The sequence below is a fragment of the Pteronotus mesoamericanus genome, unplaced genomic scaffold (genome assembly GCF_021234165.1).
Source record: "Pteronotus mesoamericanus isolate MK-2021 breed Mesoamerican mustached bat unplaced genomic scaffold, CSHL_Meso_final contig_84, whole genome shotgun sequence".
NCBI classification, from domain to species: domain Eukaryota; kingdom Metazoa; phylum Chordata; class Mammalia; order Chiroptera; family Mormoopidae; genus Pteronotus; species Pteronotus mesoamericanus.
Window position 1 is genome coordinate 1,681,209 of NW_026555267.1, and position 68,036 is coordinate 1,749,244.

General features: G+C 55.9%; 3 protein-coding genes across 5 annotated transcripts; 1 reads left to right on the forward strand and 2 right to left on the reverse strand.

Annotated features, from left to right (window-relative positions):
- Nucleotides 1-3,044: 3,044 nt before the first annotated feature.
- PDK2 (pyruvate dehydrogenase kinase 2) lies at nt 3,045-19,556 on the forward strand. 2 transcript variants are annotated; one of them, XM_054585388.1, is made up of 11 exons: nt 3,045-3,299; nt 5,116-5,257; nt 14,325-14,396; nt 14,751-14,935; nt 15,205-15,294; nt 15,496-15,573; nt 16,476-16,552; nt 16,642-16,740; nt 16,922-17,029; nt 17,703-17,816; nt 18,386-19,554. In XM_054585388.1, exons 1-11 carry the CDS (start codon nt 3,182-3,184, stop codon nt 18,524-18,526), a joined length of 1,224 nt encoding a protein of 407 aa, XP_054441363.1. In that variant the 5' UTR covers nt 3,045-3,181; the 3' UTR covers nt 18,527-19,554. The 2 variants fall into 2 exon arrangements, with proteins under 2 accessions (XP_054441363.1, XP_054441364.1); XM_054585389.1 differs by lacking the exon at nt 3,045-3,299 and adding an exon at nt 4,621-4,795 and having other exon boundaries at nt 18,386-19,556.
- A 1,724-nt stretch (nt 19,557-21,280) lies between these two features.
- SAMD14 (sterile alpha motif domain containing 14) lies at nt 21,281-35,811 on the reverse strand. The gene is made up of 10 exons (XM_054585387.1): nt 35,477-35,811; nt 32,128-32,182; nt 25,642-25,808; nt 24,877-25,165; nt 24,064-24,151; nt 23,884-23,958; nt 23,620-23,779; nt 22,481-22,600; nt 22,240-22,395; nt 21,281-21,436 (listed from the first exon to the last, which is right to left on the reverse strand). Exons 2-10 carry the CDS (start codon nt 32,168-32,170, stop codon nt 21,281-21,283), a joined length of 1,254 nt encoding a protein of 417 aa, XP_054441362.1. The 5' UTR covers nt 32,171-32,182; nt 35,477-35,811.
- A 3,209-nt stretch (nt 35,812-39,020) lies between these two features.
- On the reverse strand, nt 39,021-55,666 carry PPP1R9B (protein phosphatase 1 regulatory subunit 9B). 2 transcript variants are annotated; one of them, XM_054585386.1, is made up of 10 exons: nt 53,798-55,666; nt 49,544-49,676; nt 48,125-48,245; nt 46,171-46,275; nt 44,976-45,111; nt 44,271-44,405; nt 44,089-44,142; nt 41,172-41,401; nt 40,773-40,869; nt 39,021-40,585 (listed from the first exon to the last, which is right to left on the reverse strand). In XM_054585386.1, exons 1-10 carry the CDS (start codon nt 55,169-55,171, stop codon nt 40,532-40,534), a joined length of 2,439 nt encoding a protein of 812 aa, XP_054441361.1. In that variant the 5' UTR covers nt 55,172-55,666; the 3' UTR covers nt 39,021-40,531. The 2 variants fall into 2 exon arrangements, with proteins under 2 accessions (XP_054441361.1, XP_054441360.1); XM_054585385.1 differs by having other exon boundaries at nt 44,253-44,405.
- Between the last annotated feature and the right edge of the window lie 12,370 nt (nt 55,667-68,036).

The window sequence follows — 68,036 nt, forward strand, 5'->3', positions numbered from 1 at the left end:
ACCTCACATGGAGTCGTGGGCCCAGCGCCCTACTCTCCTTTCTGTGCTGCTATTTGCTCCTTCCTGTGTTGGTTGACAGTGGCATGTCCAGTTTCTCTGGGAAAGAAAACCTCAGCCCCAACCCAGAGCGCTAAAAGCCAGGCATAGGAGGCCTCAGTCTGTTTCCCAGAATCTGTGTCATTCACCAGGTCAGGAATAACACTACATTGTAGGTTATCAAAGTCCAGCTCTAGCTGAGCCAGCTCAGTCCAGTTCTTTGCAGCCACCTTCTCTTAAGAAAAAGTGGGATCGATATATATATATATATATATATATATATATATATATATATCCCTCTGGCCAGCTTCAGAGGCACAGCCCCAGTCTCTTGTGAGCAGCTGTTTGAATGAAAACATACAGTCTGTCATACACACACATACTCGCTTGTGAGAAAAAGTATTCATTTTCATGATTGGTGCAGCTATGTTTTTATGCAAAAAACATAATGGCAGAGATGCAACAATGCTTTCTTTCTACAAAAGGACGCTCTTTAACGCCAAGCTTGTTGAGCTCCCTAGAGCTGCAGCCCCTCCCAGTTGTTCCAGAAGAGGGTCCTGTCTCTTGTATCACTACAAGGAGCCATAAGATGATTCTCCCCACCTGCGCACATGGTGCAGTTTCACTTTCTGTGCCCTCCTGATGGTATAAGACCATGTGACTAATGAGCAGAAGGTAAGTGGATCAATTCTGGGCTGAGACAGGGAATTGCTGGGTGAAACTCTCCCAGCTCTACTCTTCCTGCCTCTATTGCTGTGGAAGCCTGTGTTGAGATAAAGCTTTTGTCAGTCTGAGTCCCAACCCACGTTGTACATGTAGTAAGTAATTTGGGGTTGGGGGAGGTTTGGTTCCCTCAGCATCACCTGACCTAGCTGGCTGACCGGCCACACCACAGCACTCCCGTTACCACCCTGCAGCAATCTCTGCGGAAGGAATTGTAATCCAAGCGCAGGGTCCACATCATGGAAGTCCAGGTCTAAGCAGAGGATCATGGGGAATCTCTTTCCCTCTCCTACACCTAGCCTCAGAGTTTACTCCTTTTTCCTTGTTACTTTAATTTTGAGAATAATCATAAGTGCCATTTACTGATTGTTTACTATGAGCCAGGCACAGGGCTAGGCTTTTTACATATAGCACCTCATATATTCTTCTGGGCAACTTCAAGACTGCAGTCACCAACATCGTCAATGATCTAATTGCCAGCTGGATGGATGTCTGGTGGTCCTTCCTGATACCTCTGTGGCATGTGTCCCTGGTGACCTCGACTTCTTTTTTTTTTCACCTTCTCTGTCCTTCTATGTGCTAGGTGCTGTGCCTGATGCTAGAGACAGTTCAGTGAATAAGACAGACACAACCCTGCCTATGGAGTTTAAAGTCTAGTGGAGTAGGCAGATGAGTTGGCAGCTGATTACAATTCAGAGCAATAAGAGCTCAATGGTACTAAGTTCAAGAGGTCTAAGAAAACCTTGGAGGGAGCACATAACCCAGGCGGTAGAGTCAGGGACCTGAAGAATGGGACGCTGAAGGTGAGAAAAAAGAATGATCCAGGTAGAAGAGACAGCATTTTGCAATAGCTTGGAGATTGGAGGCTGACTTCAGGCAGTAGAGAAGAATGGCTCGGAGCTGAGCAGGGGGATGTGGAGAAATGAGGCTGGAGAGTTAAGCCAAAGCAGATCATGTGAGAACTCAAAAGGCTGCAGTAAAAAGTGGACAAAGAGAAAATGCGTGCGTGTGTGTGTGTGTGTGTGTGTGTGTGTGAGAGAGAGAGAGAGAGAGAGAGAGAGAGAGAGAGAGAGAGGAGAGAGAGTCATTGAAAGGCTGTCAGCAGGGGAAGGTAACAAGTTCAGATTTGCTGTTGACTGAGCCTCAGTTCCCTCATCTTTAAAATTGAGATCCTAATAGCACAGTAAAGCTGTCTGGAGAATTAAGTGAGAAAATGCACCAGTGCCTGGCACATAGGTTATTATTCATTCAGTACCTTCCATATGAAGCCTTGAACATAGCTCAGTGTTGTCTATAATCACATTCTGTTACAACTATTCGTCTAATTATTTACTTATGCAGCTATTTCCAAAACTGAGAAACGACAGGATCGAGGGAAAAGACAGCGTCTTAATCCTGTATGTGTTTCCTGTTCCCAGCACAAAGCCTGACACACATTAGACTCTTGGCAAGTGCCCATCCAGGACTCAGTAGTGAACAGCAAAAACAGCAAAAATAAGCAAAAGGGCGAGTCGGAGGACGAGACGTACCACGTCCTACCGCAAGAGGGCGCACTACGTTCCTACCAGAGAGCAGGTGCAGCTGGGGAAAGGGGAACTCCTCAGCCCTCCAGCACAAAGCACATTTTAGAACCTTTCTCCCAGGAAGCCCAGTGCAGAGAAGATTGCTTTCTCAGGTCAAATGATCTAGGGAATAATAAAAGGTGTTTTGGAAACTGCACTCGTAGCAGTGATGGTAGAGGCTCGCTCTACCTTCTTTTGTGGGTGGATCTTATGAAGTGAGTGGGTTAGGCGTCTGTATGCTAGAGTTGCATCCTGATCCCTAAACTTGCAAGAATTCATAGTCACTGACATACGGACCGGGAACCCACTGAAGGAGACCAGATAGGGACCAGAACAGGTGACACAAGATCATCTAGGAGCACAGGGATTCTTTGAAAGCTACTAGGACAATTTAAGGAAAGCCAAGTGACAGAGATTCGGGGAGGGAACGAGGAAAGGAAGAAGTGTAAAAGAAGGAGCAATAATAACAGGCTTCTGGAAGGGAGGGGTTAACCCGTTGGGACCGTGCGCGAGTTTGCTGGGGGAGGCGGAGTGAGCCGAGGGTGGGGCGGGGCTCTCCTCGCGGTCTCGGGAAAACAACAGGCCTCCCCAAGCCTACCCGGGTTAAGGGGGCGGGCCTGGGGGAAGCCACGTGCCGGAGCGGGAAGCTATAGGCTGTCCCAGAGTTGTTTGTGAGCGGCCATTGGCGGTGTCAGGGAGCCGCCTCCAGCCGATTGGCCAGGTCTTGGAGGACCGCCAGGGCCGGGGAGAGGAGGAGGCGTGAAACCGCTAGGCCGGGCGAGGCTGGGCCGAGCCGAGCGGAGCGCGAGAGCCACCTGCGCGGGCACCCTAGCTCGAACCGGAGCCGCGGTTCCGCCGCCATGCGCTGGATCCGCGCGCTGTTGAAGAATGCGCCCCTGGCAGGGGCGCCCAAGTACATCGAGCACTTTAGCAAGTTCTCCCCTTCCCCGCTGTCCATGAAGCAGTTTCTGGACTTCGGTACGGAGTGGGCAGGGGGCGGCTGGCCGCCGGGCCCCGCGGGGGTCAGGGTGGGGTGAATGTAGGGCTCTCGGCCAAGAAGGATGAACGCGAAAGTGACGACGAAGGGTTGCTTGGAGGGGAACAGGCAGGAAAGGGTTAACGGGGAGGAAAGGCTCCCCGGGCCTGAAACCGTTTTGGGTACCCCCCGCCCCCCGCTGTAGAAACTCTCCACTGGATTATTAATAAGAAGTTAGGGTCATTGAATAGGAGGGGTCCGAGGTGTCTTCCTGGGCTTTGTGAGGGACCTTGGAGAGCAAGGGGCAGCGAAGTGGTGATATTAAGGGCGGGGAGCTAGGAGCATGTACCCAGGCATAAAGGGTCCTGTTGGCTCTAAAGGTGGAAGACAGAGGAAGTAGGGGGAATACTGGTTGGAGTAACAAGGCAGCATTGGAGGTGCAGCCATCTGGCCTGGGTCCTGGAGGGGTCAGTTGGAGAAGATGCCCGCAGGAGAGAGGCCCTGACCAGAATACTTCCACACATTGACAGAGCCAGCCCCCAGCTGTCACAGTGGGCAAGGACACTTGAAGATCAAATTCCCTCAGTCTGGACTGCTTGCCCTCAGCTGGGCAGGGGCCCAGGGCATCATGAGATGGAGTCAGGCGGCTCGTACCCACCCTTGACTGCCCCTGGGTTCCTAGGCCAGGATCACCCACCATCAGTGTCCTGGGGGTGGAGGCTCTGGTGCAAGAGCAAGGCTGTGCCAGTGTGGTGACTGAAACAGACATTGTGTGGGCCCTGTCTGTCCACATGGTATTTCCATAGTGCCACCTGGGGATTAGGAGGGGGTACCCAGGACTCTCAAGAGTTGAGGAGACAGTGTCTGGCTCAGGTTACAGCTGCGTCATTGATGGGGGGGGGGGCAGGGAGGTGGCAGCCAGGACACAGAGCACCTGTTTCCCTGGACTTGGCCGCCTGCCCTCAGCCCCGTTTGATGTAGGAAAGCCTCCTGTGCCCACTCCCAGTCCCCAGCAGCTGATTAATCCAGATTAGGTGGACCCCAAGTACAGAAATGTCACAGCTGGGAGGGGCTCACAGTAGAGTTTGGTCCACTTGTAGCACAGTGGGGGAAACTGAGACCTTTAGAAGGAGAGTGACATGTCCTGGGTGACAGAGTTGGAAGCAGAACCTGGACTAGAACCTAGGTCTGCTGACTCTAGCCTGTGGCCTCATTCTGTCCATCACCCTCTTCATCTTGAAGCCCGGCCAAGGACCAGGGTGTACGGGTTACCATCCTTTGGCCCTGTCGGCCTCACGGGGCATGAGTGTTAATGCAGGGCAGGCAGCTCTGCAATAGGATTCGAGACCAGCCCGGATGAAGATGGGCTGGGCCAGAGATGGCGCTGAGAGCCTGCAGCTGTGGTGGTTCAAGGATTAGCTCCCCTCGGCCAGGGCCCAGCCCTGGGAAGGGATGGATTTCCCAGGCTGCTCTGCCCACCTAGTTCAACTCCCCCGAAGTGAGTGTCTGCCAGGTGGGAAACAAAGAGAAGTGAGTTAGGGCCTGGGAGTGGTCCTGCCCCTGGGCTTGAAGGAAAGCAGGGTTCAGCTGGGGGTACGGAGAAGATGCGGCTCCCCAAAGGGTTAGACCGGGGGGTGGGGAGGTCAGGACACCGCAGGTCATTGCAGTAGCTGCCTGTTCTGTGCCCCCTGTCCCTTCTCCTCTAACCCTCAAGAGATGAAGGATTTCATCAACCTGACCCCTGAGATGTCCTCTGGCTTTGATGGTTTGCAGCTATGTGGGCTCACCCCCTCTCTCCCTCTCCCCGCCCCCGACCAGGGTCCAGTAATGCCTGTGAGAAAACCTCATTCACCTTCCTCCGGCAAGAGCTGCCTGTGCGCCTGGCCAACATTATGAAAGAGATCAACCTGCTTCCTGATCGGGTGCTGGGCACACCCTCGGTGCAGCTGGTGCAGAGCTGGTGAGACCCCTGGCTAAGTCCCCACACCTCTCACTCCATTGCCAGATGCCCCAGGCTCAGAGATGGAGTCTCCATGCTCCCAGCAGCCTCACGGAGGCAGGGACAGAAGGGAGGCACAGGACTAAGGGAGGCTGGGAAGTGACTCAAAGGCAAGCAAAACGCTAGGCCAGAGCAGGGACTAAGATCAAGCTCTTAGCCTTGTGTCTGTGGGACAGCCCCATACCTACCACCTTTCTTTCTCTGGAAACCCTGGATCCACCTAGAAAGTTGTTTTCACAGCCAAAACCCCAAACCAGGCTAATGGCAGCGTATTCCCTCCCCACCCTGGTCCTGAAAGCCCAGCTCCTGAGGGGTTTGTGGGAAACAGAGAAACAGGAAGAAGCAAATCTTTAAATGTTACAATCCTAGCTACAAGTCAGACTATTTTGGATGTTGGAAAACACTCAAATAGACATAGGACCCACGCCCAAAGGGTTTCTGAGGGCAAAGATCAAAAGTTTATTGCCCAAAGCAGCAGTACCAGAGGAAAATTCTCTGTAAAGCTCACTCAAGAACTCTGTCCAGGGTTAAGTAACTAGATGACATTAGCCCATGCCAGTCACATGAAAAATAAACACGTTTACTCTGTGACTGGGTGTATTAGTGGCTAATTGAGGCTGGTCTTCAGTGGAACCTGTGCAGAAATCTCTTCCTAGTTCTGGCTGTAGTGGGTGTGGTCTAGCTGTGGTTTCCTTTTGGATTCAGGAACACCATACCAACTCTGAGCCCAAGGTCAAACTAGGGGAGTCCACGATCTCTCTCGGGGAGAATAAAAGAAAGCAAATTCAGTACTAAGTGGACCGTGGTAGGGGCAGTGAGCTGCTGAAGAGTTAGTTATATTTAAATTAAGAATAAAAGTATTATTTAAAAGTAACATTGATTGGGGTTTTCCCTCCTCCTAGAGGGAGTTAAACATTCACCTTGACATTTGGTAGAAGATAATGCCAGCTGCTACCAGCCAAACACTGTTAATGCTTCATAAGGTTTTGTTGGTGCCCGTTCAGCCTTTTTTTTCTTTGCATGGATCTGTATATGCATGGTATGCTAATTAAATGAGACATGGGAAGGAAAGTGTTTTGTGCACAAAGCCAGGCACACAGTCAGTACACAGTGAACGTTAGCCAAATCACAAAGTTGTGGGGAAGCTGAAATCGGTATGAAATGCACAGAGGAGGCGATGTGTCACTGGGCCTTACGGGGTGCCCAAAGAAGGGAAGGGCGTGCCAGGCCGAAGGAACGGCTTGTGCAAAGGTGTGGAGGCAGGAGAGCGTCCAGCTAGGGCGTCAGAGAACTTACTTTGTGGATATAGTGATATAAGAGAAAGCTGTGAAGGTGGGGTAGGGGGACAGAGATGATTTTCATGTAGCCCAACCAGGTCACCCCTTGCTGAGTCCTGTCCCTCACCGGTGCAAGACCTCTGCGCTAACCAGCATTCCCTACCGTGGGGCGGTGTGGGAGTTGTGGGAAGGAGACAGAAGGTGCCATCTGTTCTCCCTACCCTTTCTCCGGCTTTGTCTGGCTGATTGACATGGCTGCCTTTCCAGCTGGTCCCTGACGCCAGGGCATGGCTTCTCAGGCTCCTCCGAGGACACTGTGTTCCTGGGAGAACCAGGGGCTTGCAGGGAGGGCGGGGCAGGGAGCTGTTGAACTGCCCGTGGTGTCCCCAGCCCCTACGAAGTCCTTTCTGGAAAATGTTACACATGCGTGGGCTTGGCCGGACTTACTCCTCTCTCAATAATGTCAGCCGGCAGCAGGAGGGAGTGAAGTTAGACAAGAGAGAACACTTCCCAGGGGGAGACTCAGGTTAGAGGGGAACAGGCAAAGGGATTGCTGGAGCGTCTGACCCACTGAAGACACAGCCAGTGGACATTGTTTCCAGAATGGGCATCGGCTACAGCCAGAGAGAATGAGACGTGAGGGAAGGAAGGACTGCCAGACAGGGACGGGGTGGCTGCCCTGAGAGCGTGCACACCTCCTTCTGCAGCGGAACCCCCCTCCCCCACTCACCAGCTTGGGTAATGGAGGTGGCGGAGGTGGGCAGAGTGTGCATGCGAGGAGGGGAGTGACCTACTCGGGAGTCTGGCAGGAGAGCCTCTAGGCTCAGAGTCTGATGAATGAGGAACCAAACCTCCCCTTTGGGAGGTGGGAAGGTCCCATACAACTGCCAGTAGCAGTGGTGGTTCAGAGTCAAAGCGGGGTAATAGCTAATGGGGTTTCTGCTCAGCTGGGGAGGGGCGCTAGGCGGGAACCGTTGCCCACGAGCGAGGGAGAAGTCCTGGTTCTAAATGAACCTGATAAGTTATCTCAACTGACCCTGTTTTGGAAGTGACTGGAAGGTGACGGAAAGCCCTGGGTGTGGCGTCAGCATGTTTGACTTTGAGGCTTGGCTTTGCTGCTGGCTGGACGCTCAGTCCTTGGCAAACCTCTCTGAGCCTTGTTTTCCTCATCTGTGAAATGGAGATCCAGGCTGCTTCCAAGGGCCAGATGCCCTTGCTGGATGTGAAAGTGTCGGGAAGTCCGTGAACACAAGTGAAGTCCCCAGCATCACTCCTGGGCTGAAGCACCTCCAGGCCAAAGATGATGTGGTTGTGGCAGTTCTCTTAGACAATGTAGTAATAATGATGATGACAATGACAAAAGCAGGCTTAACCTGGAGGGCCTGCTGTGCCGCAGAGACTGTCCTAAGTGTGTCCACATATTAACCACTTAACCTTCACAATAACCTCATGAAGCAGGCCTTGCTATTATCCCCGTTTCAGAGATGAGTAACCGAGGTTCGGAGAGATTATGCACCTTGTCTGACGTCACTCAGCCGGTGGGGCACTGGGATCGGAGCAGGTTCTGTGAGCTGGAGGGCAAGGCAGAGTACGTGTTCTGGGGCAGGGACCTGGAGTCAGGGATTCCGCATCACAGGTCAGTGCGAAAGTAGGGTTCACATTGCAGGATTTCCTTTGCTGGCCAGTGTTGCTGGAGCGTGAAAGGGGCAACCTTGACTCCTCCCAGGGAGCCTGAGAGAGGGTGTGGGTTTGGTGGGGATGTGCTTCTAGAAACAGAGCAGAACCCAGGGACAGAGAGTCACTCCTGTCACTAATAAGAGTCTTGGCCGGGGTTGTAGGGTGAGGATGGGAGTCCATACCCTATGGTCGGTACCTTCTTAGGAACCTTCTCTGCCTGTCAGCAAGATGCATGGACCCCAAACCCCACCGAGGAAGGACCCCACCCCGTCCTGCAGGCACAATCCTTGTCCTTAAAAAGAATAACCACCGTCACCAACACAGCCTCCCAGCATCCAGAGCCTGCTCTGCCAGGCACAGAGCTGGGGCTTTAGCCAAATCCTCCTTTGGCTGCCTCAGCCACCTTACATAATCAGAGTGGAGACTAGCAACGTGCATCATCTTCCCTGAGTGCCGACTGCAGTGAACCCCATTTTACAGATGGGGGCCTGAATGGCTCGGTGGCCTCTTGAGGGCATGGTCAGCCATGGGACCCAAGCCTGCCTGGCTCGGGGTCCCCACCCGCCACCCTTTTACAAAGCGGATTCCAGATTCAGGACACATCTGTCGCCTGTCCACTTCTCACACGGCCATCGCCCTGTCCACATCGCTGTCCCCAGTGGCCGTGGGCACTAGTGCATGGTGCATACACTCGCACACACCCGTGGGCACACAGACCCACGCACACTCCCCCCGCTCCCATACAAAAGCCTCTGCGCACTTCCTGCAGTGCATGCTCATTCCAACATTCCTGCACACGCACACGCGCCCACATTCTCTCCTCCTCCTCCCTGGAATTCTGCCCCCCCCCCCCCACCGCGCCTCCCTAGGCCATGGCTCTGGACTGGATAGAAAGCCTCAAAAGGCAGGGTTTAGGGGATGGGGCGGGAGGAAGCCCTAGATCTCCCCAAGGAGTCTCAGGAGGCCTTGTTTACTGGCAAGGCCAGCAGGCCCAGGCCTTCCGCACACACTGTGTTAGGACCCCGCTGCTTCCTCTGCCTGCCGAGGGCGAGTGAACCTGAAGTGACTCCTCTGTCATTGTGCCACTGCTTTCAGGCCTCCCGTGTCCAAGTCTTGTTTTTCCTCTGGCCCTCGGCAGGCTATGCAGCCCAGTCAGTATAGCTCCAGCCCCAGCATCTCTCCCCTTAGGACCAAGATCTGGCCCCTACCCTTGGGTGTGCCAGTTCCCTGGGGCCCCCTGGGAAAATCCTGCTCATCCTCTGCACCCCCTTCCAAGAGGACACCCAGAACTACTCCCCTGCAGGAATGGCCCTGTGAGGGAGGTACACGAGGATCCTAAACCCTACTCCGCAGCCCTGGAGGCTGAGGCCTGCAGCTGGCAGCTCTCTCCATACCTGCACTGGTAGGCACTGCCTGTTGCCAATCCATCCTGGTGCCCTTTGCTGTACTTCACTGGCCATGCGACCAGGCCCTGTTTCTGTCCTCTCGGGTTCATTTGGCAGACATGGAGGAGCGCTGCTAGCAGCTAGAGCAATTAGCCTGTGGTTGGGTGCTGGGACTTGGGCCCCGCCCTGCTCCCTGCTCCTGGCCAAGCGTCGCCAAGCTGGTCAGGGCCTCCTAGCTCCCACCCCTTCCTCTCTGCCTGCCCTCTGGGGCTTGGGAATGGGTTCCAGGGCCCCCACCCTCCTGCTGGTCTGCTCCCCTTTCTCTTTCCACCTGTCCCCAGCATTGCATACTTGCAGGTTCTCTCCCCAAATCCCACATCCCTCCAAGAAACACGTGAGCAGAAGCTTTATCCGAGGTATGATTAGGGAACAAGGGACTGGAGTCACACATGTCTGAGAGAGAGAATCCTCACTTTACAGGGTAACTTCCTCATCTGTAAAATGGGGCTAGCAGCGGCACCCACCTTACAGCGTAATGGTGGAGGTTGAAGTGGGGGAGCAGGTGAGCATGGAGCAGAGCCCTGGCACAAGTCCGGTGCCCAGGAAATGCTGCCTGACATGACCATCGACATCAGCATTGCTCTTAGGACCAGTGCAGATGGTGAACAGTTGGCCATGTGGTGTAGACTCGACATCAGACAGACCTGGGCTTGGATTGCAGCACAGCTGCTTGCTGTGTGGCCTGGGGCGTATCACCTGCCCTCTCTGAGCTGGCTTCCTTGTCTGCAGAAAGGGGGACATACTGCAGGTCCTCGAAAACCATTGCTTCAGTCTATGTCATTTCATTATAACATTGATGAGATGTTTATATCAATTAGCCAGTGGTAAAATTGGTTTTGTTATACACATTTTGCTTAAAGTCACAAAACATGTGACAACATTAAGTGAGGACTTAATATACTGTATGCTCATCAAGGCTACTGGGAGATGAGTGACCCAGTGTAGATTCTGAGAACAGGTGGACACTAACGGACAGTGTGTAAGTGTCGGCTGTTACTGTTCTCCAGGGACATGAGGCGAGGCTCTAGGAGTGCCACTCTCTGCTGGGGCTCCAGGATGGTAAGGGGCTGCCGAGGGGAAGCTGGTCTTGTCTGCCCCCTGGGCTCCCCCCATCAGTGACCGTGCTGCCCCCTGTCGAGCGCAGGGTGCACCAGGGCTGGGACAGCCCTGTTCCTGACATCAGTGGGTCCCCGGAGCCTGACTGATTAACAACATGGTATGATTCACTGGTCAAGGTAGAGGCGTAGGTAGACACACTTCACCTCCTCACACAGTCATAGAAAGGATTACAACTAGATCTCTAGACAAATAACACCCAGAACCATAAAAAAATTGAGCTGATGGAAGTCTGACAACAAAGGATTTAAAGAAGCCATGTTCATCCAGTTGGGTAGGAGGAGTGGAGTCTCAGAGTTGGGTGGAGAGGTGCGGAGATTCAGTGTGGCGTGGAGAGGTGGCATGGATGATCCCACGTTCATGTATGGTGGGTGAATATCGGGAGGGATATCTCGGGAGCAAGCAGTCCTAGCCCCAGGCCAGACCACCCAGCCCAGGGTTCCAGTGCTGGGAAGATAAATCCCCGCAACTTCTGGCTGTAAAAACCAGTGGGGGTTGGGGCAGTGGAAGAAAGTGATGGGTTTTCAGGAGACTCAGCTTAAAAGGCCCACACAGACTTAGAACATATGCACACCCACCCACTCTGGGATTCACCACCAGGGCAACAGCTGGAAAGGTGCCAGTCACCTATGGAAAGTGGGTGAAGTGACTAGAAATGGGGTGAGTGTCAGGCAAACCTCCAGAAGCCAGGCAGTAGCATTGCTCCCTCCCCAAGCCCTTCCCCCACACAGTCACAAAGTGGTGAAGTGGGTTGCCCTGCCCTGGCGATTACCTAAGGCTCCGCCCCACACAGTTTACAGGTGCCTTTTCTATAATAGGCCATGCGTCTAAGACAGGGAGTCAAAGCAGCTCTACCTAATACCCAGAAACAAACACAGGGAGGCTGCCCAACTGAGGAGACAAAGAAATCTGGCCCAAATGAGAAAACAGAACAAAATCCCAGAAAAAAGAACTAAACAAAATCGAGATAACCAACCTTCAGATATGGAGTTCAAAACACGGATGATCAGGATGCTCAAAAGAACTCACTGAGTACAACAGCAACATAAAGGAAGAAATGAAGTTTACACTAAGTGAACTAAAGAAAAATCTACAGGGAAGCATTAGTGGAGAGGAGGAAGCCAGGATTCAAATCAACAATTTGGAACATAAAGAAGAAATAAGCAGTCAACCAGAACAGCAAGAAGAAAAAAAGAAAAAAAAACAAACAAACAGGGATAGTATAAGGACCCTCTGGGACATCTCTAAACATACCAACATCCAAATCATAGGGGTGCCAGAAGAAGAGGAAAAGCAAGAAATTGGAAACTTATTTGAAATAATAATGAACAATGTGGCAAAGGAAAGAGACATACAAGTCCAGAAAGCACAGAGTCCCAAACAAGTTGTACCCAAAGAGGACCACACAAGACACATCATAATTAAAATGCCAAAGGGTAAAGATAGAGAATCTTAAGGGCAGCAAGAGAAAAGCAGAGAGTTACCTACAAAGGAGTTCCCATATGACTACAGCTGATTTCTCAAAAGATACTTTGTAGTCAAGAAGGGACTGGCAAGAAATATTCAAAGTGATGAAAAGCAAGGACCTACAACCTAGATTACTCTACCCAGCAAAGCTATCATTTATAATGGAAGGACAGATAAAGTGCTTCCCAGACAAGGTAAAGCTAAAGGAGTTCATCATCACTGAGCCATTATTAGCTGAAATGTTAAAGGGACTTACTTAAGAAAAAGAAGATCAAAACTATGATCATTAAAATAGCAACAAACTCACTACTATCAACAACTGAATCCAAAAAAACAAACTAAGGAAACTAGAACAGGAACAGAACCAAATATGGAGATCATTTGGAGGGTTATTAGCTGGGAGAGGGAAGGAGAAGAATGGGAGAAAAGATGCAGGAATTAAGCGACATAATTGGTAGGTACAAAATAGGGGGATGTTAAGAAGAGTATAGGAAATGGCGAAGCCAAGGAACTTAATGTGCACAACACATGGACATGAACTGAGGGAGGGGAATTGCTGGAGGGAAAGGGGGGTACTGGGTGGAGGGGGGCAAAGGGGGGAAAATTGGGACAACTGTAATAACATAATTGATAAGATATTTTTAAAAAATAAAAGAGTGTGATTCAGAGCCTATGCCCAGTACAACCAGGAGGAGGGTGTCACATGCCGCCTGGGGACTCAGGATGCACTCAGTCGTTGACAGTGTTTGAACCACCATTCATAACAAGAGCAAACATTTGGGGAGTGCTCACTATATACTAGGCACTGTGCTGATGATCACATTTAATCCTCACCAAAAAGCAGTGACCCTCCCTTTACCTGACGAGGAAACTCAGGCCCAGAGAGGTTCCATGACTTACCCAGGGCCACACAGCTCAAGGTGGAAAAGTCAGGACTGGGACCCGGTGGAGCCAGCTCCAGAACGAGTTCTCTCACCCTCTTCTCTCCAATCTTAAGCGAGGGAGGGCGGGGCCTTTTCTAGAGAGACTGGTAGGCCCCAGGGGCCCTCCCTGCTCTGGGCTGCAGGCAGCCGCTCCTTCCTATTGTCTGAAGTTTTCTGCCAGAGGGAGGCTCCGCTCTCTGGCCCTCCCCAGCAGAACAAGCTGCAAGCTGGGCATGTTCGCAGGGAAACTGAGTGTCCTGGCTCTGGGGGACAGAGGACGGTGGCTCTAGGATGGCGCCCCCTGCTGCCGTGGGTAGGCCTGACTCCCTGGCAGAAGCTAGCCTCCTGCTGTCCCCGAGTCAGGGCTTCCCAGCACTGCCTGTGGTCAGCCAGCCCTTTTCTAGATCCTGGGGGAGCTGGCCTCCTGGCCAGGCCTATGAGAGAGGGGCACAGGGGGCAAGCCTCTTTCCACTGGGCCCTTTGGAGTGGAGTGTGCTCTCCAGCTTGGCAGAGCTGGGCCTGCCTGCTCGCCCCCGGCTTCTTCCTACTCACCATGTAATCCAGCGCCCTGGGCAGATTGCACTGCTCTGGTGCCCAGCCCCAACCCGCCCAGTCCAGAGTCAGGGGTGTGGTCTGTCATCCTCCTCACTGAGTCCACTCGGGGGGAGCCCTGGGCTGACCACTCTTCTCGCTGTGCCCATGGCATGCAACGACCTGTGGGACAGACAGTAAGATCTGTTCCATGACAGGGCTCGGGGAGGTAGAGCGACTTGCCTCAGCCTTCTCTCACTGCCAGCCCTCGGTCAAGTGAGCCCTGCCCTGCCTGAGACCCTACGGATGGGACAGCCTGCAAGGCCCTTCCAAGACTCCCATTCCGGGAGTCCAAAGCAAGGGTGCTCTAAGGGGATGAACACATGGGAGCTTTTCTTGCCTAATGTGCTGTGTTGTCAGGGAGACTCACGTACAGATGACAGGGAGTGAGAGAGTTTGTGAAGCAGCTTGTGATCAGCTGGCACAGCTCCAGGCGGTGCCCACGGGAGGGGCACAGCCAGAGTGAGGGCAGCCGAGTCAGGTGGGGAGGGGGCCCGCTCAGAGCTGAGGCGATGTCTCCCCCTGCCCCCAGGTATGTGCAGAGTCTCCTGGACATCATGGAGTTCCTGGACAAGGACCCAGAGGACCATCATACCCTTAGCCAGTGAGTGAGGGCCCTGGTTGGGGGCAGGAGCGCACGTATAGGCGAGTGGCATCTGAGGTCACAGTCCCAGGGGCAGAAGTGCCAGCGGGATGAAAGGAATGCCCCTTTGCCCTCAGAGATACCCAGTCTGATGAGGCACACTTGGTGTGATGGGGGTCCAGGCCGTCGGGCAGGCAGTGGAAGAGTCAAGGCGGGCTTTGGGAGGAACGGGGTGGGCGCTGTGTGATCATCGTCAGGTTGCGAAGGGTTGAGTGGGTGAAGACACTGTGCAGAGGGGGTCAGAAGTGGAGGAGAGTTTGAGGGATGTCCCAGGGGCTGGGCCTGGGTAGGGGCCAACAATGCCCTCCCCCACAGGTTCACTGAGGCCCTGGTCACCATCCGGAACCGCCACAATGATGTGGTGCCCACCATGGCGCAGGGCGTGCTTGAGTACAAGGACGCCTACGGTGATGACCCCGTGTCCAACCAGAACATCCAGTACTTCCTGGACCGCTTCTACCTCAGCCGCATCTCCATCCGCATGCTCATCAACCAGCACAGTGAGCTGGGGGGCAGTCATGAAATTCACCGTTTTAACTGTTAACAGGATGCAAAATTATGTTACCTCTTTAACAAGTATTCAGTGTAGTCGTCATAAAACTCTCATTGAAGGGGTCAGTGCTAGAGGAGAGAGCGGGCAGCAATGGGGGGTTGCTGCTTCAGGGTCAGAGGCCTTACAAGGAGAGGTAAAGAGGGGAGAGCCCTGGGGTGGGGGTAGAGCGGGACGGGCTCTGCAGCCCTACCTGCAGCACCCTCCTTCCCCCCATAGCCCTGATCTTCGAGGGCAGCACCAACCCAGCCCACCCCAAACACATCGGCAGCATTGACCCCAACTGCAACATCTCTGAGGTGGTGAAAGGTAAGCCCTCCCGGTTGCGCCTGGCCCGCAGAGGTGCCCCAGTGAGCCCTCCAAGCACACCTGGCCAGAGGGTGGCCCATTCTTCAGTGGGGAGGGGTCTTGCACCCTTGGGTTTAATGTTGGTGATGCCTAGTGTTGGTGCCAAGAGGACTGCCTGCTGGGTGGGCCACCCCCTTCTCTGAATGGCCTCTCTCCTCTTAGATGCCTATGACATGGCCAAGCTCCTGTGTGACAAGTATTATATGGCCTCACCTGACCTGGAGATCCAGGAGATCAGTGGTGAGTGAGCAGCGCTGTGTGTGTGTGTGTGTGTGTGTGACAGGGAGGCCCGCCTGTCCCACATGTACCTCTGTATTGCACTGTTTGAATTGTTTGGGGCCCAAGACCAAGGGGCAGAGATAGGCCACTTTCTAGACTTGAATTTCTAAGAGGGCAGGGCTGAATTTTATTTCTCTTTGTGTCCTCACTGCCCAGCACAGGGCTTGAGATTCCTCCATTCATTGATCCATTGCACATTTACGGAGCTCCTGCTACCTGCAAAGCTCTGTGCCAGACACCAGGGAAAAAAACACTTAGTCCCTAACGTGAAGAAACTCCAGGCTGGAGTGATTCTTGGGAAGCAGAAGACTGGGGTCAGGATCCCCTGGGCAGCACCCCTGCCCTCTCCCGCCAGGTGCAAAAGCTCTCCAGGGGATTCTAGTGTCTAGGTGAATGCTGGTAGACTGGGTATAGTATAGATAGATACTACTTGAATGTATAAATGGTGAATAGATGCATAGGTAAACAGTGAATGAATGGAAGGATGGATATGTACTCTCTGAATGAATAGACAGATGGTAAGGGTAGATGTTTGAACAGATGCTTAGACTGAAGGACCACTGGATGGTTGAATGGACACTGGATGGGTAGATAGAGGAATTAATGGATGTTGAGTGGACATGATGGATGGGTGGATGGATGGATGGTCAGATGGACAGATGGGTGGACATTGTATAATGGATGGCTACTAAATGGATAGATGGTTGAATGGGCACTGAGTGAATGGTAAGTGGATGAATGGATGAGCAGACGGGTAGCTAATAGATGGTGGGTAAGTGCTGTGTGCTAGGTGCTCAGTGAATGAATGCTGATTGGCGACCTCTTGACAATTTCCTGATCATTGGTCTTGACTTCCCCGGCAGCACCCAACTCCAAACAGCCAATTCACATGGTTTATGTACCCTCCCACCTGTACCACATGCTTTTTGAACTCTTCAAGGTAAGGAGGCTGGGGGGTATGGTGCTTTGTCGGGGGCGCGGTTAGGGCTAGGCTTCTCTTACTCATCTCGTACCCCTTTCCCTCCGCAGAATGCCATGCGAGCGACGGTGGAAAGCCATGAATCCAGCCTTGTGCTCCCACCTATCAAGGTCATGGTGGCCTTGGGCGAGGAAGATCTTTCCATCAAAGTATGTGACCCTTGACTTTGGGGGTCAGAGAGCAGTGCGGGGGGGGCTTCCCTCCTGCCCAGAGATGGACTCGGGAAGACCCTGGGGGGTGAGGAAACCCAGGAGAAGATCAAGGGTGCCGAGGGGTAGAGCAATGTGAAAAGCAGGTCTGGAGAGCCGCTGACATGTCTCATCCCCCTAGATGAGTGACCGAGGCGGGGGTGTCCCCTTGAGGAAGATCGAACAACTCTTCAGCTACATGTACTCCACCGCACCCACCCCCCAGCCTGGAACCGGGGGAACCCCGCTGGTGAGGTGGCTTCCTTCCAGCTCCCTTCCTGCCTCCCAAAGCGCACCCATCTGTCTCTTCCTCTCTCCTTTTCAGATCATCACTCTTCCCTGTCTCCCTCTTCCTTATCTCGTGTGTGTGTGTGTGTGTGTGTGTGTGTGTGTGTGTGTGAGAGAGAGAGAGAGAGAGAGAGAGAGAGAGAGAGAGAGATGTCAGTCACCTCTCCCGGGCTGGGCCTGCCTGCTCCTCCTACCTCTGCCCAGCCTGCCTCTCCCTACCTGTCTGTGGGTGTCTGTCTGTGACCTTTCCTCAGTTCTCCCTCTCCCCGCACCTCCCCACAAAGTTACTAATCACCGTTCGTTAACATTCCCCTGTCCATTCGCAGTGGAGTAGGCAGAGCTGGGTCTGGGAACTTGAGACTCAGAGGAGCCCGTGACCTGCCCAGACAGCCTGGCTCCCAGGGCCTTGCTCCTCTCCCTGCCCTGCTAACTGCCCGCGCCCCCACCCTCCGTGCCTCCGCAGCTTGCCCCCCTCCCCCAGACTGACCTCCCTCGTCACACAGCTCCTGTCTTGCCTCAGAGCCTTCGCTTTATTGTGTTTTCTCCCACCCCAGCCCCAGCTCAGCACTCCTTTCAGTGAATCGGTCACTGTAGCACCAGCCTCCTCATCATAGTCCCTTCCTGTCCCCATGCAGGCTGGCTTCGGGTACGGGCTCCCCATTTCCCGCCTCTATGCCAAGTACTTCCAGGGGGACCTGCAGCTCTTCTCCATGGAGGGCTTTGGGACCGACGCTGTCATCTATCTCAAGGTGAGGGGCCCTGCCTGCAGAGCCTGGCTGCTGGGGTTTGCCGACAGGTTAGGCAGGACCGCCTGCTGTTAGATTTCTTTTCCATCCCACCGGTCCTTTCCCAATTCCAGACTGAGACTCAGAGCAAAGCTACGGTTTCCCAACCCCGAGACGCTCCCGAGTTGGCAGGCAATTTCAGGGAGTCCATGGTCCGTGACTAAGACCCCTGTTGTAGAGACCCAGAAGGAAGGGGGAACCACAGAGAATCTGTCACTCAGCTCAGGAGGAGATGGAGGCCCAGAGTTAGTGACCTCCAAGAACCCACAGCCCAGCCTCCTTGCACGCTTGCTCTCCTTAATCCTTTGAGTGATCAGCCTCCTTAAATGGGCAGGAGCAAGACTCAGAGGGACAGACCCCCTGAAGGCCTTCCTGGGCCAGGGTTGGTCGTCTCAGCCAATGTCCAGAACTTGGTTGGGCTGACATACAGACCACAGTCAGCGGCTGCCACAGCCCACCTTGGGGCCAGGGTGTGTGCTGAGGAGCCGGGGAAGCATAGGGTCGTGGGAGAGGCTGAGCCTGATGCTCCCCAGGCCCTGTCCACGGACTCGGTGGAGCGCCTGCCTGTCTACAACAAGTCTGCGTGGCGCCACTACCAGACCATCCAGGAGGCCGGCGACTGGTGTGTACCCAGCACGGAGCCCAAGAACACGTCCACGTACCGTGTCAGTTAGGTGTCACGCCACTCTTCTGCACCCGAGAGGATGGCCTGCTTGCTGTCTCTGGGACCAGCCACCATGGTTACCCTCCCCGCCCCACCCCCGGGTGGGGGAGACTCCCCCTGGTGACCAGCTTCTATCTTTATGGAAATCACTGCAGTGACCAATGGTGGCCCCTAAGTGCCAGTCTGTCTCTGTGGAGATCCTTAGGTGGTCTCCCCAGTGTCCAATCTCTGTGAGCAATCCCTGAGGACTGGGGGATGTCTCCGCCCTGCTGGGGTGTCCCAGAGTTACGTTGCCATGGCAGTCCCCTCTCTGAGACCAGTGCTGCCACTTTTCTGCCAGGGGTCCTGGGTCCCCCTCACTGCCCTCCACAGCCTGGCCTTCCAAACAGACGCCCCCACTTGCCTTACTCCCCTAGTGTGCCCAGGCACCCCAGGTCCTGTGTCAGTGTTAGTTAGGAAGGCACTCAGTGGGTGGGGAAAGGCGTGGCCCCCCTGGATCTCTGGGCTGGGACCTGGCCCAGCCCCCTCTCTCCCTCCACTCTGAGCTTCAGGTCAAGGTTAGGAGGGAGGGAGTTCTCACTAGGACCTCATCCCTAAAGTGGAGGACCCTGGGAGGACCCTGAGGTACGTGCCCAGCCAGGCTGCTTGAAGCCCCCCAGGCAGCCTCAGCCGTGTTTCCGCAGCTCCGCAAGCCCTTCCGCGAGCGTCCTCATGTGCACACACCTGCCTGCCCACCTCGCATCCCCTCCGTCCGCCTGAGCTCCAGACCCCAACTCCCACCGTGCCCAGACACATGCGTGCATGGGCTGGCTTTCCCCCTAGAATGCTGTGTACATAGCTAGTTTTATAGCCCTGAACGCCCCCCACCCTTCCCCTTGGCACACGGGGGGTTAAAGATGTGTGCTCCTCCCAGTGGTTGTGACGGCGATAGTGACATCCACAGTAAAGCGGAGATCCAATGAGAGTTTGGCCCGGCTGCCTTCCTGGGGGAGGGGTATGCACAACAAAAGACAAACGCAGACTGCGGTCCCTGTGACCAGCATATGACGGGCGGGCTCGGGATGCCCTGACCGGCTCAGGGCATGACTCAGAGTGTACCACAAGCACGACAGCAGGACAGCCATCCATTCAGAACGCCCGGCAGCATAGTCACCCTGCCACACTCGGGGCACAGCACAAGCCTGACCCAGGCCACCCCCCAGCTAGGACAGACAGACAGATCACTGGCACATTGTGTTTATTGAAATAAATTGAGTACTGCCTCCCCCCCTTCACATGCACATGGGCACCCATAAAGCTCCTGATAGTTTCAAGGACCTGGGTGCCTTCCAACCTTCCCACCAGCCCTTCCACCAGGCCCAGGTGGTGCCAGTGCTCCCATACTTCAGTTTCCCTCAAAGGCCCCTCTCCCAGCCCAGACAGCAAAGGCGAGCAAAGGGCTGGGGCTCAGGGACAGGGGTGGCCCTCGAACCACAGGCCCCGGGCAGGAATGAGGGGAGTCGGCGTGCACTGGGTCCTGTCTGCCTCTCGGGCAGGTGGGAGGCCGTGGAGGGGGCTTCTAATCAGAGGCCCCACGGCCCCATTGGTAACTCCGGCCAGTGCTTCAGAAGCTGGGCTAGCTGCTGGCCAGCACTGTACCTGATGCTCCGTCCCTACGAGGACAGTTGCCACCCATGGGCTGCTGGGATGTCCTCCATGCCCATGGCGGAGGCGGCGGGGGGCGGGGCTGGCCCCACCCCTCCTTGAGTCAGAGCTTGCACTGTCTTCCAGTCCTGGAGCTCCGTGAGACCCCACTGGGACCAGGGCAGGGAGGGGCGGGCTGGCAAACCCTTCCTGCAGTTGCCTCTGCCTGGCTAGTATGAGGATTCACCCGTTCAGTCCCACAGGCATCGGTGCATTGGAAGGAGGTGTCCTTGGTCTCTACCAGCTCCTAAGTTTGCTCTGTGCCCAGGGAGGGCTCAGGTACTTTCTGAGGGCAGCAGGAGGAGAGGTGGGTCTGCCTCAGCAGCCAAAGCGCAGGCCTGACTGGGCCCCAGGAGGGGCAGGCCCATAGGGATGTCATCTCACCATTGGGACCACAGGACAGGGAAGGGGAAAAGAAGGAGGGTTTCACCCTCCCTTCTCCTGAAGTCCTACAAAGACCGCGCGGGATAACCGTGCTGCTTCCTCTGCTCTCCTGCTGAGGAGGCAGACTGGGGTCTACCCTGAGTGCAGCTTGCTGCAGTGCCCATCAGCCTCCGCGGGAACGGGACAGAGCTCTCCCCACACACAGCCGCCTTGGAGAGCTGGAAGGGAACAACTCCAGCCACCTACTCCGGCCAAGATGCTCAGCCACCTCTCTGAACTCTGGAACCCTGGCCCCATGTCAGGGCCTCGGGAAAGCAGACAGGCAGGCATTCCAGCTCCCTGCCTGCCCCCGCTCCACTGTGACCCGAGGACAGAGCGTCTAACCCAGGTGCCTCTGGGCTCCCAGGCTGGCTTCAGCCCCAGCTTCTCTGCCCTCTTCCCATAATCTGCTACCTCCCCCAGGAACTCTGTGCCAAACGAGTCCTTGAAATTGATTTATTACTGGGCCCTCTCCCTGGGGTCTCCCTTTCTGGGGGATCTTGGTCCAGAGTGACAAGGTGAGAGGGCATGTGCCCCCTGAGACCGTGGGGCCAGGCCAGCCCAAGCTTGGCGCCCAGGCCCCGCTTCCCTGGAGAGGCCGATGCCTGCCGAGCCCGGCGGCTGCCGTGCCTGGGAGCCGTGCCCGCCTCACTCTCCTCTAGCTCTTCTTGGCCTCCTGCTCCCTGCGCCGGAGCTTCTCGCGCTGCCGCGCAGCCTTCTCCTGGGCCTTGCGCTCCTTCTCAGCAGCTGCTGCCAGCTCCTTCACCTTCCGCTTCACCAGTGCCCGGTCATGCGAGCTGCTGAGCCCCAGGCTCTGGGGGAGGAATCTGAGGGTGAGGGAAAGCACCCCAGAACCACCCCGGGTCCTCTGCGCCCCAGGTGTACCCTCTCCGGAGCTCCACCTGTCCTCTCTGAAGTGTGGCCTCTACCTGCCACGCTTGCCAATGGATCAGAACCCTCAGAGCAAGAATTTGGAGTGGGAGTAGCTGGGAGAGATGAGGGTGGAGAGTACCAGGCCCTTTACTGCCACCCCCTACCAATCCCAGCCTCCCATGATCCTTGGCTCCCATTCCTCTACTCAAGATTTCGGTTTGGGCATACCTGGCCAATCCCCAGATGCCCAGAGCTGGGGAGCTGGTGTGTTGGTGAGGCCCCTCCCCAGTCCTGAGACTTCTTGGGAGACTCCCCTCTCCTTCCCCAAGCAACATAGCAGAGGGTGGAAACAGACTACAAACTTCCCAGCACAGAGATCAGAAGCCCCTCCTGATCTCCCCCCACTACCTCCTGCCTCCAAGACTGAGAATCAGACAAGGTGGTCAGTGGAGAGGCCAGCTTCTCATGATACCAGAAGACTCATCAGAGTCAAGATCAGATGATACGCAGTCCTAGAGGTCAAGGTCTGGAGCTTTAAGGTCAAACTGAAGAATTGGGCTTGTGTTTCAAGTCAGACTGAGGACCCATGCTGGCGTGCAAAGATTAGGCCAAGGACCTTGCCTACAGATCAAGAGGTTGGGGGCAGTGGCCTCAGAGGAGGGACAAGGTCAGAATGAGGGGATCTCAATCCTTGAGGGTAGCCTCAGGCTCTGGCTGGGCCGGGGCCCTTTTACTCTGACCCACCTTCAGTTTGCTTCCATCCAGCTGCAGTAGCTGTGGCCCGTCCACCTGCTGCGCGGCAAACTCAGCGGCATACTGCTCCAGGTTGAGGCTGTGCAGCCACTGGCCCACCTGCTGACTGGTCCAGTGGTGGATAGTGGGGAGAGGTTCATCCAGGAACTGGGGTGGAGACCAAGGAGAAGAGGGGGATGACGCGGCCTGTGGCCCGCACGCCTGGCACAGTCAGAGGCCAGAGCTTGCTCACCTCATCTGAAGACTGGGACAGCGTGTGGTAGGGGTAGGAACACTTGGCCTCCTGCCGGGGACCACTCGGGATCTTGGGGCTGCTGCTGGGGGGTGTGGAGTCATCACTCAGGGTGGATTCCTAGACAGGAGAGAGTGCACGCCGCTAAGGAGAAAGCTTGACCCAGCCCGGGGAGTACCCCCTAATCCATCCACCCCCATCTGGATGGAGATGAAGTCCTGGATTAGGCACCAGGAGTTGCTCAGTGCACCCTACGCATGAGCCAGGAGCTGGGCAGGCACGTATGACATGGTGATTTGTGTGAGGCAGCAGGATCTGAGGCCTCAGGGAGGACATGGGGCTAGAACTGAGCCAGGCACAATAGTTAGCAGGAATGAAGGAGGTCTCAGACCGGGTGTTGATTCCTACAGGGAGTCAGCCAGGATTCCCCTAGGCTGCGTCAGGTGTCCCTGCCTTCTGCTTTCCCACCATGGCCTCTGGAGCCTGGCTGTAAGTGCCTGATTAGAGTTCCTTGTCATCACTACTAGACTGTGAACTCTCTGACGGGCTGGGCTGTGTCTGTTCACTGTGGTACCCCCAGGGCCAGCACGAGGGAAGGAAGAAAGGGAGGGCATGCTGAGAAGGAGGAAAGAAGGCCGTCTCCACTGAGAAGGGATCCCTTCTCCCCTGAGTTCCCAGCATCCTAATCTTCTCTGCCCCAGCTGCACGTAAGGAACAGAACCACAGAACAAGCATAGGGCTGGGGGTCACAGAGCCTGGCAACTCAATTTGTGCGTGTCTGTGGGAAGTCCCTTCTCCTGAGACAGGCCATAGGGCTAGAACTGAGCCAGGCAGAAAAGTTAGTGGGGATGCAGGAGACCTCAGGCTGGGTATACACCAGGGGAATCACAGTGTTCAGGGACGTGAGTTCAGTGGGTGAAGCAATGAATGAGTCAACAAAATAACCACTCAGAATCTGGACCAGCGAACAAGTGAATGCACAAATGCAGAGATGGATAAATAAACGGATCACTGAATGGCTCCGTGGAGGACAAACAGACTCGAGGAATGCCTGGGTGCCAGCCCGAGCCAGCGGGGAGTATGCCCGCATGTCACCCGAGCCTAAGGCCAGTCTGGGGGCAAGAAGGCCATGGACTTACCTGAGAAGCCGACTTCTTAGGGCTGAAGCTCTCATGTTTAGGCGAGCAGGCAGGGGAGGTGGTGCTGCCAGAGGACGCCGAGCCCTTGCCACTGTCTGTGAACCAGGAAAAGGGCAGGAACGGGGAGCCCCCCGACCTGCCGGACCCCTCCACCGACTCCCTGTGGAGAGAGCGCCCTGCATGGGTGTGGGCACCGAGCGGAGGACCAGGCCCACAGGAGTTGCGGGCGGAAGTTGTGGCTGAGGTGCTGTGTGTACCTCTTACCTACTGCCCATGGACAGGCGGTTGCTGCCCTTCTCCTTCCGGCTCTTGCTAGTGGATGCTCGGCGTAAGGTGACCCTGTGGGGGGAAGAGGGGAGTGGGGCAGCGCTGCCAACTCTGCTACCCTGTATCCCCCAGCCCCCACAGCTCCAAGCCTTTGGTCCCGGCCCATCCTCCACGCACCCCAGGTCCAGGAACTTCCGGCGAGTCTTCTTATCCAGGCCGATGGTGGGGCTGGCCGGCTCAGGTGGGCTGGCATCTCGGCTGTCATCTTTTGGGGAAGAGGAAAGGGAATAGCCTGTGTGGTGGCCTGCCTGCCTCCTTCAGCTGCCAGTGTGAGGTGGGGGAAATTCTCTTGACTTGGAATCATGCAACCTGGCTCTGGTCCCCTCCACTAGCTGTGTGACCTAGGACAAGCCACTTTAACTCTCTGAGCTTCCTTCATCTCACATGTGGGAAGAATAACGCCTGCCTATTTCATGGGACCTAATGGGATGTTGATGAAAGCCTGAAACAAACCATAAACCACTCCAAAAAGGTAGGGGCCACTGCTATTTAGTGTGAATTTTATCTTGGCCAACTTACAATCTTGCATCACATGTCGCTTCCTCCGAGAAGCCTTCCAGGGTGCTCCCAGCTAGGTCCTTTCACCCTTCTATGTGCTCTCCCACCACCGTGCACTTTTCTCACATAGCACTTCGTACAGCTTGTAACTATACATTTAATTAAGGAATGATTTGATCCATAAGGAATTATTTCATTGTTTCTCCCTGAAACTACAAGCCCCCTGAGAATGAGAACGGCATCTGTTTGCTCGCTTATGCGCCGAGTGCCCAGCAACGTCAGGCACATCGTAGGCGCTCAGTAGATGAATGAATGAAGCGTGGTGTTTAACTCCCCACAAGCCACCACCTCCCACTTGGTCCAGCCTTACGCTTCGGAGCTGCTGCGGTCCCCGCGTGCACCAGCAGGGGGCGCCGCGCGGGCCGCGCTCACCTTCGCTGTGCGGCTCTGCGCGCAGGTGGCGGCGCACAAAGCTGGGCGAGCTGTCCGAGGAGGGCGCGGAGCGAGGCGGCGAGCCGGAGGCGGCGGCCAGACCCTCGTGCGAAGCGGCGTTGTGTAGGGGCCGGTAGCGGGTGAGCGGCGAGGGTGGTGGCTCGTCCTCGTCCAGGCTGCGCCGTAACCCCGGAGGTTCCAGGCAGAACGAGCCCACAGCCGGAGACCCCGGACCCGAGTGCAAAGGCGAGCGGAGCCGGTGCAGAGGGCTCCCGCAGCCGTCGGTCACCTGCGGGAGAGGCAGCCGCTCACCCGCCATCCCCCCTCCCCACTTCCCGGAGGGGCTGGGAGCAGGGCTCACCTAATAATTTCCAAGGGAGCCTCCGAGGCGTGGAGCCCAGACTCCTTGGTCTTTGTGGGAACTGGGGGGTTTCCCCATGAGGGCAGAGTGGTGGCTGGGCAGTGACAGGTGGGAAATGGGGGCTTTCAGCCAGCCGCATAGGCTGGGGTTGAATCCCACTTCCTTCCATTACTGTGTGGCTTTGGTTATAGAACCTCTAAGCCTCAGTTTTCTCATCTGTAAAAGGGGGATGATAATCCCTTCCTTGAAAGGATGAAATGAGCCAGAAGTGAATGCAGCTCAAGGCTGTGAACATTTTCACGTCAGAAGCCTGGCTTGTGGTTTCCCTGGAAGAGCGGTTCGGAGGGGCTATCCAGGGGCCAGAAGAGTGGGTGGGGTATGTGTGATCGCAGGGTTGCCCCAACCTTGCCTCCAGGCCCGTCGGAGCCTTCGCCGTCCTCCGCAGAGCTGGCACTGTCCCGAAGCCTGGAGCGGGAAGGCCGATGTCTGCGGCCCTTGGCCAGCAGTTGGGCCCGGGCTTTGTGTAAACTGCTGTCCAGTCTGACGGTCTCTGGCACAGCCAAGTCCAGGTCTACAAACCGGGTGAAGGGGTCAGAGAACAGACGCATGAGGAGAGCAAGCCCCAGAGGCCCACCTCAAATGGCCACCTGAACTCACATCCCAGGCAGTCAGCGAATGTTTCCAAGTGCCGGGCACTGGGAGTGCAGCTGAAAAGGGCAACGTTCTCTCAGACTCCGGGGAGCCCGACATGTCGGCACATAGATACCGCAAGGTGATGGGACCTCTCACAGACACAGGGGGACAGGACCACCCTGTTTTGATGGGTCAGAGGACCCGCCAAAGTTGGGTCTTCCGGTCTGGGTGGGAGTTTATGAGAGGAAGTTACCAAGACCGGGAAGTAGGGAAGTGGGGCAAAGGGGCACCTCCAGGGCAATTGGAGGGTAGGTTTGTGGAGGGAAGGGCTGGGGGATGAGCCTGGAGAGCTCACAGAAATAATGGCTACCACTGAAGTGCCTACCACGCTCCAGACAATGTGTGTATGTGTGTTTATCGCCTTGTCTACTCAAAACCCAGCAGACTAGGGACAGCTATTATGCACACTTTAGAGCTGGGCAAACTGAGGCTCAGAGAGGTTAAGGCTCTTGACTGAAGCCGCCAGCTAGCAGCGGTTTGGGATCGGAGCCTGGCTAGCCTGGCCCCCGAGACTGGCCCTGCTGCGGACACTGGCTTGCCGCGCCACGCTCACATGCTCCGGATCACCCTCAGAGAAGCACTGTTGAGCATCTGGAGGGCTCTCCGTTAACCCGGAGCAGAGGGATTCCCTCCCCCAACTCCACGCCATACACACACCTAAGCCAGTGGCAGAAGCAGGGAGGAAAACCCTCAGTGCCTGGAAGCCTGTCTCTCCTGTCCTGGGGAGTGTGGCCCAGGGCTAGATCCTGGATGAGGACATGGAGGAAGGGTAGGCAGACCCAACAGATCATGTATAAATCCCCACGCTCCTAGCTTCCTAAGCCCTCACTGTGCACATGGGTCTCCAGGCAGAAAAGGTTCTTCCCAGACCTCAGGATGGGTTAAGACGGTCCTTCCTCACTCCATCCCCAGCAATCTCAGGGACCCCCGTCCCATCACCCATGCCCGTTCTGTGTTGCCTGCTCCTCCTCCTCTGGTCTGCAGATACCCCCTAACCACCCCAGTGGCTCTCCTGGCTTAACTACTATCTGCGTCGATTTCCAGCCCTGCCCCTCCCCAGAATTCCAAGCCTAGGCAGTTCAGTACCTGCCGGGGAACTTGTCATATCAAGGCCCCAGGTACCTAAAACTCAATCCATCAAAACAAACTTACAACCTTTCCTCAAACTGGCTTTTCCTCTGTTCTCTGGCTCAGTGAAAGGCCCCATCCTCCACCCAGTCACCGCAAGCAGTCACCCGATTCAGACAGCTCTGAGCTACCCTGCCCCCTTAGCTCCAGACCCCGTTGGTCATTCGGGGGTCCAGCTGCCTACTTGGCATCTCCATTTAGATGTCCAATGCGCATCTTCAACGTGCATGTCAAATGTGGGCTCCCCACCCCCCAGCTGCTCTCCCAGTCTGCCCAGCTCAGCAAATGGCAGCGTCATCCTTCCAGCTGCTCAGGCCGAACCCCTGGAGTCCTCGCCGGCTCCTTTCTCCCTCCCACCCTACAGGCCGATCCATCCACAGTTCCTGTTAGTGCTACTTCTGAAATATATCTAGGCATACTGAAATATTTATGGTGAAATGACAAGATGTTTTGGATTGGGTTCAAAATAATCCCGGGGAAGAGGAGCGAGTGTGCAAGGGGACGCAGGTGGAGCAAGACTATCGGTGAGCGGACGACGGTGAGGCTGAGAGATGAGTATCTGCGTATGAGGGAGGGCACAGTGCTATCCTCTCCACTGTTGATTTCCCACAATAAAATGTTGTTTGTATGTGTCCGTGTTACACTCATACAGGTATACGTATGGGGAGAAAGAGGAGAGAGAGTGTGCAGAAGAGTAGGGGAGCAGGAGGAGAGGGGAGAAGAAGAAAGGCAGGGAGGAGAGGGGAGGGGGGGAGGGGAGACGAGAAAGGGACTCCTCCCAGCCGGTGTAGGTCACCATCCCCTCTTGCCTCACAGCTGGTATTCCCTCCTCCTCCTTTTCCCATTTACAGTCTATTTTCAACACAGCTGCCAGAGTGATCCTGATAAAACCTGTCAGCCCATGTCACTCCTCGATTCCGAACCGTCCAGTGACTTCCATCTCACTCAGAGAAAGAACCAAAGCCTCCCAGTGGCCTCCCAGACAGTGTCTGGGCTGCCTTCGGAGCTTCTGCTTCCCGTCCGCTCCCTCCCTCCACGCCAGCCATCCGGGCCTCCTGGCTCTTCCTCCTGCAAGCCTATCCTGCCCCTCAGGGCCTTTGCACTGCCTCCTCCTGTCCTGCAAGACTCTAGCCACAGATTTCTGCACAGTTCTTCCCTCACCTCCTTCAGGTCTTGGCTTAAATGCTTGCATTGAGGACTTCCCTGACCAATCAATTTATAATACCTCCCAGAACCTCCACACCAATTTATAATACCCCAGGACCTCCACACCTATCATTCCTTAGCACGTTATATATTTTACTTATTTAGTGTATTGTTTCTCTCCATCCTTTAGAATGCCAGCTCCACTAGGGCAAATGGTTTTATTTTGCTCACTGTTCTAACACAGGCATAGAGTAGTGCCTGGTACACTGTGGTTAGTAAATGTTATTTTAATGAAAGAACAGATTTGCCTCCTCATACCCCTGGAACCTGGCCTCTTCTCTCCAATAGGACTGAATTGCCGTAGCTCAGACCTTCACCAGCTGTCCCTCTCCCTCTCCCCCCTCCCCCCATCATCCCAGAGCACGGCCTCAGCATTGGTCGTCTTGGTTCCTGCTCCTGATGTGTGCCAGGCTCCCTGCCCACTTTCCGTAAGCTGGAAGGAACTCCCTAAAGCACGTTTCTGACTGTCCCATCCTCTCCTGCTTTTAAAACCCTGGGCGGAGGGTCAAGGGTCCAGGGTGGAGAGTGGCCATCCAAACATAAAGACCATGCCCCGTAGCCCTCCACTCCAGTCCTGAGGGGCCCCGCGCGCACTCCCACGAGTCGCCCGCATTCCCTCCTCGGCACAGCACGCTCTTCCTGCACGCCTTGGTTAAGAGCAGAAGCCTTGGAGACAGATGGCCTGGGCTGAATCCAGTTCTGCCACTTGCTGGCTGGGCGGTCCTGAACAAGTTACTTACACTTACCTAACAGCCTCTTTGTGTGTAAAGTGGGGTCATAATAGTAGTGTCTTCCTCACGGGGTGGTTGTGAGCATTAAATAAGATGATCCATATAAAGTGCTCCGCCATAATGCCTGCGATTTGGTAAGGGCGCATAGGCACTGGCTGCTGGCGGTGATAGTTGGAATAGTATGAAGCCGCTTATACTGATACCTGAATACCTGCCTCTACCTTCGTTTCCCGCCTCCATCCCTGCGTGCCTGCTGCTGTCTCTGCTCCGTCACTCGCCACCCCTTGTGTGGCCCTCAACTCTGGCATGTCACCTCGTCTCCTCCCCTGACTCTGGACAGCCACACCTCTTCAGGCTTGCCACTGCGATCTGGCTGGGAACGAGTGTCCCATGCCGGTCTACACAGCAGAGCATGACACCCTTGACTGTCCACCGTGTACCCTGAGAGCCTGGTGTGGGGCCTGGCAGAGGGTAGGTGCTCAGTAGTCGTTTGACAAATTGAAGCAAAGCCACACCTCCAAGGACTGTGCAGAGCCGGTTAGACATGGACTCCAGATACACGCAAGTGCCCGATGAGGGTCACTGACAAGCACACGTTCTGTCCCATCCCACACTAGTCACGGGGGCTTCATTATTGGCCCCTCTGCTTGCCCCTGTGCTAGGATCCAAGCTCCGTGAGGGCAGTGGCTTTGCCTGGCTTGTTCTGTGCTCTCTCCCCAGGGCCTAGAACAGAACCTGGCACACATGAGAGGCTCTCGTATTTGTCGAATGGATGAAGAAGACAGGGAGTGCCTGGGAGGATTCTATTTCAGATGAGGCAGCCAGGCTGGGGTCTGGGTGACGATAAAGAGTCCAAGTTGTAGAAAGAACAAGAAGGGATGATGTGGTCATGGGCTCGGAGTGTCTGAGGACCAGCAGGGGCCAGAGCAGCCTGCAGGGAGAGGGGACTGGGCTGGCTGAAGGGGAAGGGCGGCCAGGCAGGCAGCGGTAGTGGTGTGGAGAGGGGAGGGGTTGTCAAAGGACTGCTATCCTGGACTCCAGGTTCGACACCGCTGCTCTGGTCCCTGAGCTGCCCCTGCTTCACCTCTGGTGTTTCCAGACCCTGAGACTGAGCCCGGGAAGGGAGCCTCTGTCCCCTGATACGTAATCTCCAGGCATTGCCTGGAAGTGGCGAGGAGTGAGGACGGAGGGCTGACGACAGGGCAATGGCTATTACTTCCTGAGTTCCCACTGTGCTGGGCACCAGTCTAAGTGCTTCACAATTGCTAGCTCACTTAAACCTCCCCACAACCCTGTGCGAAGGAGACTCCGGGAATCCCCAGGCAGCCTGCCGATGGCCAGTGAGGAGGAGGCCGGGGGCGCAGGCAGCCTGGCGACAGGGGCTCGGCGAGGGACTACCAAGCCCCCATGCCTCCTCTGAGTCCCAGGTGGGGGTGACCTCTGAGTCCGAATCCTCATTGTACATGTGGGGAAACTGAGGCTGGGAGAGGAAAGGTGTGACCCAGGGCGCAGAGGTCATAAGCCAGGACCCTTGCCCCTCGGGGCTGCTAGGACCAAGCTGGCGCCCAGCCACCGTCAGTCACATGGTGGGATGCACAGCGGTACTCTCCCTGCTTTTGATTTCCCACAATAAAATATTGTTTCTACGTGTCTGTGTTACACAGACACACATATATGCTTATGTATGGGGAGACAGAGGGCCAGGAGAGGGGCCCTTTCCCCCTGACTCTGGGCCACATCGGGACCTTGGTCCTCTTACCTTGGAGGGTCCAGGGAACAAGGTAGGGCCATTCTCTCTCCAGTCCCTTGGTCTGCCAGGCCCCCTCACCTATTCCATCCTTCCCTCTGGACCCCTCCTCCCACTCCTGCAGGGAGTCACTCTGTCCCAGGGCAGTGGGAAATCTTGAATATTTAATTGCCTTTCTCATCAGGAAGCTGGCAGGGCTGGTACTACCTCAGCAGGTCAGGGAGAAGGAAAACAGGAAGGGTTGGGGTAGGAGGGGGGGCCAAGAAGCCCCAGAAAGGGGAGCTCATCTCCGTCAGGCCAGAGGTCAGGCCAGGCCTGGGTGGAGACAGAGCAGCTGGGAGTGGGAGGCCCAGGGCAGTTCAGGACTCGGGGAGAGTCCCAGGGGCAAGCCCTCCACTGCACAGGCCCAGGGAGGGCGAGTGGAAAGCAGCGGTCCCCAGGAGCCGGGAGGCAGCAGCTCCTGGCGTTGCCAGGGCCTGCGGCGGCTGTGCCAGGGGAGAATGAGGTGAGCAAGGGGGGTGGGGAGGAACGGGGGAAAGGTAGAGATGAGGGGAAGGCAGGGGAGGAGCTGGGAGACCCTGTGGCTTTCTACTCCCAGGAGCCCCTCAAGGTCATGCCCACAAACGTTAAGTTCTGAAAGCTGCACACATGTTACTACAGGCTTCAGGTGCTTCTTTCCCAAGTTCCTCCATGTTCCCTTTGCTCACTGACTCCTTCCACCAAATCCAGCTGGGAAACAGCCTTTCTACCCCGTTGCATGCTGGGAACTATGCTCTGCCTGGAGGTTTTTCTCCAATCCACACAATACAAAGACTGCAGGGGGTAAATGACCCTGCAGGCAGGTGTGTGCCTGCACCTCAGTGTGTGCTGAGGCTGAGTGTGTGTTATTTCTGTGCACATCCATGCAGAGTGGGGTCCCTTATTTATGCAACTTAAAAGTAGTTGTCACCTGTGCTGGGAGATACAGGTGTAGAGCACAATGACTGAGAGCAGGGAGTTAGGCAGTCTGGAGTCCCAGCTCTGCCACTGAGCTGCCGTGTCGTCTTTAAAGCCGGTCACTTCGGCGCTCTGTGCCCTAGGCTCCTTGTCTGTAAAATGGGCACGCTTCTTAGCGTTATTGCGGGAATTCAGTGAAACAGTGCGTGTGAGGTGGGGGTGCAAGCCTAGGACCTGGCATGAGACAAGCACTTAATAAATGGGGATTCTTATTAATATTGCTGCTGTTGTAACTGTCCTGTCACTCAGACAGTAGTGACAAAGGATCAGGCTGTAAGACCCCAACACACACTTACACACACACACTAAAGTCCCCAAAGGACTTCTGCCTCCTCACCCCTCACTCCCACCGCCCCCCAACCCGCCCCGCGCCGCCGAACAGAACTTACCAAAAACCTCATCAGCGGGTTCTCGGAGCTTTGAAGAAGCCATGACTCAAAAGAGCTGGGAAGGACAAGGTGGGAGAGAGGGAGAGAAAAAGATAGTAGGTAAGAGGTTCAGGTTGGTGGAGGCCAGGGAGCAGATCCTGGCCTCTGGCCCCTCCCCCGCCTCAGAACCCTTCCTGTGGCTGTCCCCCGCCCCCCACCGCCGGCCCCCGGAAGGGAAGTTATCTGAACGGTAGCCCAGGCCGCAGAGGTCAGGGCCGGAGGCGGAGGCAGGTCCAGGGCGTAGACTCGGGGCCGCGTCCTGCAGTCACGGTCCCTTCTGATCTGCTGTGTGCCTCCGTGCAGGTCACTGAACTCTTCCCCTTTACTCTCCTGGGCCTTTCTATCCCCTCAAAACTTTTAATCATCATGAATTGTCCCACAGAAAATGTAGGAGACATCATAGAGATTAATAAATCCAGTCCTCTCGTTTTACGAATAAGGAAACAGGAGAATGACTGGCCCAAGGTCATGTAACAAGTTAATGGCAATCAGGACCAGGACTCAGGTTCTTACATCCATCTCTATACCTACTTCACTACTTATCCATCCATATACTTGCGCATCTATCCATCCATTATCCATCCATCCATCTACCCATCTTTGCATCCATCAGTCCATACTATCCACCCATCGTTTGGTCCATCTCCCAGTCATGCTCCCCCTACGCCCATCACTGGTGTGCTCGCTCCTTGCCTTCCTGAATTCTGAGCTGTTCAGGAAGCTGGTGCCATCAGCAACAGAGCCACTGTTCCTGACAAACTCACAGTTCTAGACAAACTCACAGATGCCGGAGGGTATGAGGTGTACTCACAGCACAACAGTGGACGGCCAAATCTCTGTGATGCGTCAACTATGTTCTCGGAAGAAGCGTGGGTGGGGAGGAGGGTTGGTTTTGTGTTTTTGGTGGGAAGCAAGAAGGAGGGCAGGTGGGGAAGCGGGATATGTGCGGCTGAAACAGTTGGGGCAGGCTCCCTAGCAGACACAGGATTGCCGCAGCCAAAGCCAAGGCCTGGGTGTCAGAGGGGCGGGGACACACTGCATTGCTGGGACACCGTCTTCAGTTGGTCCTAACACTCAGGTCTGCACGAGAAGGGCAGGGCACTGGGCTGGACCATACAAGGGGCTGGCAGGGGAAGGAGAGCTGGGCCACATGCCTGCTGGGGTCTTTTCCAACCTTCCTGTTATTACGTAGACATCATCTCACTGACAGCCAGCCAGGCTTGGGGTTCTTAGTATTCCCACTTTACAGAAGGGAAAACCAAGATGCAGGAGACAGTTGGCAGAACTCAACCTTGACCCCCGTCTCCAGCCTTATCCTGGGTGATGATCTGCATTGTGCTCATGAGGAAAGGGCACTGAAGAGAGAAAGGCAGTGGGAGGAGAGCGGGCCCATAATGGCTAGACCTGGGAGAAGCAGGCTGCATGGATGCTTGGGGCTGAAAGTAGGAATCAGAAGGGGCCAGGGACACAGGTCCTTCAAGAACCCTGCTGCCGTTTTTCAAGTCTGGGTGTTAGCAGCAAAGAAGTTTTAGGACCTCTCTTCCTGTCCCGAAGGGCCAGATGGCAAAGGAGCCTGCCCCTAAGAATAAACCAAGTTTCTTCATTCAATCACAAAGCTTCATCTGACCAAGACACAGCTGCCACCTCCTCCAGAAAGCTGTCCTGGATAGCCCTCCCACCCCTGATTTGTCTTCATAATTTCTAAATCCATCCTTCCCTAACCACTGGGAGATGAGGAATTTATCATACTTCATCGATTCCCTAACTGGGTCATAGCTCTCCCACATCCGATGGGAGCTCCCCGGGTTGCGGGGGGGTGGGGACAGTATTCCCCACCAGACTGGGGACCCTCTGAAATAAGCATGGAGGCTCCCTGGGGGCAGCTGTGGTGCCTCCTCCCTTAGACTGCTTGACACAGAGATCTTATGTGGTCTTTATTCAGGGTCCCATCCAGGGTGGGGACCCCCTTGTGAAAGGAGTCCTCTTTCAGGCCCCCTCTGGGGAGGGAGGGCTGGGGCTTCCAGCTCACACCTGCACCCAATCCATCCTGATTCAGCACAAACTGCTTTCTTTCCCTCCCTTCAACAACTACCTCCCTGGGGTGTGTATGGCGGGCCCTCCTTACTTACTCTGAGGAGCAGGACTTCCAGGAGGTCACCACGCCCCTCCCACCCAATCCCCTCATTCCAAACTGAGCCATCACACTCCTGCGCACACATTCATATACACACACACCCAGCCAGGTAACTGCCACAGGGTGGAAATGAATCTGTCCCTCTGCACAAAGTCTGGGCTCCCATTCTACTGGGCCACTCCTTCCAATTTCCCCGAGGAGGTGCACCAATGACCTTTGAACCTTCTCTGGGAGAAAAGGAGACAGGTGAGCTGGAGGCTTCCTGGAACCCAGGGGAAGGAGAGAGAAAGGGGCACAGCCCTGGAGAGAGAATTGGTAGTAGAAACAGACAGGTTGTGGGGGGTGGGGTGGGATTGTCAATTCACCGAGCTGCAGAGAAAAGGAAGAAAGAGCACTCAAGAGATGAAGCAGAGAGTGGGGCCAGGGAAAGCAGGAGTGGAGAGGGCCGCGGGCAGTGCTGAGTGAGGCCCGAGGGATGGGTGCGAAGACAGAAGGAGACTCTGCTGCCCGGAGAGGGACGGCCCCCAGAGAGGCAGGCTAGAGGAAAGGCGCCCTGAAACAGCAGAAAGGGACCAAGAGAGAAGTACAACTGGGAAAGGCTGGGAAAGACTGGCCAGGAGAGGAGGCTCGGGGTAGGGGGAGGCAGTAGCGCAGCTAGAGACGCGGAGACCCTCTCCCGTAGGCCTAGGCTTGGTCGGGGCTTCCGGCAAGCGTCGGTTCCCCCACCCCCACCCCACCCCCCTGCCCAGCGCCGCTGGACAAGGGGTGGGGGTGGAGGGCAGGGCACCTACTGCACTCTGAGGGCCCCTATGCGCGCCCCCCACCTCCACCCCACGCCATCAAAGCCTCACGGCCAGTTTCTTTCCAATCCATCAGTGCAACTCCGCGCCGGGCAAGAAAGAGTTAAGCCCTCTCCCCCCTCCTCCCACACCAGTTTTTTAAATTAATTTATCTGGGTGGCGGGCGGGAGGGAGAGGATTAGGGACACAAATCCTATCTCCGCCCCCTCCCCTGACAGCCCGGCACCCTAGCTCTCCGCAGCCCCCTTAGGGATAGGGGAAGAAAGGCCCTTGTCGCTTCACTCCAACCTCACTCGGGGTCCCAGAGCGAGCCAGAGTAAGCTCCCGGCTCCGCTTCCCCGTCCACCTCGGGGTCCTTGAGGTCCCGGCCCCTCACCTCCAGCATCAGTCATCTTCAGCGTCCGGCACCTAAGGAAACCCTCGGGCCCATGGTGCTCCGGGCGGGGGCCGGGCGGGAGAGGGGCGGGGGCCGTCACCCCGGCCGCGGGGGGCTCCGGGCTGGCTCGATCCGCTCCATCCCGGGAGTGGGGTGGGGATTGGCAAGGAGGGTCCAGGAGTCGGAGGGAGGGGGGGCGTGTGGGGAGAGATGGAGAAGGTTTGTAGGAAACAGGAGGCGCGGGCGGGGCTGGACCAGAAGACCTGACGGGAGGATGCTCCGTGCGTGTGCGTGAGTGTTGTGTGCGTGTGTGCGTGTGTGTGTGTGCGTGCGTGTGTGTGTGTGTGTGTGTGTGAGAGAGAGAGAGAGAGAGAGAGAGAGAGAAAGAGAGAGAGAGAGAGAGCGCGCGCGCGCGAGAGCACCACCTCCCCGCCCCGCCCCCCAGGCCCCACCGGACGCGGATCCCCGCCTTGCAGGCCGCTGCGCGTCGCGTCGCGTCGACGGGGGTCCTCGGGGGTCCCCAGGAAGGGGCGATACGGGGGGCGCGTGGCGGGGAGGCCGGGCGCCCAGGAGACAAAGAGCGGGAGTAGGGTGTAGCGGAGGGAGGGGGCGGATGCAGAGCTCGCGGAGGGGCGGATGCGGCCCGCGTCGCGGCCGGGCCAGGGGATTCCGAGTTGTTGATACTTCTCAGCCCGCGGGAGCTGGAGCGGGGGGAACGGCCCCTCCTCAGGACACGCGGGGCTTCCGCCTCCTCTGCCAGGTCCTTGAAGGCTCCTGAATCAACCACTCAGCAGACATTCACCGAGTGGTCTTTTGCGCGGAGGCCAGAGGGGACGGCGGGGAGCAGAACCCACCCGGTCCCGGCCATCGGAGCTCGCGGCGTAGTCACAGGGAAAGACGGTCAGGGAGGTCCTCACAAGCTCGGGTGCTATGGGGCCTAGTTCACCGAGGATACCTCAACGCTGGGAGAGCGCACGGGGTGGGGTGCAGTGGGGGTTGGTGGGGGGCGGCAGGGGGTGGAGGTGATCAGAAGGATCCCGGGAGGAGGATATGTGGTGGCTACCCCTGCAGGCAAGGACAGGGTAGAATGGCTAGTGGGGCGTGGGGTGTAGGGGGAGAGACGAAGAATGAGGCCGCAGAGACGGGGGTGAAGCGGGGGCAAGAGGGCTTGCACTTTATCCTCAGCCCTAGGGGAAAAAAGTAGCAGAGGAGGGAGAGGCTCAGACTTGCATTTTAGAAGGAACGCTTGGCTCCTCTGTGGAGACGGGGCCAGGGAAGGCAGGGACATCCCTCCTGAGGCTGTTGAGAGATGATGACGGTGCCATTCAGGAGGTAGAAGTGAAGAGATTGACTGGCATTTGGGGACTGGCTGGCCGCTGAGGGAGAAGGAGGGGTCTGCGATGTCTGCAGGGCTTGGCCCTGGAGGTGGAGCTGACAGGGATGAGGGGATGAGAGGGATGAGATCAGACTTGGACCTGGTGAGCTGGAGGTGGAGGCAGGCCAGCTGGGAGAGATAATGTAAAAATCAACAACCAGCTATCCAACTGTGACGGCTTGGGAGGTGCTCCTATCACCCCCATGTACAGAGGGGAAAACAGAGACCTCAAGGTGGTGAGGTTGGATTGGAGCCCAGAGCTCGGGAGAAGGGTGTGGTCGCCAGGAAGGGTTCCCCAATGGCCAGTGTCTCTGCAGTCTCAGGTCTCCGAGGGGCTGTGAGAGATGGCATGTTGAGCCAGGATGGTCTTGGGACTGTAAGGACAGAATGAATAACTTTAGGGGCTGAAGGTATCTAAGGAGATCCGTGGGAGCCTGGCAGGGGTGTCTCTGGGTGTCTTCAGAATCTGCTGGCAGCCATCGGGTGCAGGTTAGACAGTGGAGATCTGGAGAGGGACTGGTGACTCTGGTGACAGCCTGTCAGGGCTATGTCTGGGGTCTTCAGAGAGGACACGGCTTGCAGGCATCGGGTGAGATCTGGGTGGTAGGCTGGAATGGGGAGATTGATTATACTGCCCCTGTGGGGAGTGGGGAGATGATGAGTCTGTAATGTCAGTGCTGGGAGCGGGGCCAGGTTCTGTGGGAGGGGGTCTGCCAGGCCATGTGACCTGGGAGGACCCCCTATTCCTAGTAATGCCTAAGCTTCTGGGAAGTAAGAAAACCCCTATCAGATTTCCTTTCCTGATGGCAAGTGTTGGAGTTGTGGCAAACCTGCCTTACCTGCTAAGAACAGGGCAGGTGGTAGTGCCCATAGCCACTTGACACACAGCCCCAAACTTGGACACACCTCATGGGCAAGTCACATCTCAAGCCTGAGAAACTCTCAACAAAGTCACGCACAGCACCCCCAGCCACCACACTTAGGCTTAGACGCTGGCAGGGGTGGCCACTTGGCCCACCTTTCGGAACATATAATGTGCAGGCCCCTCTCCTAATACAGGTGAGGGCAGGTGAGAGCAGCAGGATCCCAGCCTGGATGCTCAACCCCCGCTAGACCACCAGAAGGCCTCCCCACCCAGGGAGGTCCAGCCACTTCACATCTTGGGACTTCTTGGCTTAGTTTCCTGAGCAGCGCCTCAGTGACCTCCTACTCTGGAGCCAACCCCTGTGACCTTGTGGTTTGGTGGCCTCTGACCCTGGGATTCAGTCACCTGGATCTGTCTTCCCAGAAGTGTTCCAAGGATGATCCACTTGGAGAAGATACCTTGAGAGGCATAGTCATCAACTTGAGGTTCCCAGGTGACCCTCTGGTCGGTGGCAGGACTGGATGGGTCCCGTATGGCCCTGAGGTGTGGAACTAGGATGTTTGAGAAAGGAAGCTGCAGGAAACCAGGATTTGCCTTGACACGAGTGAGGTCTGCGCGACAGGGCCCTACACAGGGGTGCTTCAGGAGCTGACGGCCACCGAAGTTGTGGTGGAGGCCACTCATCTCGGGTGTTGTCAGGGACCCACCAAGGTGACCTTGAAGGCCTTGATGTTCGGACTTCCATTCATTAGGGCAAAGGAGAACATAAGCGTCTCCTTGGGGGTCAGGCCACTGAATACAAGTGCCCTGTGCTTTAGTTCCCACACGTGTGCACACCAGGGCCCAGGGGAAGAAGAGGCTCGTGCCGGGATAGCCATACTTCCCCTTGCTCTCATCTCTTGGGGACTTCACTGACGCTTGTCCCCCAGCTGCTACCTCCTAGGAACCTTGGATTCTTCCAGGTGTCTTATAAGAGTAGGGGCTGGGCTTCCCCAACCAGGTTACATTTCTCCAAGGAAGAACTTGGGGTTCACCTTACCCTAACCCATCCTGGAATTCCATCAGAGGCCTTGTAAAGAGGGGAAGACAGTGCACCTAAGTTTCTCTCTGGAAGCCCCAGCTTTGCCCAGTTGGAAGGGATAAAGCATGGGCGCTGATGGAGGCAATGGAAGCAGAGAGGGAGTGTGCGGGAACAGCGATTTGAGAATCACTGCAGGTGGGAGGGGACCACTGGGCACAGACTGGCATCTGTCCTTCCCTCCATCCTCCCGCAAATCAAGAAACCAGGCAGCGAGGCTCTGGGGGCTGCTTTTATGGGAACGACCTGACAGAGGGCATGGTCCGTACAAAACCGGGAACAATACATACATATATATATTATATACAGAGACGCAGTCCTGCGGAGGGCGGGACAGGGACGGCCACCAGCCGAGAAACCGGAAGCGCCCGCGGCCCCACCCACCTGGCCCCGCCCCCTCCGTCGCTGGGGCGTAGAAGTGCAAGGGCGGGGCACTGAGACAGCCAGCTCTTTCAGGGGGGTAGGGAAGCGGCTGGGGACGGGGGTGGGGGGGCGGAGAAATACTGATTGATGGTATGGTCTATTTATAGGGGACGAGGAGAAGCCAAACGGGTGGGACGGGGGTTGTCTGTTTAAAAAATGAACAAAAGCCCAGACTGGGGCAGGGGCATCGGAAAAGGGCAAAATTAGAGATGGATTCTGAAAGGGGAGGGGACCTGGGCAGGGGTCTCACCTCCCTTGGTCCAAGCCCCAATTTGGGGTTAAAGTGAGGAAACAAGTCAATTCCACTTAGAAAGCAGGCTGGCAGCAGGGCAGCCATGGTCTCCAAAAAGTTTAGTAGTAAAATTTTGCCCTCCAGTCAAAACATCGGAAGGGTGCAGGTGTGGGTGGGGTGAGGCTGAATCTCTGTGGTGTTAGTACAAGGCTTTCACGTGGGGCCCTGGCTCTCAGTAAGAAATGCTCCTTTGCCTAAGACCAGGGTCTCTGCAGCCAGGCCCCCTAAGCTGACCACCTCTCCTCCCTGGCATCTCCAGGCTTGGCCAGGAAACTGGACACCAGAGAGGCCACTGAACAGTTCCAGGAAGAGGCTATGGCTATTTGGCACCAGGGAAGGGCAAGGGGGAGGCACAAGGAGAAATTGAGGGCTGCTGCCCCCCTTTTTCTACTCTTACTCCCCTTTTCCCGAAGGATATGTGAGAAATCAGTGCAGGGCCAGGCCCAGCCTCCAGGCTCCGGGGTGGACTCTGTCCCTCCTGGGAGGGGAGACAGGGATGGGAGGAGGCGTGGAGGCAACCCCTCCCAGCAGGAGGATCAGAATGAAACAGAGACAGCACGATGATGGGGGAGCGGGAAGGGCCGGGAAGGTAGAATCTCAAGTCAAGGAGCCCTGTGGGCAGGGAGCAGCCTCCAGGTGGTGAAATGCTGGGAGAGCCCCCAGCCCCATTCCAGTCCAGAGACAAAGGCTGGAGGTTGTAAAGTCTGGCAGTTTGGTCTGCAGGTCCTTGTGTCTGTCCATCCACCACCCAGGCCGGCCCTCGGCATCCCTCGACCTCTGTGCCTCAGCCCCGTGGGGTAAGAAGGCGGCCATCCTTCCAGCCACCTGTCTGCCTGGGGCCACCATAACGGGGCCTGTGATATGGGCCCTCTGGTCCCTGAAGCTGGGGGAGGTGGGGCAGAGGGGTGGGGAAGTCGGGGCACCTGTCCCCAGGCTGGTAGGGGTTGGGGTGGAATATTGAGGACGGGGAGGGAGGACAATGGGAGAGGATTAATTATTGTCTGGTCAAGGAAAGATTCCTGTTAAGTAGAATTGGAATTCCTCAGTGTTTGCAGGTTTCCTTCCAGTTCTGAGATCTAGAAAACAAAGGGGAGAGCAGGTCAGGCCTGGGCACCAGGCAGAGGCCCTGCCCCTTCGGTCCCACTGGAGCGGATATGACCCTGCGCTCTCAGCCAGCAGCATGACTCCCCTTCTACCCTCCAGCGTCCAACGTGGGTGCTGCTCCCTCCACAAGGCCCGGCCCTCAGAGCATCCCTGGCCTACCTTGTCCAGGAGCTTGTCCATCTCCTCCTTCCTAGCCAGCTCCGACTCCTCCAGAACCCGGCGCTGTGCAGTCTCCTTCTTCAGGAACTCAATCTCCCTGGTGATCAGTGGGGGACAGGTGGTGGGTAAGGGTGTGTGGCCTGGCCGCCATCCAGGAAGTATCAGGGTCTTCAACCTTGTCCTCAGCTCTAACTGGACAGCTCTGCCCTCCCCCCGTTGTCAGGTCAGGGGTGCCCAGGTGTTCCCCATGCCTCTGGGCCCAGGTGCCGCCACCATGGGGCTCTCCAACTGCCGTGCTCTCACCTCCCTCAGCCGAGAATGGAGAGGGACTGCCACCAAAGGCCCCCCAGCGCTCCCTCGGTCCAGGACCCCCAGCCTCCAGCCCCCCTGGCCACATACTTCTGCTGGTAGTCCTTGATGAGGCGCTTGGCCTTGCTGTACTTGCGCTCCAGGGCCTGGTACTGGGCCTGGGTCTCCCGCAGGTGCTCATCCACAGCTTGGCACAGGCTCTGGGCCTCGCCCCAGTAGCCCTCCAGCTTCTCCATGCGCTCCTTGTTCTCCTCCACACTCTGCTCCAGCTGGGCCTTCTCCACCCGCCACCGCCCCTTCTCCTGCTCCAGGCTCTGCAGCTGAGAGCGGAAAGGGTGGCCCCGGGTTGGTGGAAGCTGGAGGGAGCCCAGGTGCACCCCACCCTGCACTGGTGCCAGAGCCTCTGGATGATCCCTGCAGACAGGAAGCCCACCACTCCCCAGCTACTAACTCTTACATGGCTGAGCCTGAGACCTGAAACTGGAGAGGGAAGAGGTGGGACCTCAGCCTCAGAGCTCCCAGCCGGAGTCCCTGACGCAGTACCACATTCCTAGAAGGCAGGAGGCTGGGTTAGTCACTGATTAGCTGCGACTTAGGGCAAGGCAGCTTCTGTCTTCAGTCTCAGTCTTCCGAGCTGTGGAACAGGAGTGATTCCTGACTTGCCAGGCCCACAAGGGCCTCAGTGAGGTGGTGGATTTGGAAGGTCACCATTGCCTCGTCCCCTCTCTGCACCTCTGGCCCTACTGACCAGTCCCTGCTTCTGTAGTGTCAATAGTCCTGGCTCCTCTCCCAGCTCCCAGGCCACCCCAGTGCAGCTGCAACAGCTCAGTCCTGCAGGCTCTGCTCTCTCTCTCTCTCACCTCCCACACCCCATTTGTGCACTCAGAGCCCTGAGTCCTGAGCTCCAGCCCAACATCACTTCCAACTCCTCGTAGGCACCATGCCCTAAGTCCAGCCCCACCCACAGATACCTACTGCCCCTTCCCTGTCTAGCATACCCCTGTTCAAAGGTGCCATCACTTCACCACCACCCCATCACCCAGCCCCAAGCCCCTGCCTGCTGCTCCACCTGTTGGCTGCAAACGCCAGTCGCTCTCTATGTTCCAGCCACACAGGTTTTCCTACAGATCCTCAGGCTTGCCAGCTTCCCTCCCAGCAAGCAGCATTTGCCCGTGCTCTATCCTCTGCCCGGAGCGCTCCCATCTCCCCTCCTCCTCGCCTCATCACTTCCCACTAGCTCATCCTTGGGTTGTCTGCTCAGAGTGTCACTTCCCCAGAGAAGTCTCCTGCGAGAATCTCCAACAGCACAGTTCCCTGCCCCCGGCCCCCCACCCCGAGCCCGGATCAGGTCTTGCTGCTTTAGGAGCTCAGCAACCCTGTCCTCTCCTACGAAGCCCCATGTCAACCTGTAACGATACTGTCATTGGTGTGCAGGCTCTAAGCTGCACGAGGGCAAGCATCTGCTTTTGCCCGTCACAGGAACTGAATAGCGCTGGGCACCGAGAAGGCACCCAACAGCTGTTTACTGATTGAAGCATGAACACACCTTCGACTCCCCCTCCCCTTCATGCTCTGCACCCACCCAGGAATGTGGCCTGCCATCTTGACCTCAGAAATGCAGCTCTGACCCACCCTTCCCTTCCATACCCTCTGCCACACTCCGGGCAGCCCTGGCCCACACAGGCCTTGAAGTTTCTTGGCCTCCAAGTCCTGTCCACCTACCCTTGTGACCTCTGCCTTCAAAGGCAGTGGCCTTCCCCCTTACGGCCCCCAGGTGGCCACAAGTCCAAGGCTAGGGTCCTGAGAAGGAAGTCAGGACACCGCGGCTACTGCCCACCCCCACCACCCAGTTCTGCTTCTACCTCTCCCCCACGGGAACGGCTGCTCCAGCCCACGGGCCTCCTCCCACAGGCAGCCTCTGAGCTCGAGCTCGTCTCCTGCCAGCGGTGCCTCTCCTCTGCCTCAGTCATCTAAACCCTGCCCTCCCCCCAACGCTCAGCCTCATGCTCTTCTCTCTCCATGCACAGTGGGTGCGGACCCACATGTGGGCGTGCACACATACGTGTACCTGGGTACACTGTGTTCCCATGGCTCTGTGTACACTCGCCTCTCCCCACCACACTGGAAACCCCGCGGGAGCTGGGACTCCTAATGTCTAAGCCCAGCAGGGGCCCAACGCAGATGTTTAATATAAAGTCTGTGCATCTCCATGCCGGCGAGCATTAGCATCCAACGTGCTCGTGTGGGTGTATGAGCATGGTGCATATGCGTGGTTGTGTGTGTCATGTGTGTGTCACCATCTGGGAGCACCAGCATCTCTGTGAGAAGGTACATGCCCTGTGACAATCTACTGCGCGATGGTTGTGCCTGAGCGTCTTCTAACAGAGCAGTGCAGAGAGCATCTATATATCCAGGCTGAGGTACCTGGGTGTAATGTCACATGAAACAAGGGTCCAGCATCTCCGTGTTCTGTCTCTGTAGAGCAGGTGCTTGGGTGGATGGCTCTGTGGGTATTACGTGCCTGGGGTCTGGGCTGGTGTGTGCCTATGTGTATCTCTGGGCAGTCTGCATTTATCACTGGCCCTGTATGTAGAGGACGCACGTGGAACAACATGAAGACATCCAGAGTGTAAGTTAGTGTGCTTCAGTATAATACTGTAGCTAACTGTACCTTTTACTGAGCACCTGTGATGTGTCAGACACCGCGCTAAGGACTTTCCACATATTATCTCATTTAATCGTCACAACGATCCTATGGTGTTGGTACTATTATGACCCTATCTTATCGGTGAGGAGACTAAGACACAGAGCAGCAAGTGAGTGGTGGAGCAGATGGGTCCAGAGCTCAAGCTCCTATTACTGCCCTCCCTTGCCTCCGAATAGCTTGCCCTATAGTGCCTGCGATTGGCATATGGTAGGCAAGTGTCAGTGTGTCCAGGCACGAGGGTGGAAGACTCTCCCTCCAGCCCTCAGACCCCGTTCCTCCCTGTTCCACACACCCCCTCACCTTTCTTTTCAGCTGCTGGATCTCTGCCTCAGTCACAGCGTGCTTGATCTGGAGCTGTGGGGGAGAGGGGCAGGCGCTCAGCGCTCGTGGGGGTAGGCAGAGCTGCAGGGAGGGAGGCTGGCCTGCCTTCACCCTCCACCACCCCGAGGACCCTCTCCTCCCACCTCCTTGAACTTATGCACCAGCTTCTCGGGCTCCATGTCGACAGGGGACAAGGCATCCTCATTCTCCGCCAACTCAAACACCTCGATGGCCATCTCGCCCCCTGGGAACGTGGGGCTCAGCTCCTCATCCTCATCAGTGGCATACTCTCCTGTCTGCGAAGGAGATAGGATGCCATGTACCCTGCCCATCCCAGCCTCCCTCAGGCCTGACAACCAGGGCTTAGACTGGCAATAGTCTGCCCCTGTCAGACTTGAGCCACTTATGGGGTTTGGTTCATGCCTCCCTCGTCACACTGGGGCCCGTATCAGAGGCATGGTTTATGTCTTCCCCTGAAGGCATGGGTAATTCCCCCATAAGACTGTGACCCCTGAAGAAAAGCCTGTGCTTTCCCCCCCAAACTATGGGTCCCCTGAGGTCTGGAGCTGTCTTCTTCCTCTGATTATATCCCCTGAGGTTAGGGGCTATGTCTTCCCCTCAGAGTGGGAGCTCTTTGGAAAACTCTATTTTGAAGAAAGAGGGTGTGACTCCTCCATGAGACTCGGGGTTCATGGAGGGAAGGGTCTGCATCACCTCCCTCAGACTGGGGGCTCCCCTAGGATAGGGGATGATGCTCTGGGCTTCTTCACAAGGCCTAAGAAAGGTGTAGAGGCAGAGGACGGCTGTAAACCTCCATCCAGCCACCAGGGGGCGATGAGGCTGGCAGCCAGGCCAAGAGTCCCTACCTCCTCATCATCCTCTCCATACTGGGCGTATCTCTGCTCCATCATCTCCCGCTGCCACCGCTCCTGTTCCAGGGTCTGCTGTATTAGCTGAGCCACCTCGCTCTGCTCGCCAGGCCGCTCCCGGCCGATCATAAACCTGCAGGGGCACCAGTGTCATCCCCTTTGCCTCCGTCCTCAGCTGGGTAATGCCACCATCCTCCGGGCCGGTACTCCTCTCTCCACACCCAGGCCCTCCCAGGGGAGGTGAAATGAGAGGGCTGAGTACTGCAGAATGTTAATAATAAATGCGGGAGCTGGGGGCCCTTATTGGGTTTCCTTCCCAGGAGAGGCAATGGCCCACTAGCCCTCCTCCTGGCCAGTTTGGGGGAGGGGCGATGGTAGCCAGAATTCACGTTGGGCTGCAGGGGACATGAATTCAGGAGCTGCCAGTGTAGGGGTTCTGACCCCACCACGTGGGAGGAAACAAGACGGGATGGCGAAGCTGGCCCAGCCCGGGAGGGCAGGGGCTGTGGAGGGGTATCCTGCATTCGCTATAAGGCCCTGAGCTTCAGGAAGGGGCGGGATGATGCTGACTGGAGATTAGGATGGAGAGGAAACAGTGGAACTTCCAGGCACCAGCCCCTCCTCTCCGTGGCCACCCACATCCTGTTTCTCTCCACCACCCTTTCCTGGTGGCAGTGCCCCTCTTGGAGGGGGCAGGGAGTGGTCCCTAAAGGGTTTGCCAGAGAGGGACACAGGGAGGTTCTAACGCAACCCCCTTAATCGACAGGCCAGGGAGGAAGTGCACCCAGGATTACGCAGGGCAGGTGAGGAGGAAGGGATGAAATGCCCAGTGGAGCGACCCCAACTGGCCTGGTGTTCTCCCTGTACATCTTGGTTCTTCAATGAATGAGTCAGGACAGGCAGGGGGAAGAACGAGCCCAAGAGGCCAGTTTGGAGGTGCTGGGGACAGTGGGCCTTGAAGCCCAAGTGCTGGTGGCCAGCAGTGGTCAAGGGCTCAGGAAGCGAAGGCAGGCCAGGCAGGGGACATGGGCACAGCAATTCCTTTGGGCAGGAGGCAGTGGGATGTCGTTTACAAGCTGGGCCACCCAGAACCTTGATTGTGTGTGCCGGGCAAGTAGATACAGTGGCCAAATGAGGGCCGAGCCTCCCGCCTGCTCCCACTCCCCGCCCTCCCTGCCCTCCTGGGCCTCACCGCACGCGGCCCTTGGTGTTCCGGAGCACAGAGGCTGCGAAGCTCTGGGTCACTCCCACCAGACTGGTTCCGTCCACCTCCACCAGGAGGTCATTCACCTGGATCCTAGGGGAGGTGACATTGGTTAGGGGGGTCATGAGGCGAACTGTGGTGCTGGGGGCGAGGTGGCCCCCTTCCCATCAGAAACTCAAGGCTCAGTCCCCACAGGGATCTGGTACTTTGTCTACCTGCATAAAATGCATGAGGCCTAAGGATCAGGTACCAGCCAGACTCACCTGTGGGCAGAGACCTGGGCAAGCAAAGCACACTCAGGTCTCCAGGACCAGGAGTGGTGGCAAGCTCCCTTCCCATGACAATCACACTCTTGGCTCCTCCCCCATCACACCCGACAGAGCAGTGTGACAGCCACAGAGCTCATCACCACCATGCGTACCAGCGAGAGCCCGCAGCCTCTCACACATACACGTTTGCACAGACCTGAGTCTAAAGATTTCCTTCCCACTGTTTAAGGCCTGCATAACACACTTGTGTTCACGTTCTGTCCCAAAGGGTCCCCTCAACCAGATGTAGGTGCACAGCCCCCAACACATTCCAGCTGTGGCGCTGGAAGCCCTTGTTCTCCACATGAGAGGGATGGGGGTGGTCCAGCCTGGCCAGCTGAAGGGACCCCTGACCCCATTCTTCCTCCACAGCCACCTCCCCCGGAGCTCCGGGCCTTCTCTCAGGGCTCCCATGTGGAAGCGGAGGACAGAGCCTATTGTAAACACTTCACCTCCACACGCCTCGCGTGTGAGCACAAGCTCGTGGACACACACTCTACTTGCACACATGCTCCCCAAGCTGCCAACCAGGGGACTACAGGAAAGGTTCTGGAAAGCCCACATGAGGTGGGTAAGTAAAAGAGTAGGGACTCTCATCTTCCTTTTCACTGTCCTTTGTCCCTGCCTCATGCAGAACGCCCCCAGAATGAGGCATCATCACATCTAGCAACATGACCCCGAAGTCACCCAGCCCTCACAGGGATACCCACTTGCCTCTGTCACATGGAAGGGGTCTGGGTCTGGAGGAACCACAACAAGGCACCCCCGACGTCAACCTCCAACTTAAGACAACCTTGCCCTAAAGCCTGTCCCACTTCCCTGCTGCAATCCGCGTGCAGCGGAGCGGTGCACAGAGGCATCACTGGGCTTCCCAGGATTCCCGGAAGCCTCCCAGAACCTGATGACCCAGATAACCCCTCCGGTCTCATATGCCAAAACACAGGCACACACGCCCACACGCCCACAAGCAGCAGTTTCCTCTCCAGGCACACGCCCACCAATCCTTCTAGCCACACCATACCCCTGGATCCCCTTGCTCTCCAGGCTGCGGCCATAACCACCTGCTTTTAGTCCCTTGCCTCAAGCCTCCTGAACATGATACTCTTTTAGGCTATCTTCTGTTCATCCTTCAGGTCTCAGCGCCTAGGACACTTCCTCCAAGAAGCCTTCCCTGATACCCAGAGAAGTCAACCCCTCCTTTTTATGCCTTCATGGCACCCTGTATTTTTCCTCCCTGTCACTATTTTTTGGGTGTCCACTTGACAGTCTCACCACATGACATGCTTCGAAGGGCAAGGTCCTCATCACCGACTCCCCAGGACCTGGCACCAGCCCTAGCGCAGTCAGGGACTGGGTGCTTGCTGAATGAAGGAAAGCACGTGCAAATGCACTCCACCAGGCACATGGCCTCCACGCTCCTGCTCTCCCTACCATGGCCCGACACCTCCCCCAAAACCCAAAACCAGCCCCCATATTTAGCCCCCCCGAGAATGCAAGCGCCCTGAGAGAGGGGCTTCCACCTGTCCTGTTCACTGCTGCTGCACGAACATCTGAGCCCCACACAGGCAGTGGCTCGTCCCGGCTCAGTGGCCTGCCCTACAGAAGATGGCTGGTGGGGAAGGGAGAGGCGGTACCTGCCATCCCGATGGGCTGCGCCGCCCTCAGTCACAGTCTTGACGAAGATGCCCAGCTTCTCCAGGCCCATGTCTGCCCCGGCGCCCATGCCGATGATGCTGATGCCCAGGCCCTCGGAGTCTGTGGAGCAGAGGGCGGTGAGAAGGCGGTGGGTGGCGGGGCATGGAGGGAGGGATGAGGAACTCTAGCTCAGGGCTTACAGGAGACAGAGTGCGAGCTGCCCCCAACCCTCACTCTGGAGCATGGCCCTACCTAACCTCAGGGACAGTCCCCCATGCTCGGGAGTGTCCCACCATTAGGGAAGGGGTGCGGTTTCGTCTACCTTCTCTGCCAAGTTAACTAGGATGCTATTGGGCCACTCCCTGCCCTTTGTCCACCCAAAGAACGGATGGGCAGCAGGGCCTGCTGAGGGTGACTGACATGGGAGGGCCAGAGACGACTGTGTGTGCAGATGAGGGTGTGTGGAAGGATCGAGTGGGGGCAGTGGCACGGGCTCGTCTTCTCTAAGCGGTCTCAACCACGCGCACTGCCTCAATGACCAAAGGCCCCCGCTCTTCTCTCCCCTCAGGCCCACTCCCCTCTCCACAGCTGCCCCCGGCCCTGGTCCCATGGGCCTCTGCCACCCAAGCTCATGATCTCCCCCCACAAACAGGCTCTTCCTGTCTGCCACGCCCTCATGGGGTCTGGGAGCCACCCGGACTCCTCCCTCCTGGTCACAGCCTCTGCCCAAGCCAAACCACCACCAGACCCTGCCCAGTCGACCTCTCTGGGACCTCACGAGTCCACCCACTTCCCGCACGGCCATCACCCTGCCCACACCACAGTGCTCTTAGAGCCTTTCTCCCCACATCACAGCCTGGAGCGGTCTTTCTGGATGGAATACCTTTCCCACACCTAGCAAAGGCGTCCAGTCCATCTTAGAAATAACGTCCCTCACGTGGTTTCTGAGGCTTTGTTTGCACTCCCTTCTTCCCCTCACTATCCAAATGCAGCCCAGCCTGTCCTCTCTCTTTCCTGCACACTCCCCAGAATGCCTCCTCTTCAGAGCTCAACTCAAGCATCACTTCCTTGGGGAACCCCCGATCCCCTGGGTCTGTTCAGGTCTCCTGTAAAATGCTGCCATTTTGGCCCCCCCCATGCCCCCCCAGCACTATCACGGTGCACAAGGGCACAGTTGCACATGACTGTTGCATCCACGTCTGCCGCCCCCATAGATCTCCCATCATGCCTGGCCAGCGCACAGCCCAGGGAGCCCACGGCGTTCGCGGGAACCTGGCAACCGAAGGAGCACACAGGCCTGGTGGTGGGAGCTGGGAGCTGGACTGGAGTCCACGTGGCTGTGGCAGCAGTGCTGATGGGGGCCCAGGGCGGAAGCTGCAGCCAGAGAGGGACTCCCGGGGCCAGCCCTGGCCTCTCACCCTTCTCCAGCTCCACCGGGAACAGCTCCAACCTCTCCACCCGCTTCTCCAGTTCATACTCCGCAGAGGCCGCCATGGGGTCCACATCCTCGTTTCGACGATCGTAGTCCTCGTTGGAGTAGGTGCTGAACACCTGGGGAGGGGGCCGCTTGTCAGAGGGCAAGGGCAGAACTGGCTCGGGGAGGCCAAGAGGGCAGGTTGTGCTACCCACCGATGCTCCCCCCCTACCACAGGCTTTCTCCACCCCACACAGGTCGAGGTAAGGCCTCCCCCAGCCCTACGATAGCCCCAGCTTGGAGCGATGGTCCTTCTAGTTCTGATGCCCATGGGGCAAGAGAGAAAGGGACACAGCTTTGTCCACTCCACACCATTATATTCTCTTCTGCAACCCAGATGGCATAAGCGTTGCCCGTTGTAGAAGGAAAGGAAGGGCTGCGCTGGTGGAAATGTCAGACTCCGGAACCCAGGTCCCCAGGTCAGGGAAAAACACATAGACAAGGGCGAACAGAAAGTGAGAGATGAGGCCCTGGCCAGATGGCTCAGTGGGTTAGAGTGTCGTCTCGATATGCCAAGGATGTGGGCTCGATCTCTGTGAGGACACATGCAAGAAGCAACCAACAAATGTGAAAATAATGGAACAATAAATCAATGTCTCTCTCTCTCAAATCAATAAATAAAAATGAAAAAAAAGAGATGAGGGAGAGCCAGGCTGAGGTGAGGGTGGACAAAGACACAGACGGCAGAATAGTGGAAGGAACAGGTTGAGCAGGAGAAGAGGGGAAGAGGAGGAGGGGAGAAAGAATGGAGATGCTGAGGATGCCAGATGGGGAGAGAGGAGGGAGCGGGTGTGAGACACAGTGAGGGGGTGGGGAGCAGGAGAGACAGGGATGAAGAGGCAGAGGGGCACCCAGGACCGAGCTGACACGACCCTGAAGCCGAGGCCAGGGTTGGGGAGGGAGGCAGGAAGGAGCACCTCCACCCTCGTGCAGAAAGGGCAGGCTTTCCACCTGAGGCGGGAGAGAACCCCATGGCCCGGCCAGCATGGCCAGGCCTCGGTCTCCCTCCAGGACCACGGCTCTCCTCTGTGAGGTTGGCCCCTACCCCCAGTGCCCTGGGCCCTGGTGAGACAAGGATATGGGGGAGGTGGCAGCCCTCTGACACTGTCCCCAGTGAATCCAGCCTTCGTGGTCGCCCCAAGGCCAGCTCTGCTTTGTTGTCCCCCTGCTCTTCTGCTGTCACTGCTTCCCATGTCTCTCAGCAAGAGGAGGCTCCCCCAGCCCTACCCTCCTCCAAAGAACAGGGGAGACAGGCAGGGGCTCTGCGGGAGTGCCTAATTCTGGGCCAGGCAGGGAGGCCCCAGTGGGAGGTTAATGAGCGCCATGTAGGGTGCCGAGCTTCAATGCCCGCAGCCACAGGTTGGGTACGCGGGGGCGAGGAAAGGTGGGCGCAGCTGTCAGGGGGCTGGACCTGAGGCCTGAGATGCTGGAGTGGGCGCTGTCTGCTCCAAGGCACCTGATAGGGCCCCCTCTCCTCCAGGGTCCCACGAGCACCTGGCAGTACTCCTGTGTCTCAGCTTCACGTGGGCTCCTCGGTGTCCTCCCCCGCCCACCCCAGAGGCCCCCTCCCAGGGTGAGGTTCGCAGGACTAGAGGCCCGGCTAGGGGAGGGGGTTATGTGACCACTTAACTCACTGTCCTCAATTTCACAGCATCAGGGAAACCCAAGCTCAGGCCCTTAAAGCTCATCATCAGTTGTGCAGCGGGCAGTTGGCCTGCCCTCCTGACACCCGGCCAGCAGCCTCTGAGCCCCCTGGAGGGGGGGCCGCCCCGCCTGCACGTGGTGCAAGATGCCAGGTCCGCTGCCCTGTGTTAGCCAGCAGAAGGGCAGGGTGAGACTGCACCCAGCTGGGCCCTGGTGGTTGGGTCACCTGTGACTTTGTCCTCCTTGCACACATGCCCCAGGCCCCAGGACAGGAGCTGGTGTGAGCACGGACCGGCAAACTGGCTTTGAACCACTTTTGCATCTCAGTCAGGATCCCTTTATCCCTCAGTCTTTGCGGCGGCCTGGGTCACCAAACCCCTCCCCCCACGCACGTGTATGCAAGTGTGCGCACACTAACACACATGCACAGTGACCTCTAAAACACCCTCACAGCCTGGGTTTTGCCCTCATCCTCTTTGTAAATGCTGCCCCTCTGCGGGAAACCCAGGCCTCGGGCTCAAGGGCCCCAGGCGGCTGGTCGCACTGCCCACCATGATGCGCCAGCCAATCAGAGGGCCCGGGGCCCAGGCCCCTGCCCCAGGTAACAATCTGGCACTGGGCTCTCTGTCCTCAGCCATAAAGGCAATAATTGGGTCATCAGCAGGACACAAGGCCCTGGACTTAGTATCAGTGCAGGCTGGGGGCAGGGACAGGAAAAATGGGGACTGCTGCCCAGGGTGGAGAGGAAGAAATCCCCTGCAAGGTCAAAAGTCAGACACAATAAGGCAGCGCCACAGGCCACTGGCTCCCACACTCAGGCCGGCAACAGTCACCAGGGAGTCAGGAGCACTGCTCCAAATCGTGCGCTATTTTTTACCCAAAAATCAGGGTAAGGTGTCAAATATAGACAGTCAGAGGCCCGGGACTGAAAGACCAAATTCCACCTCCGAGGGGATCAGGCGGCTCAGAGAACTGGTGGAGTTGGTGATGGGGTCCTGACTTCTCTCAGTGGTCCCTACTCTCTTCCTTAGTGTCGCAAGAAACACCATAATCCTCAGTTCCCTCCAGGATCTCGGCGCCTCAGGGCAAGGGAAGGGTCGAGAAAGGACTTCTAAGGTCATCTTGGGGAAGGGGCTGGCCTGGCGGGAGTAGCACCTTCCAGGACTCTTGTTGAGAGGGACAGGTTAAGATACTCTGGTGGGTGAGGGGAAGCCAGGAGAGCCTCAGTGTCCAGGTGGAGTTATGGAAACCACTAGCAAACAGATAGGTTTGACTAAGGAGAGGTAGAGGCAGGATTCAGACCAAGGCAAGTCCAGGGGCTTGGCCCTCCCATACACCAGACTGGGCCACTGACCCACGGGTGGTAAGAGTCATCTAGGCTGAATGTGGCAGTTAAAAGTGGACGGGGGAAGGAAGTGGCGGCGGCGGTGGGGGGGGGGTGGCCTGAGGTTCTTCAGTCTCCCCAGGGAAGGCCTCCCCTCCTCCGCAACCAGCAGGTTCCAGAGGAACTCAGGGCACTGGTGTGATCAACAAAGCGATCACCAAGAGTGGTGGTGGGGATGGGAGGGGACAAACTGAGAGACCCCAGAAGGGGCAGCCTCCATCCCTCTTCCAGAGAATGTGACAAGAGCGCCTCCAGCCTGCTGAGGCCATGGGAGCCTGTCCTATTGAGCAGTCAAGAGCAAAGGCATGCAGGCTGTTGCCAGGTTCCCTGGGGGTTTTCCAGCCCCACCCTCTCCTCCCTGACCTGCTGAAGGCCTGGCCCACCCCTTAGGGCAACGCAAAGTGCCTATTCCCTGAAAACCCAACACTTCCTCCTGGCCCACACAGACCCCAAGAAACAGGGCCCTAGCCCCGGCCTTCCCCCCACCTCCAGTCATATGGCCACAGGCCAGCTCATCCTCAAAGAACTGCTTCCCTCTTTCACTTCTGCAAAGTTGGGGTGGGGGCTACAGACAGGATGGAGGAAGGGCTACCTGTACCTTAGTTTTGATAAGTTCCTGGCTCCTCCCTCCCACAGCCCATACAACTCCTATAGAGGGAAACGCAGGGAGTGATTCTGGGCTCCCCTGACACCCTCCTGCCCAGAGTAGGGTGAAGACCGATGTGGGGAGGCTCTCCTGACGACACACTTGGACGGGCACGCACACATCTTCCCACCACCCAAGCCTTTGCCTCTGGCACCTCTGCAGGAAGAATGTCTGGGAGGGAAAGGGAAAGCAGGTGTCTCAGGACCCCTGAGGGGCAGGGCTTGTGAGGCGTGAGCGCTGGGCGGGGCAGCAGGCAAAGGAACCTAAGGACAGGTCTTGGCAGGCCACCACTCCCTTCCCCGCCGCCCCCCTGCCCCCCCGCCCCCGTCTCAGGCCTGAAAATTACCCCTTTCTGACAAACAGCTGGAACTCCCCCACACCCCCCTCAGGGTGGTAACTTCTGGGAAGGGGGCAGAGTGGAAGGGGCTGACTCAGCCTGCCAAACCCTGCTGGCGCTGGCGAGGTGGGGGGTGACAGCGTGCACTTGATGGGGGGGCGCGGGGGCGGAAGCGGGGCTCACTCACTTGGATCGGAGCTGTGCTGAAATGGATCTTCCGGCTTGGAGCCGGGTCCTCTTCCTCCGACAGCCCCGGGATCTCCACGCACCCCGACTCGGGCTCATAGGGAGGCTCCCCATCCTCCTCGTCGTCTTCATCGTCCTCCTCCAGGGCACTGCCCCCAGAGTCCTCCCCCAGACCACTGTAGGCGCTCACGTCTACCAAGTCTGCCTCCGAGAAGTCCTCCTTCTTGGACTCATCTGCCTCCTCCCGGGCCACATCCGGGGCCCGGCCATTGCCCACCCCTCTCTCAGGCGCCGCCAGGGTCGCCGCCTCTTTCTCGGGGGCCGCTTGGGCCTTCTGCTCTTCGGGTGCGGGGCTGGCTGTGGTTGCCAAGGTGCTGCCATTCTCCAGGGCCGCGTGGACCGTCACCTCCGCCTGGATCACCTCCCCAGGCGCCGCCTCGGCCTCCGACTCCCCGCTCTCCTCCACCTCCACCGGTTTAATCTTGCGCACCTCCCGGGGCTTGGGGGGCGGCCGGGCGGGAGCCACTCGGTGCTGCGGGGGCTGCTGCCCTCCGGGGCCGCGCTCTTTCTCGGCTGGGGCATCCCCCGACGGGGCGGGCGGTGGGGGCGGCGGCTGGAACACCCGAGACCGCTTACTGACCAGCTTCGAGTTGACCTGGGGAGCCCCGGTGGCCACGGCCCTGGGGAGCCCGGGTCCGCGGTGGAGGCCGGTTCTCGAGTCGGCCTTCTCAAAAACGGCGCTGAGCTGGCTGACCGTCGGCGACACGGCGTCGGCGTCCAGCTTGTCCAGAGCCTCGGTGCTCCCGTTAAAGCGCACCACGACGTCCAGCTTCCGGTCCTGCAGGCCCGCGCGCTCCTGCCTCAGCAGCCGCCGCGCCGCCGCCTCCTTGTCGCCGCCCGCGGCCGCCGGGACGCTCCGTTCGAATAGCTTCCGCGTCTCCTGCAGCCGGGACGGCGGGTGCGGCGGCGGCGCGGGCTGCGTGGAGGGCGCGGGCTTGGAGTCGAAGCGGCTCACACGCTCGGACACGCTGGTGCCCAGCTTGAGCAGGGCGCTGTGGTCCACGTTCTCGTTCAGGCTGCTGGCCCTGGGTAGCGACAGGCGCACGCCGCGCTCCGACGCCCGCGGGGCCTCGGTGGGGCCCGCGCCGCCGCCCGCCTCTCCCGGCGGCCCCGCCGTGGTGCCCATCTGCAGGAACATACTTTTGATGCGGTGGACGTTGGAGCCATATTTCTTGTGGTGGGTTGCCTTGGGTGCATCGTCGGGCCCGGGCGCGTCGGGCGGCTTCAGCGCTTGGATGCCCGCTTCATAGGCGCTGCGGTGCGGCGAGGCGCTCCGGAGGGGACCCCCGGGCCCCCGCGGCTCCGTCTTCATCATGGTGGGGGGAGCCGGGTTCGCATGCCCCCGCTTCCCGCTCCCCCCCTCCAACAGGCGGCTGGCCAAGTCGGGACCACCGCCCCCTCCCCCCCGAGAAAAGAAACCCCGAAAGGCCTTTTATAGGCTCCCCGCAAAAGCAAGCTGCCAAAGACAGTTAAGGCCGCTTAAAAAAAATGGGGGGAAAAATCCCTCCGAGCGCCTTGTGTGGGTCGCCTCCCCCAATCAAGCTGCCAAAGACAGCCAGCCCCTCTTCCAAAGCCCCAGCAGCCTGGTCCGGTCACCTCCCAACCAAATTAGAAAAGCGGCGGCGGGGCTGGTGGGACCGCGCGCCCTGCCCGCGAAGCAGCGGCAGAGGCGCCGGCTCACATCGTCCGAGGCGGTGTCAGCGGGGCTGGCAGCCCGGGCGCCCCCCACCCCGGCCAGGGACCTTGGCTCTCGGGGGGCCCGGCACCCCAGCTCCCATGGCTGCTCGGCCGTCCCGGGCCGTTCCGCCGCCGCTCCACCCTCCCTCCCTCCCTCCCCCCCGTGCCCCGAGCCTCGGTCTTTCTCTGGCTCTGCCCGAGCGGCGGCTGCCCAAGATCGAGCGGCTGCCCTTCTCGCCGCCGCCGCTGGGGAACTGGCACCTCTGGGTCCTAGAGGGATCGGATTTCCGGGGCCGGCGTTTGTGAGCCCTCCCCTTCCCCTCCACCCGGTCGTATCCCCTCCGGGTTCCTCGCTGGTCCCTCGCCGACAGCCTTCCGCTGACCCTAGCCCCTGGCCAGTCGTTTTCACCGCTTCCATCCCGACCTCTGACTGCAGCTTATCACAGCCCACATAACCGCACCCCCACTATATATTGAGGGGAGGCAATCCAGCCACAGTGCCCTCAGTGCTGCCTCTTTTCACTCCAAAAGTCGTGGAGAGGGGCAACGGATTATTTCCTTCAGGGTCTTTGAGCCCCCGAGTATGGTTCAAGGCCATCAGCAGCAAAGTCTCTCCAGGATTTTAAATTAAAAAAAATTCAGATATGTGGGCCCTCCCCAAACTTTGTGAAGCAGATTCTCTGCGGCCTGGCCCCGGAATCTGCATTTTCAACAACTTCCCATAGGGAACCTTTTGTACCCACCCTCTAAGTTGTGAAACCTTGGCCCCAGTGTTGCTGGCCTTGTGGTGGAGGAAGAAGGGAACTGGAGAAAGGAAATGGTCCTCATCACCCAAACTGGCCTTTTTCCCTTTGGAAGTCTGAAGACCGTGCCCTGTCACTTGCCTGCTTTGCCCCTTAGCTAAACAGGAGGGGGCAGATCCCTGTCTTCATGCCCCTAGTAGCATCTTGCCTCTCATACGGAAAGCAGGAATTTTGGAGGAGCTATTCTGGAGGCCTGGGGACAAAGTTTTACCAGTGAGAGCTCTAGGCTAAGTCTCTGATCTACAGGATGCTGGCCACTCTGTGCAAACGTGTGCAGGGAGGAAGGGCTACGGTGGCTGTGTCCTACACATCCTCTGTCTTGGCAACCCAGAAAGCTGTTTTGATGCTCCCCCCACATCACCACCCCCATACACAGCGGGGCTGGGGTTGCCCTCTACTCCTCCCCAGCTCCCTCCTGGGAGTCGAGGTCCACCCTCTAACCATGACAGGTCCAGATGCACTGCTTCACTCCACAGATCCTGGAAAATAATGAACATTGTGGACCCTAGGACCCAGAGAATAACTCAGGCACAAAGCCTCCCCCCCACTCCCAGCTGCTTCCTGCATTTTAGGCCTTCCTGCGGCCTCTGCCTCCTCCCCCGCCCTCTTCCCTTCCATCCTCTTCCTCTTCTTCCCAATCTCCCACTCTCTCCACCCCTTGCCTAGAAGGGCTGTCAAAGGCAATCCTCCCACCCCTCCGCTGTAGGAGTGTGTGTGGGTTTTGTGGGAAATATACCCGTTAGCACGTGTAAAAGAGCGTGGGGGATGGTGTGGGAAGCCGCCTGGGAACCCTGTATATTGGGACAGGGAGGGGCCGGCAATCACAGGACTGAATCCTGAGGCTGGTGAGCCTGAGGCTAAGTGAGAGGGAAGATCAGGGTTTTGAGCTGGAGCCGGAAATGAACCCAGACCTCAGGCTTTCCCAGGCCACCTGCTTCTTTGCCCAGCTGCTCAACAAACTTCCCCCTCCCCAAGTTTACACTTTGGCCCTGGGCAGAATGAAGAAGCCAACCTCAATCTTCCCTCCCTCCTAGTCTGACTTAAAAGACTTCTTTCAGGGACGTGCTTTGGGACTTGGGTTTCCAAGCTCAAGTCTGGGGCTTGACTCGTCCTCCACAGCCCCCAGCCTAACTATGGATGTGGATGAGACAGAAATCTCACCTAGCAGAGGGTTGGGGGTTTGGGCCAAGTGTCCTCAGAAGCTCTGTGTGTATTGGAGGAGGGTGCAGGGCCCTGGGTGTTCTGCCCAGAATCTCCCACACCCTTCAGTGAGTCATCTTAACTGGTCCCAGCCCAAGGGGTCTGTGCCCACGCTTCTGGCCAGGTGGGAAAGGCGCTCCTAAGGGTGGGAGGAGAAGCTGAGAACCAGCCCTCAGACCCAGGGACCCTAAGGACCCCCAACAACATCTTCAGCAGCACCTTGGATTGAACTAGAATCCTTGGGATGCTTGCGTGTCCCCTGTCAATTGACTTCCAAAAGTGAAACCCCTTTAAGGGCTCTGGGATATAGGAGAGTGGAGCCAGCCCAGAGCTTGGATGACTGAAGCTAATGAGTGGGATTATTTTTTTTCATGGGCTCCTGGTTAGCTCAATGACACCCCCAGCCAAAAATCCTGAAGAAGCTTTTATGGAGCAATAAGTGTGTTACCGTCACTCCTCCCCTGGAGTCAGGCAGCAAGTCGCCTGGCCCGGGAGATGGGTGGGAAATGGTATTGTCTCAAGCAGTAGGTTTTTAGCCACACCTCCCACGCCTGTGATGAGAAGAACTATTCTTTTCGGGAGGATTACCACCCAAATTGGAAGGTTTAAGTAATTTTTCCGCCTCAGGCTGTGATCCTCACCTGACTCCTCCAGGTGAGTACCCCAAGGTAATTTCACCATTCTTTCCTTTTCCATTGTCCTTTGTGGAGGAGGCCTTGATGGCCAAGTTGCCTGGTGGTCTTTGAATGAAAGTTCCTTCCTTACCTTTGCCCTGGAGTAGAGGGAGGAGTGGTTCCCCAAGTTGACTGAGGAGCTAGGCTGTCAGAGTTCAAATCCTGGCTTCACTGCTTACTAGCTATTTGACCTGGGACGAGTCGCTTAGCTCCTCTGTACTCTGAAAGGATACACTGAACTGAAAGTAGCCGGAACACGGGGGATCCGCTGCGTGGGGAAGGTGACGCCATTCATAGTCCTCATTCAAAAGGCTGGAGGCTTAAACAGGGAGAGATAATTTAGCGCCACCCCTCCTCTTGATAAAGACCCTTCCTGTTTTCCCACCTACTCCCAAATCTGATGAGGACCCTCTGGCTTGTCCTTTGTGGCTTGCTAGTTTTAAACACTAGGCGCTAACTGTACAGATGGGCGATGAGGCCAGGGAGAGAGCTGATTTAAGTCCCCAACCCTCAGCACCCTGGGCTCAGGCCCCAGCTGGACGCCAAGGCTGGCTTCTCCTCCCAGCCCTGGGGCCTTGAGACTCAGCCTCTGAAAATGCTGTTTCCCTGCCCCAAGCACTCTCCTTTATTTGTCCTACTTTGCTAGGGACTCAGAGGCTAGAACGGTGTGTGTACGTGTGCACACATTATATACCTCACTCAAACCCAGGAAGTTAATGTTGGGGGGCATTTAACAGCGCTTGCCTGACCCCTTCCCAGGGAGAATGGGGAAGGCGGAGATGTGGCGAGAGAAGGGACTGACCCGATTTTGGAGGAAAGAGACCAGGCAAGGATTCAGAGGTCTGGATTGAGTCCTAGCTCCACCCGTTTGCTGGGTGACCGGGGACTAGTCATTTCTACGCTCAAAGCCCCTATTTCCTCAAAAGGCCTAATTTGGATGCCTGAGGGCGTCTCCTGATTGTGGGTGATCCTGGGTCTTCCCCACTCAGTGCGGAGCAGAGCAGAACGTGGGCTTTGAAGCCAGATCATCTGAATTGGAATCCCCAACCTTACCACTTCCCGGTTAAGGGACTTCAAACTCCGCACTGTCCAACTGAGATAACATACTGACCTCATAGTATTATGAGGATTAAATGAGTTCAAAGTACATAGAGGATTTAGAACAGCTCCTGGCACACAGCGGGAGCTTGGTGTTGGCCCTTATTGACTGCATGTGTATCTAGACATGTATGAGTGTGTGCGCACAGGTGCTCACATATGGGGTGCTATGGCTGAAGATGGATCAGTGTTTGCCTCCCTCCATGTGTTTTCATGGGCCTCTTGTTTCAAGGTCTGTTATAGGAGATTCTGCAACATAAGCACCTCCTACCTGCAGCCCCTCCAAATCTTTTGGAATCATTTTTGGAGTGAGGGTGACCTCCTTCTCTACCTTCCACAGGGTATGGCATTCTGCTGCTTGGTTCCTTAGTCTCCCATTGTCCTCAGAGGGAGAGGGGTTCCTTTGGGTTGTCCCACAGCTGGGGCACTGCCTTGCTGCTTGTGTCCCTCTGTCCTGCCCCGCTTTCTGTCACTCACCCTCCCCACTTCACTGTAGTGCCACTGGGGAAGTTTGGATGCATCTTGGAAACCTAGGAGAGAGACCAAGAAGGAGGAATATGTGTGTGTGTGTGTGTGTGTGTGTGTGTGTGTGTGTGTGTTGGGGGGCAAGGAAGAGGTGAGACAGAGGAAAGATTTCTCTAAATCATCAGTTGCATTAAAAGAAAGCCTATATTTAGCCAGACTTAGAAGGCCTGTAAATATGTATTTTGCAACCCAGACAGTCATAGCTGTGGGAGCTCCAGAGATATGCAGGAAGGTCAAAGAAAAAAAAAACCAGCCGGAAAGATTGGGCAATACATTTTGTCATCAGCAGATTCGAAGAATTCTTTCTACTGCCTGCTCTTACAGCCAATAATACACATTCCTTGAGTTTTAATGGTGGCTTCGATTTTTCATCTGCTCTTTGGATCTCTTGCCGCGGGTGCGGAGGAGGAGGCTGGCTCTCAGTCACGTTGCTCCACCAGCCTTCACCTCACTCACTGCCCTGGGTCAAGGGAAGGGGCATCCTCCCCTTGCCAGCTCCCCTCCTGCCAGGCTCTGCCAGGCGCCTGGCACAGGTGTAGCCTCCGGAAGTCGAGCTCCCCAGTGTCCCACACCCCACCCCTTGCACTTGACGTGGTCTTGGGGATGAGGGATGGGAGGGCAAAACCTGCCACATCAAGGCAGTTTTTCTTCTCAGAACTATCCTTTCGAAAAGAGTTATCTATACTTTATTTTTTTTACTTTTAGCTTGAAAAGTTTCTTTATCCATAAGAAAAGTTCAGAGAATCACACAGCAAACTGAGTTGACAAATGTAGCGTTACTTCAGGTTCTAGCATGTAAAAGAAATAGAGCATGAGAGTTCGAGCTGAAGACCCCACTCTCCCTGGCCCCATGGCCTGCCGACCCACTCTGGCTAATTGGGAATGCTTCCGTTAGAGCCCATGCTTCCAAAATTATTATTATTATTAATCGTAAAATATATATAATACATTTACTATTTTCACTTAAGTGTACAGGTCAGTGGCATTAAGCACATTCACATTATTCTGCAATTATCACCACCATCCATCTCCAGAACATTTTTTAAAAAAATTTATTTTTAGAGAGGGGAAGGAAACAAGAGAGAGAGGGAGAGAAATGTCAATGTATGGTTGCCTCTTGCCCTTCCCCTATTGGGGACCTGGCCTGCAACCCAGACACATGCCCTGACTGAGAATCGAACCAGTGACCCTTTGCTTCACAGGCCAGCACTCAATCCACTGAGCCACAGCAGCCAGGGCCATCTCCAAGCATTTTTTCATCTTCCCAAATGCAACTCTGCACCCGTTCAGTAATAACTCCCTATGTCTCCCCCTGCCAGTTCCTGGCAACCACCATTCTACTTCCTGTCTTTATGAGCTTGACTGCTCTAGGTAGCCCATATAAATGGAACCATACAGTATTTGTCCTTTTGTATCTGGCTTATTTTGCTGAGCATAGTGCTTTCAAGGTTCATCTATGTTGTAGCATGTGTCATAATTTCCTTCCTCCTTAAGTCTAGCCATAATTTCGTATTTCCCTACATAATTAAGTATCCATAAAGCGACACATAGTAGTGTTTTCTGCATTATTAAAATGTGCTCATATATAACAACCATCATACTGTGTGTATCATTTGTGGGTTTTTTTTTTCCACTTGACATATTTTTTGCAATGTAGCCACTTTGATACATGTCTTCGGTTCCTTCATTTCTAATTTTATTTCATCATGTGAATATACCACAATTTATTTGTTACTTCCTCCACTGTACTTGCCTGAACCCTCTTTAGAGGCTCTACCTAGGAGCAGAAAGCCAGGGTTGTAGGGTAGGCACACATTCCACTTGACTGTGAAATTGCTCTCTACAGTGACCGAACCAATTTATGTTCTCACCACTAGCATTTGTACAAGACGTCTGTCTGACTGCATTCTTGCCAACATCTGCTCTTGTTAGACTTTATTTTTGCCAGTCTGATGGGTGTGAAGTTGTATCTCATTTGAATCCACATTTCTTGTCTATGAGGTCAAGTATCTTATCATGCTCATGGGCCATCTGGGTTTCCTCTGGGCAAATTGTTTATGTCCGTATCCTTGGCTACCTATTGCAGCTTTCGCTACAAGAAAGGCTAACTAGATGTGATTTAAGCCAAAAAGGAATTTTACTATCTCACATCACAAGAAGTCATAGGGTTGGTTAACTCAGAGGCTCAAGGACCAAGTTCTTTCCATCTTTCTATCATACCCTCCTCATATGTGGCCTTGCCTCTTAGATTGACCCCTTCGTGGTCCAAGATAGCTGGCTCAGTTCCCAGTGTCTCATGAAGACAACAATGTCTACAGGCAGAAGAAAGTGAATAATTTCTTAGTCTCTCTTTCCCAAAGGCCCCACAGGAGACCTCCCTTCCAGTCTTGGTGAACACAATTGCATGCATGTCCACACCTAAACCAATCATTGATCAGAGGAACTGAATCATCATGTTATTTAAACCAATCACTGTCCACCTGATAGGGCTGGGACAGGCCCACACTCCAGCAAAACCTAGACCCCTGATTCCTGACCCTCACCAGGGTTTTATTAGCAAGGAATAGGGGAAAGAATGCCCTTGGGGTGGCACTCACAGAGCCTGTGCTTTCCTTATTTGTAGGAGGTCTTTATATCCTGGATACTAACCTTTACCTGTTTTATGTGCTGCTGACATTATCACCCAGGCTGTTGCTGTCTTTTAACTTTGTTTATAATGTCATTTTCATAGCAGAAAGCTTTTTTTTTTCTTGGTAATGTAGTAAAATGGATCAATCTTTTGTAAGTTGTGATTTGGTTTTTTTTTTTTTTTAGTCTAAGAAATCTTTTCCTACCCTGTGATCTCCTACATTTTCTTCAAATTATTTTAAAGTTTTATTTTTTGCTTGTAGGTCTTTAATCCATCTGGAATTAATCTTTGTGGATGGTGTGAAGATTTTTCATATGAAAAGCCAAATGTCACAACACTTTTTTATTGAATAGCTTATTCTCTCTCACTGAATTGCAATGCCTCTGCCATCATAAATCAAATCTCCACGTACGCTTGGAACTGTTTCTGGGCACTCTATTCTATTGATCTCTTTGTCTAGCCCTGAGCTGATGCCACATTGTTTTAATTACTATCGCTTTCAAATAAGTCTTGGTATCTGTTAGGGACTTACTCTTTTTCAGAGCTGTCTAGTCTCTTCCTGGTCCTTTGCTCTTCCATATGAATTTTAGAATCATTTTGCCTCGCTCTCTGAAAAAATCCTCCTGGAATATTTAGTAGACTTTCATTAAATTGGTAGATTAATATGGAGAAGTTGTCTTTATGACATTGAGGCTTCTCATCCGTAAAATTAATCCATCTCTTCATCTCTCCATTTAGTCCTTTTATAGTCTGTAGTTTTTCTTCACAAATGTCTTTAAATATCGTTTCTAAGTTTTTTTTATGGATTCTGTACAATTTTGATTTTATTGTGAAGTTCTTTTTAAAAAGATATTATAGTTTCAAATAAATTATTGCTCATTTATATAAACAGTTGAATTTTGTATTTTATTGGACGTTAATCTTTGTCCAGCAACCTTGCTGATCTCTTAATAACTCAGTAACATGCCTGCAGAATCTCTCAGATTTTCTATATAAATAATCATGCTATCTGCAAGAAAAAGTCAGAGATTTTCTTTGTTTTCCTAATCCTTCTATTACTGAGTGGTGGCTTCTAAATCTGACTTTTCCCAGCTCTCAGGCTGTTACCAGTGGGCTGGCCCTGCACAGCTATTGCCTTGCACTGTCAGTTATAAATAAATAAAAGGCCCCTTGCTTTCTCCAGAGCTTTACAGTTTACAAAGCACTTTTGCTTCCATTATTTCATCGACCCTTATTAGCCCCTCTTTACAGAGAGAAAGTGTCTCAGTGGAAAGGGCTTTGGGCCTCACGTCCACAGACCTAGCAGTACAGAATACTGCTCTGTAGGACCTCGGACAGTCCCTCCTTTTCTCTGTAAATTGAAAAGTTTGGCCAGGGATGATCTCGGGCATTCTCAGACTCAGGAGTGACGACGCTGGGCAGCCACCGGGCTCAAGGAACACCTCTGAGGGGTGAAGTCCACTAATAAGAAGGAAGGAATATGGGTACACTTAGGTCCTCAAGCTGGTGCCCCCCAAATATCGTGGCGGGGGTGAGTGGGGAAACACAGAAATGTCTCTGGAAGTCCCGAGTTTTGTTACAAACGATGGGGAGGGTGGGGAAGAGGGCATTGTGTTCAGCCCCCTGCCTCCATGCAGGCTCTCCTCCCCGTTTAGAAGAACAAACTCTGGACCCGGAGAGGGAGGAAGAGGTACAGCTAGAGGCGCAGAGTACCCTTCTCCGTCACTCTCTCTAGTCGCGGCGTTCTGACGCGCATCCCCCACCCGGGGCCGGACGCTCGATAGCCACTCAGTCTATCCACTCCCTGCCCCCCACCCCACCCTCCACCCCACCCGGCCTCCGTCCTAAAGTTGCGCAGGCGCAATTCTGGGCCGGAGCCGTCGAACGCGCCCTCTCGTGGCGATCTGACAGATTGCACCCCTTTGTTATTGCGCCGGGAGCAGCGAAGAGGCTGCCCGAGAAGGATGTGGGTGGAGTCTGGGAAGCAGATGCGACTATCAGATCACAATGACGGGAATCTTTTCCCTTTGTCCCTCATGACAACATATAATCCCCCGTTTTAGATACAGACGAAGAAAATATGGCTCTCAGAGATCAAGAGACAGGTTCACAGAGACGGAAGTGGGATGTGACAGAATTGGGAAGAAGATGCATTCAATCAGTCATTATTCATTCAGCAAACATTCACTGAGATGGGGAGAGAGAGGTATAAAGGACCGGAGGGAATAACTGAGACACTGAAGGGCCAAGATCCGGCAGAAAGCTGGAGACACAGGTGCGGATGGCAAAGTAGCAGGAACAGAGACCCAGCTAGCTGAGGGAAGGGCTAGGCTTATAGGGACAAGGCTGAAAGAGGCAGAGAGATAGAGACCTGACCCCCCAGGACCTGAGATGGATGCTCCAACTGGTGAGGACCAAATTGGCAGCTGAAGATGGGACAGCTTCGCACCAAGACAGACCCTAGTCACAACAGATTGAAGCGATCAAATACATTTAAAGCCATACATTCATAATTATACTACCAATTTTTAAAAGCTAATTGGCCACAGTTTAGAGGATGCTAAGGAACCAACTCATTTGAAAATTGATAAATACAGGAATAGAGTCAAGCATTTATTCTGTTTTTCCTATATGAGCTGTGTGTCACTCAATAACCAGAAAGGAAGTGAGGGGCCGTTTTCCTGTCTAGAATTAATCCAGCTAATAAAGGAAGGAGTGATTGAATTTGAATATCACCATTTTGTTTAAAAAAAAAAAAAAGCCAGTGGATGAGGCACTGAGATCAATGGCTGCTGTGCCTCTGGGTGTAAGAGGAACCTACACCTGATCGGGACTCTTGACCCAATTACAGTTTATGAAAAATAACACTGTACAGGAAATACTATTTACAAGAAGTACTGAGGTCAGAGGAATGTGTGAAAGAACACTATAGAGATGCAATCAGCAAAACTCAGACTGTGGAAAACTACACAGCAAATAACCTGATTCCCTCAAGGAAAAAGAGAAAGAGAGAGCAAGAGATGGAACAGGAGCCTATGAAGAGATTGAAAAGAGTCCTGTCCATCAGCTGCCATGTGTGCACTTTATTTGAATCCTGATTCAAATACATTGTTAAAAAAGAGAAGAAGACATGAGAAGTGGGAAATTTGGACTCTACAGATCTGATATTAAGGAGTCATTAATTTTAAGGTTTAATCATGTGGTTAGGTATAATAATTGTGATTATGTTAAAAATCATTCTTTTCCAAAGATACATACTGCTATATTGACAGAGGCAATTAAATGGGAGAGGAAAATCAGGAGGGGCATGGATGAAACCAGACTGGCCGTGAGTTGATTGTTGAAGCTGGGTGATGGATATAAGGGGGTCTCATTACATTACTCTACATATTTGTTTTGTGTAAACATTGCTAAAATGCATTGATAGGCGCTGTGGCTCTTTTCCCTACCTGCAGGCCCCAAGGAAGGGAAGATGTTGAGTGTCAGAGCAGCAGCCTGCTCTGAGGAGGGGAGGTCCCCTCGTAGGCCAGGGGAGACTTTCAGGGGACTTCCAGCTGGTCCCTGGCACAGTCCCTGGTTCCCCTGGTTTTGGGGAGCGGGAGAAGCATCAGTAAGGAAGGCTGGCTTCTCTGGGCCTGGTGGCACTGAGTTCGGGCACTGCCACCTTAAGACAGCTAAGGGTATGAGTGGGTGGCTCCAAAAATAGTGAGGGAGGCAGCAGCAGGGAGGGGGGAGTCACATGGTGCGGCTGAGGGGCTGAGGCCTGGGCAGCTGGCCAGGCTCTGGCACCTCTGCCTGCTCCCCCAGCGCCCTCTGACTCTCCTTCTGCCTCCGGAACCTTTCTCCCTCTCACCCCCCATCCCTGAGAAGGCAGAACGGTGTCAGGGTGGCTCTGGGTCAAACACCTCCCTGCCCGAGAGCCCGAGTGGACGCTGACTCTGGAACTTGCTGGTTCTCCAGGGAGAGGTGGGACAGTCAGATGAAGAGAGAGAAAGGGAAAAGGACTAAGTCACCTGCTCACCAGGCGCCCCAATCTGCAGGCCAACCCCCGCCTCTTCAGGCCCTACCCAGGGTAAAGCCTAAGATATCTTTGCCCGGGGCTTTTGTTATGGGAGTGAGGTGGCGACGCCCTTCCCCAAGACCAGGAGGGATGCTCCAACGGACACCAAGAATTTTGGAACCCTGGCGTCCACGAGCCCCTGCCTCCTTCTCAGGGCATCTGGGGGGTGTGCTCCTCACCTTGATGAGTGGGAAGACCCAGGAAGGAAGGTATACTTCACACCTGCACTGAGGTCCTTTAGCAGATGCAGAAAGAAGGGGGAAGGGCGCCATGGATTGAGTCAGGACTGGGTTGAGTGCTTTACATGTACTTAGCTGGTCAGTAGTGTGGCCTTGGGGAAGTTATACACTCCTTGTGCCTCAGTTTTCTCATCTGTAAATGGGGGTGATAATAACCCTTACCTCATGGAACCGCTGTGAGATGGAATGCATTACACTACGTAAATGTACGTCAAGCCTGAAGCAGGTAACAGGCCGGGATTCGCTGTCACTGCCCACCCGCACGCAGCCCCGCACGGTCAGGGCTCTCCTCGCCCTGCGCCCTCGGCGCCTGCTCCACGGCAGGCGCTCCGTGAACACGTGCTCAATTCGTGATTTTGTGGATTCTTCACAGGGACACGGAGAGGCGAGCACTATCCTTGGCAGTTTGTCGTTGTGGAAACAATGTCTAGAGAGAGCAACTCTTTCAAGGCCACATCTCCAGCTGAATGGTCAAGATGATTCACGTCCCGGCCTTCGGGCCCCTGAGCCTGCGCCCCCTCCCCTGTCCCTTCCTGGCTGGTCCCATCTGGGCGTCTTTCTTTTCGGGCCTTGGGGATCTGTTGGAAGTGCTTGGTCTGGGGGTGAGAGCTGGGTGAGCAGGCACCCTCGTGTACTGTTGAGGAAGCGGTCGCCTAGCCCCCCGCACCTGCTAGGTGCCAGGACCTGGACCAGGATCCAAAGATACTTGGGTCCTAGTTCACCCCGAAAAGCAGTGTGGCTGGGCTGTCACAGGGGTTAAGGGGCGCTCCAGCGGGGCCTAGGGGAGGACCAAAAGGTTCAGGGAGGAGAGGATGCCTGTGCGGAGTCCTCAAAGGTGAGTGGAGGCTTGCCTGATGGACGAGGGCAGGAAGAGAACCCGGGCAGAGGGCAAGGCGCGGGCAAAGCTGTGCAGGCCGAGGACAGCATATCAGATTGGAGGGCAGCAGAGTGAGGCTGGGCAGAAGCCTGGGCTGGTGTGAGTATGAGTGAGTGTGTGTGTATGTGTGTGTGTGTGTGTGTGTATGTACGTGCGCGGTGGGAGTAGAAGAAGGGATTCTAGGCAGGGTGGCCAGGGACAGGAAGGGCCTGAAGGCCACCAGCAGCTAGGGAACTCAGGGCAAGAGGAGCCATTAAAGTTTAAAGGGGGGAACTGTGGGCAGGAAACATACTCTGGCCACCAGGAGGGGGTGATTCAGGGGAGCTTGTCGTGAGAGGAGGGTGTCCACTCTAGATTCAGCTCTGGGTGGGGAGAGGAGGGCCCCACTGGCTGAATCG

Coding starts and splice junctions, on each gene's coding strand:
- PDK2 (XM_054585388.1), top strand. CDS start 3,182: ATGCGCTGGATCCGCGCGCTGTTGAAGAATGCGCCCCTGGCAGGGGCG. Junction 5,258..14,324: donor GTGCAGCTGGTGCAGAGCTG/GTGAGACCCCTG, acceptor CCCTGCCCCCAG/GTATGTGCAGAGTCTCCTGG. Junction 17,817..18,385: donor ACGCTGTCATCTATCTCAAG/GTGAGGGGCCCT, acceptor GATGCTCCCCAG/GCCCTGTCCACGGACTCGGT.
- SAMD14 (XM_054585387.1), bottom strand. CDS start 32,170: ATGGCTTCTTCAAAGCTCCGAGAACCCGCTGATGAGGTTTTTG. Junction 22,601..23,619: donor CTAAGAAGTCGGCTTCTCAG/GTAAGTCCATGG, acceptor TCTCCTGTCTAG/GAATCCACCCTGAGTGATGA. Junction 21,437..22,239: donor TGGATGGAAGCAAACTGAAG/GTGGGTCAGAGT, acceptor TTCCTCCCCCAG/AGCCTGGGGCTCAGCAGCTC.
- PPP1R9B (XM_054585385.1), bottom strand. CDS start 55,171: ATGATGAAGACGGAGCCGCGGGGGCCCGGGGGTCCCCTCCGGAGCGCC. Junction 46,276..48,124: donor GCAGCCCATCGGGATGGCAG/GTACCGCCTCTC, acceptor CACCTCCCCTAG/GATCCAGGTGAATGACCTCC. Junction 44,406..44,975: donor ATGGAGAGGATGATGAGGAG/GTAGGGACTCTT, acceptor TCTCCTTCGCAG/ACAGGAGAGTATGCCACTGA.